The sequence below is a fragment of the Pelobates fuscus genome, chromosome 5 (assembly GCF_036172605.1).
Source record: "Pelobates fuscus isolate aPelFus1 chromosome 5, aPelFus1.pri, whole genome shotgun sequence".
Classification (NCBI taxonomy): domain Eukaryota; kingdom Metazoa; phylum Chordata; class Amphibia; order Anura; family Pelobatidae; genus Pelobates; species Pelobates fuscus.
Genome location: NC_086321.1, coordinates 159,207,703 through 159,279,791, shown reverse-complemented (window position 1 = coordinate 159,279,791; position 72,089 = coordinate 159,207,703). Strand labels below are relative to the sequence as shown.

Here is a 72,089-nt window from a genome sequence, read left to right as displayed (position 1 = left end):
GACACTGACTGGCTGCTATTAGCTGACACTGGAAACCTTTTTTCTTTGTAAAAGCACGCTAAAGAGACACCAGATATGAGTGGCAACTGTCAAAGTACGCTGGCAGGGTTGTGCAGGGCACACGCTGAAGGAAGGCCTGACAGAGCCGCTTGAAGGACACTGACTGGCTGCTATTAGCTTACACTGGAAACCTTTTTTCTTTGTAAAAGCACGCTAAAGAGACACCAGATATGACTGGCAATGTGCACTTGAACAGTTCTGCAGAGCACACACTGTAGGCCTGACACACCCGCTTGAAGACAAGTAACTGCTATTCAATCTATAACAGTGAAAAAAAAAATTTGTTTTTAAAAGCACGCTATAGAGACACCAGATATGATTGGCAATGTGCACTGGAACAGTTCTGGAGAGCACACGCTGAAGGAAGGACTGACAGAGGCGCTTGAAGGACACTGACTGGCTGCTATTAGCTTACACTAGAAACCTTTTTTGTTTGTAAAAGCACGCTATAGAGACACCAGATATGATTGGCAATGTGCACTTGAACAGTTCTGCAGAGCACACACTGTAGGCCTGACACACCCGCTTGAAGACAAGTAACTGCTATTCAATCTATAACAGTGAAAAACAAATTTTGGTTTTAAAAGCACGCTATAGAGACACCAGATAAGATTGGCAATGTGCACTTGAACAGTTCTGCAGAGCACACACTGTAGGCCTGACACACCCGCTTGAAGACAAGTAACTGCTATTCAATCTATAACAGTGAAAAAAAAATTTGTTTTTAAAAGCACGCTATAAAGACACCAGATATGATTGGCAATGTGCACTGGAACAGTTCTGGAGAGCACACGCTGAAGGAAGGACTGACAGAGCCGCTTAAAGGACACTGACTGGCTGCTATTAGCTTACACTAGAAACCTTTTTTCTTTGTAAAAGCACGCTATAGAGACACCAGATATGATTGGCAATGTGCACTTGAACAGTTCGGCAGAGCACACACTGTAGGCCTGACACACCCGCTTGAAGACAAGTAACTGCTATTCAATCTATAACAGTGAAAAAAAAATTTTGTTTTTAAAAGCACGCTATAGAGACACCAGATATGATTGGCAATGTGCACTTGAACAGTTCTGCAGAGCACACACTGTAGGCCTGACACACCCGCTTGAAGACAAGTAACTGCTATTCAATCTATAACAGTGAAAAAAAAATGTTGTTTTTAAAAGCACGCTATAGAGACACCAGATATGATTGGCAATGTGCACTGGAACAGTTCTGGAGAGCACACGCTGAAGGAAGGACTGACAGAGCCGCTTGAAGGACACTGACTGGCTGCTATTAGCTTACACTGGAAACTTTTTTCTTTGTAAAAGCACGCTAAAGAGACACCAAATATGATTGGCAACTGTCAAAGCACGCTTAAGCTATTGTAAAAACAGATATGAGTGGTGGCACTGGGCAAGAGGGCACAGTATCCACTGTGAACCCCACATAGAAGCTGGCAGGCAGGCAACTGCTCTTCTATTACAGTGGAAACAAAATTTTGGTTGTAAAAGCACGCTATAGAGACACCAGATATGAGTGGCAACTGTCAAAGTACGCTGGCAGGGTTGTGCAGGGCACACGCTGAAGGAAGGCCTGACAGAGCCGCTTGAAGGACACTGACTGGCTGCTATTAGCTTACACTGGAAACCTTTTTTCTTTGTAAAAGCACGCTAAAGAGACACCAGATATGATTGGCAACTGTCAAAGCACGCTGGCAGGGTTGTGCAGGGCACACGCTGAAGGAAGGCCTGACAGAGCCGCTTGAAGGACACTGACTGGCTGCTATTAGCTTACACTGGAAACCTTTTTTCTTTGTAAAAGCACGCTAAAGAGACACCAGATATGATTGGCAACTGTCAAAGCACGCTGGCACAGGTCTGCAGAGCACACGCTGAAGTAGGCCTGACACCCAGACGCTTGCAGACAACTAACTGCTCTTCTATTACAGTGAAAAAAAATTATTTCTTTTAAATCTAAAGCTTAACCTATTGTAAAAACAGATATGAGTGGTGGCACTGACTGTGCAAATGGGCAAGGCATCCAACCTGACACAGAAGCTGGCAGGCAGGCAGGCAACTGCTCTTCTATTACAGTGAAAACAAATTATTTCTTTTAAATCTAAAGCTTAACCTATTGTTAAAACAGATATGAGTGGTGGCACTGACTGTGCAAATGGGCAAGGCATCCAACCTGACACAGAAGCTGGCAGGCAGGCAACTGCTCTTCTATTACAGTGAAAAAAAATTATTTCTTTTAAATCTAAAGCTTAACCTATTGTTAAAACAGATATGAGTGGTGGCACTGACTGTGCAAATGGGCAAGGCATCCAACCTGACACAGAAGCTGGCAGGCAGGCAACTGCTCTTCTATTACAGTGAAAACAAATTATTTCTTTTAAATCTAAAGCTTAACCTATTGTTAAAACAGATATGAGTGGTGGCACTGACTGTGCAAATGGGCAAGGCATCCAACCTGACACAGAAGCTGGCAGGCAGGCAACTGCTCTTCTATTACAGTGAAAAAAAATTATTTCTTTTAAATCTAAAGCTTAACCTATTGTTAAAACAGATATGAGTGGTGGCACTGACTGTGCAAATGGGCAAGGCATCCAACCTGACACAGAAGCTGGCAGGCAGGCAACTGCTCTTCTATTACAGTGAAAACAAATTATTTCTTTTAAATCTAAAGCTTAACCTATTGTTAAAACAGATATGAGTGGTGGCACTGACTGTGCAAATGGGCAAGGCATCCAACCTGACACAGAAGCTGGCAGGCAGGCAACTGCTCTTCTATTACAGTGAAAAAAATTATTTCTTTTAAATCTAAAGCTTAACCTATTGTTAAAACAGATATGAGTGGTGGCACTGACTGTGCAAATGGGCAAGGCATCCAACCTGACACAGAAGCTGGCAGGCAGGCAACTGCTCTTCTATTACAGTGAAAAACAATTATTTCTTTTAAATCTAAAGCTTAACCTATTGTTAAAACAGATATGAGTGGTGGCACTGGGCAAGTAGGCACAGTATCCAATGTGAACCTCACACAGAAGCTGGCAGGCAGGCAGGCACCTGCAATTACATTACACAGGAAAAAAAAAAAAAAGCAGCCTGATGTTATAGCCCTAAAAAGGGCTTTTTGGGGTGCTGTCCTTACAGCAGAGATCAGATGAGTCCTTCAGGATTGTAGTGGACACTGAATACACTAGCCTAGCTATCAATTTCCCTATCTAATCAGCAGCATCTAAACTTTCCCTCCTCTCACTAAGCATGCAGCTTCAGAATGAATCGAAAATGGATGCTGGGAGGGAGGTTGGAGGGTGTGGAAGGGAGGGAGTGCTGCTGATTGGCTGGAATGTGTCTGCTGACCGAGAGGCACAGGGTCAAAGTTTGCCCAATGATGACGAATAGGGGGCAGATCGAACTGCGCATGTGTCCGCCCGCCGCGGCGAACGCGAACACGCTAGGTTCGCCGGGAACTGTTCGCCGGCGGACAGTTCGGTACATCACTAGTCACATGTCAGTAAAATACAAAACCATTTTACAACACTGGAACCAACCAGACACTTACCCCCTATGAATTTTCTTAACTAAGCTCCACCATTACTTTAAGATGGATTTGATAAACACACTGATTAATAAAGAATTAATGGTTAAAAAGTTCCTTTCTATATAGAAACAATACATTCCTACCCTGGAGACTTTTTCCAAAAACAAAGTAAAGAATACATTAGCGTTCACTGCCTGGTATTTGGCTAAACTAGTAGTTGGTCGTGACCCTCTGCCCATCTAAACATCTGACAGGTGGTGGAAAAATAACATCTCTTGTATCCCAGATCCTACCATGTTCTACACAATACACTTGAGAGACTAAGACATGCCCATGTTTATTTTATACATGTTTAACATGTTTAAACTGTTAACTTTTTATAGTATGATAATGATAACTCAGTTTAGAACAGAACAAAGAAAACAGAGTCCGTCGGGAGAGACACACCCTGAAGTTGGTGTCTATATCCAGAGGATCTGCACACCAGTGAATGTTAGAAGAAAACAGAACAAAATGCACGCCTCTCACAAACTGTGAGGGGATGCCTCCTGGAAAATAAAACCAGTATCTTATTACCAATAACAAATTAATCTATAAAGTGAAACAAACATAATGGGACATAAATACAAGCCTGATAAGGCTTCTCCTATGCCTGAATCTAAGTTGCAAGTTAAGGCAGGGTAGAGAAAAAGTGGTAGACACTAAAATTGACATAACATAAAAAATAGTATTAGTGTTAACCAGTTACCACACTATGAAACATAAATCTCGCCCTTACAGATAGTATTTTCCAGGAGGCATCCCCTCACAGTTTGTGAGAGGCGTGCATTTTTTCTGTTTTCTTCTAACTACCATTTTAGATTCCAAACTGTATGACTATTAAATAAAACCCTCAAGGAAGAAAAATAAAAACCTTCCTAAGTCACATGGGCCAAACCTTTAACCCCTTAAGGACCAAACTTCTGGAATTAAAGGGAATCATGACATGTCACACATGTCATGTGTCCTTAAGGGGTTAAGAAATCTCACACTTCTTCGCTAATTTAAGTTTTACTTATAGTTTTAGTTTGTTTAATTTTAATTTGTTCAGTTTACATTTTTTTTGGAATGTATAACATATACTACATATTTTACCATGTCTATGTGATAATGAAAATCAAACACAATGCCTGACGTATTCTTCATGAGCCGCAAAACATATTTACAATGATAATAATAATAATAATAATAATACTAAATATGTAAGTAAAATATTACATGTACTATAGCTTCTGTATGTATTAATTTGAAATACAAAACTGAGAAAGTTACTTGCACACTATTATAAATCCCTATGTCTATTTAAATAACAAAGATGTTTGGTATCACTGCATCTGCCAATGTCAAGTCAGAACTCCTAGGTAAATTCTATGCTAACAAAGCACCTGCCTGTGTTAATACAAAAGAAAATAAAACACACAGAACTTAGCCATGCACTTGTTTTATAATGCTTACATACATTAAGATAAATACCTCTAACAGGTGCATCTCCCAGCTTACCTTTGTTCTATAAAATTATTTTTGGTCGGGAGCATACGTTACCAGACCCACAACTGTGCAGGTAATAAAGCACTAGTGTGTGTTCTTGAAACTAGTGTATGGTCTTACATTGTGCTTCTGACAAAAGAGGACTAAATATGGCTGCCCCCTCCCCTGCCCCCCTCAATGCAGCAAAGGTAAAACAGTTGATTCACTGAAACTTAAATATATATATATATATATATATATATATATATATATATATATATATATATATATATATATTGGTAAGGGAATTAATCACTGAACATTGAATGACCCAGTCCAAATCATCTAAATAAATGTGGCTCTATCTGAGGGATTCACACTTTAACACTATTTGGATTTTTCAAGACAGATTCCATATTAACCAACATTTTGTTTGGATTTCAGCCTGTCCAGAAATGATCATGGCTGAAATATGAATCTGAATGAATAAATATGGGGCTAGATTGTTAAATCTGGACTGGTATCTAGGAAAGCTTAGAAATTTGCCCTAGCACCCAGCTGGCAAATAGTAAAAAAAAAAAAACTAAAAACCACAAGATCAAAGGGGATCCATCACTACCCTGGATTTTTAACAATTTGTTTATTTATCACTATAGTTAGCAAATGTATATTCGTGAGGTGTGAAACATAAGAACAAATGTACAAATCCACAACTCTTTATTCTGCAGCTGGGTGACTCCATTTTAGCCACCATTGTAAGCTCTTGTCTTTGTGCCTGGCAGCCGGCATACAGAATGCATACAAAAAAAAAGGAGTAATTGTTTATATTTCTTATTTTCATTTGCATTGTTTGGCCTTATCTGAACTGAATGATGATGCTATATGATAAATCTTTAATATAAATCATAATGAATAAATATAACAGAGCTATGGCTACCCACTCACTAGTTAACCCTCACCTGCTGGGCAATGGTTTGGGGGTATGGAGGGGACCAGTGGCAGGTCCTACCCTATCTCTAAGATATGTTCCCATTCACCTGCAACGGCTTGGAGGCAACAGTGATGACTGTCAAGTCACTATTTTATTTCATCCCCCACTCGCCAGGTATGCATGAGGGGATTAAGGGGACCAATGGGCTATTCTCACTTTTATTTTAATAATACTCTATTGCATTGTTCAGGGGTTCTGGCTGCTCAACTGTTTAGTAGTCATGACCTACAAAAGGCATTTGGGGTGAGATAGTTACTGACCCTCATAGTTTTTTGTACTACCAAGTATAAAAAATGTGGGCAAATAGTATGACTTTTACTAGCCTTGTATATTAAAAGGCTGAAATCCAGTAGACATGCATGTCCAGTTGGCTGCTGTATTGCAACATGAAAACTTTGGAAAATATCCTGAACAATGCCAGTATTTTTCTCCAAATTCCCCAAAGTATTAGTGTGTAGGAGGGGGTGATATAGTGTGGACCGGGGATGATATTATGTGAAGAGGGGGTGATATAGTGTGGAGAGGGTGGTGATATAGTGATATAGTGTGGAAGGGGCTGTCCTGTCAGAAATACCTTTTTTTTATTCTTTCCTAATCCATTCCCTGCTGGTCCAGTGGGCAGCTTTCCCTGCTGTAAGTGAGCAGCTTTCCCTGGTAGTCCGGGTGCAGAGCTGCAGACTACATGGTAAGTGTCTTGCAATCTCCAGCAGAGTCAGAGCATTGTCGTGGTAACCTGCAGCAACGCTCTGATTGGCAGGAGATCGCAAGACAATTTAGTCTGCAGCTCTGCACCCGGCGGAGCTGCAGACAGAAGGCTGTGCTTGTCTCTCTCAGAGCAGACTGAGGAAAGGGCCTTGCATCCTGCAAGATGCTGAGGACCTTTACCAATGCTTGCAGAGACTGTGAGAGGTTCCTGCCTCACCTCTTGTTTGCTTATCGAGAGGTGCCGCAGTAATCTACTGGGTTTTCCCCTTTAGAGTTGCTCTATGGAAGAAGGCTGCGAGGACTCCTTGATCTCATCAGGGAACACTGGGAAGGGGAAACGGAACATGAAGGGACCCCCAGCATGCCGTATGTATTAGAACCCAGGGACTGCATTGAGCAGTTGGCTAAGATGGTAAAGGACAATCTCCAGACGGCCCAGGGGCGACAGAATGTTTGGTATGATCGGGGTGCGCGTCAGCATATGTTCCGGGTGGGGCAGAAAGTCCTGGTGCTGAAGCCTACCAGACAAGACAAACTTCAGGCAGCATGGCAGGACCCCTACAAGGTGGTGGAACAGCTCTGTGGCACCACCTATGTAGTTGCCAGCTGGGTCAATGAGAGGATACGGAGATCCTTTCATTTCAACATGCTGAAAGAATACCTAGAGAGGCATGAAGACATAGTAGCCGTATGTGCTCCAGTTACAGATGACCAAGACAGTCTCCCCTTCCTTGATCTGCTAGAAAGGGACGTTCAAACTGATCTCATCAGTCAGGTGAAGCTAGGGGATAGGTTAAGAGAAGTAGAAAAGGAGCAGGCTTGCCAGTTATTAGAAAGTAAGTGACAGACCCAAAAGCCCGGGTACACCACGCTAGTTACCCACAAAGTAGAGACCCCCAGCCAAGCCCCACACAGACAACCTGCCTACCGTATCCCTGAAGCAGTCCGAGAGGGGATGCGGAAGGAGGTACAGGAAATGTTACAGCTAGGCATCATTGAACCCTATGACAGTCCGTGGGCCTAAATTGGAGAAAAGGAAAGGGAGCATCCTGTCGTATCCTGTCGCATCCCTCGGTAGGAAGTTGTTGCCCCGGGAGGTGAGCTACGCGGTAGTGGAAAAATAATGTTTAGCCTTGGTGTGGGCATTGAACAAACTGACCCCTTACTTGTATGGAGAGGAAGTTACATTGGTCATCGATCACAACCCGCTGGTGTAGATTAACCAGGTCGCGGGAGACAACGGCCAACTGCTACGGTGGAGCTTGGTACTACAGCCTACAACTTTACCATCCACTACCAGCCCGGTAAGCAGAATGGAAACGCCGACGGAGCACCTAACCTATGTCCGGACATCCCCAAGTTGACCTGAAAAGGGTCAAACCGGGTCTGCCAGTGTGTTTCACAAGGGGGGAGCACTGTGATGGATCAATCTGTCTCTGGATTATAATTACTTTGTTTCACTATCCTATGTGTTTGGGACATTGCATTTCCCTTTGTTTTATTATTATTTCATTCACCTACCGAACAAACTCCTGAATTTAACAGACCAAGATAGGATCTTAGTTGGACCATCCTGTAAGACCTTGACCTTCTCATCCATTGTATGCAGCCCTTCTTTGTTAAGATTGTTATGGACAAAATACTTGAATGGATAAAATGTCTATTTTTCTCTGTACATGTGTGCCCATTCAGTAAAATGCTTCCCTTCCCCCTTTGTGTGCTTAGTACCCATTTCCTCTGTAAACCCCCCTTCCTATTGAGCAAAGCCTCATGTAACAAAATGGAGATTTGCTGTGTTAAAGGAGCTGCTTCTCTTTCTAACCCCTCCCCCGCTTCCTTTGTTCAAGTAATGGCTCTCTCTCTCAAGAACTTGCCACGTGTAATAAAATGGGGCTGAGATACAAAGAAATGTCATGTGACGATGCTGGACTCACGCCCAGTGGGGTGGTATCAGGAAAGACCCCTTAGACTGTTAACCAATTGTTGAAAGTATACTTTGTGTTATCTGTGACTATGCATGACATATTTCTGCTTTATAGGGAGGTCCCACCCCATGGAATAAGTATTCCTCAGGTTTTTTACCAACCAGAAACATGTCTCCAGTGTCAATTACTTCTAGGAAAGTGTGCACACAATTAATTAATTAATTAATTAATTTGGAAAGGAGTAGATAGACAAATAATCAAACACTTGATTTGGTTCAAAACAAGATAAGCACACAATTCAAGGGGATCTTGCATGAATTGGCATTTATCCAAATTCACTTTCAATCCATATTGCAGTCTTTGCAAAACGGCCTTTACATTTTGCTTGTTTTTCCTCTGATTTACCCATCACCAGCATGTCATCAAACAGGCACTAGGTCCCAGGAATTCCAGGCAACAGCTTGTCCATTGTTCGCTGCCAAATAGCTGGTGGCGGTATAATGCCAAACACTATATACCAGAACAGCCCCCGATGGGTATTAATGGTAAGTAGTGTTTGATAATCTGGATGTACAGATAACTGTAGGTATGCAATTTTGGTGAATTGCTGGCCAATGCTGCAAAATGATTATCTATGTTAAGCTGTGCATTAAGAGCCATGTGGAAATCCCGACAAATCAGTATCTCCCCATTTCTTTTTCTCACAGTGAAGCCCACTCACTGTTATGCAGTGTCTGTGTAGGGGATGACGTATGTATTGTATGCAGTGTATGCACTGTGTGTGTGTACAGGGTATGCAGATAGTGTGTGTGTGTGTATAGTGTATACAAAGAGTTTGTTTGTATAGTGGATGCAGTTTTGTTTTTTCATTTTTACTTAAGATTATTCCTATTCCACTAGATTCCCTGGTAATCTGGTGGCACAGAATGCTTCTCCTGTATAAAGGGAGTCTAATTCAGCATAATCAGCTACTCTCCTTTTGCAAGTCGCAAGAGAGTTGTTGTAGGTTGCCACAGCAACGCTCCACGATGCACACAAAGCATGCCGAAGCATTGCCATGGCATCGCTCTCGCACCAGAGGAGCTGATTGTGCTGGAGGGGAAAATTACACTCCAGATACATACACATATTTACAGCACAAACTTCCAGTGTCCCTGATATATATATATATATATATATATACACACACACGTATGCAGATAGGCAGCCGGGCCCCATAGCAGGCTGGTTAAAGTGAACAGGGGCGACAAAATGCTGCCTGTAGCCATGGCCCCACCGTGACCTATGGACAGACTGGCCCTGCAAACAATTCGCCTTGCTTCTTTCAGCTTCAGGTAAAAAAATATCCAATGTGCAGGGAGGGGTATTTTCATGAGCCCCTAAAAATGTATTAACTCTTAAAAGGTAACACATGAGGAGGGTGGCAGAATTGTGGTGTGATACAAAAGTACAAGTATACCTAGAAGTATTGATGGTGTTTTGAAGGCAAAGGGTGGTCACACCAAATATGGATTGGATTTAGATTCACTTCTGTTAATTTCCATTGCATTTTGTGATATGATAAAAATAAGCAATTAACTTTTCCATTTGGATGCATTGCTACTTTGCAAAAAAATTTCACACATGCCTAAAACTTTTGCACAGTACTGTATTGACACATACGCTGCCTAATTTGTTGATATGTAAGAACTTAAAAAAATGACAATACGCTCATTTTCTTTTATTACAACTTTTTTTTTTTTTTTTTTATCATTTTCTACAATAGCTGTAAAGAGGGACAGTAAGAGGTCCATTTATACTGTATTATAATGCAAGGTGCTGGAAGTGGGAAAAGTCACAAACCCAATTTAATAGGTTAATTAATGCAATTTTGCACTTTACAATGTGTAAAAGCCATTTAATTTTCTATACTACAGCAGAAACTAATTAGTGTTTTAACATATATGAGAAACACTGAAGTTGTTAAGATAAAACCAGAAAAGACTTGTTTAAACAAAATTCAGTAGAGTGAAAATGTATTTTACACATTGTTAAGATAACATCTTTAAGAAATGTGTGATATGTCTATAATATTAACACATGCTTTTTTTTCAAACATGTTTGCATACATTCTCAGCATGAACTGTTTGTGCAGTAGAAATATTGTTTGATTATTGGTTGTGCTACATATAATTATGTATAATTTTTTGTATTTTTTTTTTTACTTCCACTTCTTTTCATTAAAAAGTTGCAAGGCACGGTCCTAGTTCAGTCAGAACATGCCACATACTTGGGTATTCTTTCTGTAGTGTAAGTGGGGGGGGGGGGGGGGGGAGGGTTGAAAGAATGAGGAAGAAGTGTCAGTTCTGCTTTAAAGGAACATTTATGTATTCCTAATGCTAAATTATGGATGCCTCTTATTATTTACTCCCTGTGTAATAAAAAAACTAAAATAAATAACTCACAATTTCTCCAGCGCCAAGTCTCCCTGTTGCTGCTTCGACCTCCTCCTAGCGTTATGTCATCCTGGGGGCGTGCTTCTAGGATAACAGGCCAATCAAATGCTCCTCATAGATGAGCATTGGGGGGAACATTGGCACATGCGCAAAACTTGCTGCGATGCACCTATGAGTCTGCTGTAGACCATTGCATGACCACTTCAAGCACCAGGACCATCTCAATGTTTTAAAGTAACCCTTTAATTTATTGCAGTTACAAATTCTAAAAATGATATATCACGGAAGCCATGGTCCTCGATTTTTCTATCTTCCTGCATTTGATTTTCATCACAAAATCTCAAATAGCCAGTCCAAGGGTAACAGTGTGTTTCTGAAAATAACTTAAGAATATCTTGAGAAAAGTGTGCAGACCGTTTGGGGATTTTATGTCGGTGTGCACTCAAAGAATTGTAGGGTGCCATTGTGTCACTTGAAAGCAGGGCGGCTAACAACAACATAAGCAAAACATAGAAACATAGAATGTGACAGCAGATAAGAGCCATCTAGTCTGCCCAATTTTCTAAATAAATACTTTTATAAGACCCTGGTCTTATCTTATAGCTAGGATATCCTTATGCCTATCCCACTCTTGCTTAAACTCATTCACTGTGTTATCCTCTACCACATCAGCTCGGAGGCTATTCCATGTCCACTACAAGTAATTTAAACCTTTGTCCCTCTAATTTAAGACTATGTCCTCTTGTTGTGGTAGTTTTTCTTCTTTTAAATTTAGTCTCCTCCTTTACTGTGTTGATTCCCTTTATGTATTTAAATGTTTCTATCATATCCCTCCTGTCTCGTCTTTCCTCCAAGCTATACATGTTAAGTTCCTTGTTTTATCCTGCAATCCATGAATCAGTTTAGTAGCCCTTCTCTGAACTCTCTCTAAAGTATCAATATGGTCTCCAGTACTGCGTACAATACTCCAAGTGAGGTCTCACCAGTGTTCTGTACAATGGCATGAGCACTTCCCTCTTTCTACTGCTAATACCTCTCCCTATACAACCAAGCATTCTGCTAGCATTTCCTGCTGCTCTATTCATTTTCTTCCTACCTTTAAGTCCTCAGAAATAATCACCCCTAAATTCCTTTCCTCAGATGTTGAGGTTAGGGCTCTATCAAATATTCTGTACTCTGCCCTTATGTTTTTACGTCCAAGATGCATTATCTTGCACTTATCCACATTAAATGTCAGTTGCCACAACTCTGACCATTTTTCTAGTTTACCTAAATCATTTGCCAAAACAAAAAAAAATTATAGATATTTTCATATATATATATGTCTGCAAGCACAATGTGTGGATGTAAAATTTCATCGTAGAAATAGTGCAGGTATTTCTCCTTTTCGTTTTGATTGTTACATTTCCCCTCATAGTACTTGCAGAATTGAAAATAAGAAAAAAAAAAACCAAAAAAAAAAAAAACCCAACTAATTTCTTGCTCTTCATTTGCAGTGAATAATGAAAAGTCTCTTCAGACAATCCATTTCCATTCTATGAATTTTATAATATTTCTGAAGTATGAGGATAAAGAAATACAGTCTGAAGTAAAGCCAAGAAAATGTTTATTAATACAACTGTATAACAGAGTGCCATTTTCAAGGCAAAATAACTTAATTTATAAATGGAAATATATATATATATATAAAAAAAAAAAGTTATTGTATGGTTCACATAAGATTTTTTCCTTTTCAGTAGACATAAGATGTGCCACTTTTCATCTATACAATGTGTTAACAAAACACCTAGCAAACATATATACTGAATGCCTTGAATTATTGATATCTTATGCATACCAGTTTGGAACATTACTGGGTATTTGCCACACTGGTTCTACATGTAAAGTCACACATTGCCCTCCAGAAAAAGCACTGTGAAAGCTTGAAAAGCAGGTTGGTCCAGATTCACCTCAATGGACTATAAGGCTACTAGCTGGAAGTGCCAGAAAGCAAATGTAAAATACAGAAATCATGTTCTTCCTGCTTGGTTAGTGCAATCTATAGGTGAGAAAAAAAATTGCTAATTCATACATGTCTTTGCCATTTTTTGCAGTACAAAATCACTTTTATTTTGGCCCAATATACAACAGTTTTGTTAATCCACTTCAGGAGAACAAATATTTGCAGTTTGTCAAACTAGTCACCAAAATCTCAAGGAAACCCTTTGCTTGTTAGAGATTCTTTTTGTTGTAGCTTGCGGATTAACTCTAATAAATTCAGCTGTAATGTCAGCTCCTAGGATAGAAGAAAGGATACATAAAATAAAACGTCTGCACAAAGAAATAATCCTATCACAGACAAAATACTGCTCAGCTGATCAAAAGAAGACAGATTTAAAAAAAATAAAGTCTGTTTTGTTATTATATTCGTGCCACGGTTTCATATTTCCCAATACTCTCGTTTATTGAACACTTTTAAGATAAATCACTATAAAAAAGAGAAAATTAAGTACACTTACAGGCTGTTCAATAAACTTTAAACTGAAAGGAACTTACCAAGGAATTTCAAATATTAGGCCCAAATTGCCAAATTGAAAAAAAAATGCAAATAAGTTATTTTTATAGTTTGACTATTTAGCTTTGTATCTCTGCACTCTTATTTAAAGGGACATGTCAGACTTTGAATCAGCTGTCTAATTCAAAAGCTTTATCTTTGGATTTGACAGTTGCCTCACTCTGCATGATGAAAAACAATCAGATAAATATGATTTTTTTAAATCATATTTACCTGCTTCTTATTTCTTATGCTTTACACACCCACTCCAGGGAGGACACTGATCTAACCAATTAGTGTCCTATCCCTAGGAATTTGGGCATTGTCTGACACATTTACACATGTGCAGATGGAAGATCTCTTCACCTTGCAACATCCTGAAAGGGGAGAATAGAGAGAGTTATCAGTGTGATGATGCAAAGCAGGCTCCAGTGTCGGGTTCTGTCTTTGCACAATGTTTCTGTCATTAGTGGACTGGTCTAAAACGGATAGGGGTGTGTAGGAGGGAGATGGCTGAAGAAACATATAGCTAAGAGGCGTGCCCAACAATGCTATTTGAACAAGTTTATAGACGTTTATTACATATTTTAAGTTTTTCTTGCTTTATTTTGGTTTGCATAATTGTTTCAAGAGAGTGGGATACAATGCAATGACAGAGGGGTACTTATAGTCCAGGATTTACGATGGTTATTTTCAGGACTATAGGGTCCTTTGAAAGGAAGCTGGGGTGATTCACTTAAAATTGCAAATAGTGCCTATTCTAAAGAAGAAATAAAGCCATAAAGTTAAGTAATAGGACTGATTAAACAATATACTGATTAAATGTATCAGCTGGATCTCGTGCTGCATAATTCAATATGTATCACTACAATGCTTTGTTTGTCCAACAATTTTAAAGATTAGTGAGGAAGGCATAAATATACATATATACACACACACACATACGCACACTGTTCTTGCTCTAAATTAAAATCTTTTTTTTTTTTTTTTTTTTTTAATTCTTTATTTTTGCAGTGCTTAGGTTTTACACACACGCTTGTCAAGCCACAATAGCTAGTCCAAGCCAATGGAGTAGTACATATTTTACATTTCACAATATCGTGGCATTTGTACATAGCACTTTTTTGTTAGTTATAGAACCTGATTACACAGGAAATCTGCTATTCTCATCGTTTGGTCATTTAGTGAACTGGTTAATCCTGTAACCTATGGGTTAACATGCTAGGTGAACCTTGCTAAATCTTGCTTGTAATATAAAGTAACATCGCTGTACTAGTTAGACATAAGGTTTTTAGGCTGTGTCAATATAGGTATAGCTTGCAATGTGAATATACAGGGTAAGGGTACTAGACGATACTTGCGCCAGTTTTAAGTGACTGATTACTCGTGGGTTAACTTTGCTAAGGTCTTCTATCCTGCTTTTGCTGTTGCGATTGTTTAGAACATAGTTTAACATGAACTTAGAGTCCTGAGAGTAGTCGCTTGTGTGAGCACCCCACAGCTTCGCCAGCGTGCAGTTAGGTATTCCTGTTACCAGGAGGGATGTTGGGCAGGCTTTGAGACTCAGGCTGGTTTCTCAAGTCCCGTCTGCCTGGGTTCTGTTTTGTGGCTGCTGAAGGTTGGTAAGTCCCCCTGCGCTGAAGAGTTTGTCTCAGCCGCTTTCCTCCAGCTGTTTGGTGTCTTCTCCTTGCGGTTTTGCAGTTAGGTGTCGCTGTGCCGTTATGGAGGTGATGTGTATTCTGTGCAGGTCTGCTGAGCAGACCCGGGGGGGTTGTCTATTAGATCTGGGTGGCTGCATGTGTCCGCTTGTAGTCGCCTTCCAGACCCACAGGGCTTGTGTAGTTTGCATCCCCCCGGGAGCCGCAGGTATCTGTGCGAACCAGCAGGGTGAGGGTCACTGCGCCGCCATTTTAGATATGGCTCGTGGCCTGGTCTGCGTGTTGGCGGTCCTTCAGGGCCCCGGGTGCTTCGTTGTAGCTGAGGCTGCAGAGCGTATAGGGTGCGGGCCGGGATCACCCCCGCCGGCCCAGAGGGGGGGGAACAGGGCCCGGTCCGCTCAGCTAAGGGAGTCTGGCCAGACAGCATCGGGCAGGATAGCGGGCGGCGGCCGTCCGTCTCGCTCACCGCCTGAGTAGGCCTCATCCAGAAGGAGCAGTGCGTGTCTCTCCGGGGGACTAAAACGTTAGTCGCAAGCCTCTCCCCGGTTCCAGAGTCTCCCCATGTGCCGGCCCACCTCTGTAGGTCGTCGGGTAGGGCAAAAGTTTCTTGTTATAGATTAATGCTTCAAAAGTTGCTGGAGCTGCTGTGGCATGCGACCGGCTAGCATGGCGGTCAGGCCCCGCCCCCCTAAATTAAAATCTTTTATGCAGCATGCTTACTGGATGGATTCCCAACACAAGTATACAGTAAATCTGTTTTGGACTAAAAATATTAATAAGTACCTGAGGGTTTGTTGTAATATAGAAGCCAGAAACACCTGCTTTCTCTAAGGTACTCTGTTGATCAATTACTTTCTGATCGAGTTCCAGAACAATTTTTTCATCCATCATTCGCTGTTCCTCTTTAATTCGATGTTCCAGAGACTACGAAGAACAAGAAGAAAAGAACAATTTGGCATAATATGGAAATTTAATCATTGTATGTACACTGTGAAATTATTTGTCAAAATACACATTAATATCATAAAAAGAAGTAGCGGTAAAAATACAAGGCTTGAATGAATATAACAAAAAAAAAAAAACAACTTCACCTACAACAGATAAAAAGAGAAGTGAAAACCCCACCGAAAGGTGTCTGTCTGCCCCTGCCCCTCTTATTTTTTTCTTTTTGGTAAAGCAATGTATTTGGACCCTGAATAGTTAAAATGACAGTATAGGTATGATAACCGATACAGCATACTGTAGTATTTATAATGTCAGGCTCCTCAGATGCCATCCTTTGGTAATCTGTAAAACTGTTGACACTTACCTTCCTATGTCTAGTGGCTGTAGTCTTTCAATTCTGAATTGGCCTTATAAAGCAGAATTTCATAGAGTCAGCTGACTTTTTCTGCACATGCAAACTGTTTAAGCCTGTGGAATTTGAACTTCCGCTTTACAGCCCAACTTAGAGTAAAAGGACTGCAGGATCAAAAAAAAGTGTCATATTGTTACCAAAAAAACAAAAACGCATTACTTGCTTATGTAGCAATATTCACTTATTCACTTTCATTTATATTAGATCGAATAGAAACTCTGCACCTCTAAGAGGAGACATGACTGCTTGTATTAATGCTGACTTAAAGGGACTGTTTAAGTAATCTAAATGAAGTTGTTAAAGTGTCCGGAGGCCCCTGGAGTCTTTTTACTTGAAGCGGTTAAACCAAGGTTGCCTCCAGCGCGGATCTCACCTACCTTCGAAATCTCAGTTTCAGAAAGTGCAAAATGCTGCTGGGCAGGGGCGCTGCTGATTGGCTGAGAGCGGTCAGCTGACACTCCAAAAAGTGACTTCCCAATAACAAAACTGGTTTGGAAAGAAATGTACCCTTTTCTTTTTTACTCTGATTTTATACTGCACTTGGTATCCAGGTATCTGTCCTTCAGTGCAAACAATACAAAGACACTACATTAGAAAACACAAACCTGGGACTTGATGGTGACATGGTCATTTTATAGGGAAACTGCCCCCCATTCTAATAATTCATATGCTACATGTGATCTCTCTATTTTACCCCCAGTGCTCCTTTATGTTGCCTATTCTGTCTTCCACTTCCCAATGATCCATCCACAGCTGGGTTCCTGTGACCAGCGACAATGCAAGTTTAAGTGTAGTGATCCAAACTGGTTCTGCAAGCCAGTTCTGTGACACTGAAAGCTATAAACTTTGTCAGATTGTGTTGTTGGGCACACCTCTCAGCTAGGTGTTTTTCCAGCGTAACCCTTCTTCTTACCCACCCAACTCAGTCTCAGATGAGTCCAATTACGGCAGAAACAGAGCATCATTGTGCAGCAGCAGGAGAGAGAAACTAGACACCAGAGCCTTCTCTGCATGATCACACTGGTCAGACTCTCCCTGGCAGGATGTGATCAGACGCCCTCTCTTCTCGCCCCGTCAGGATGTGATCAGACGCCCTCTCTTTTCGCCCCGTCAGGATGTGATCAGACGCTCTCTTCTCCTCCTGTCAGGATGTGATCAGACGCCTTCTCTTCTCCTCCTGTCAGTATGTGATCAGATGCCAGCTCTTCTCCCCCTGTCAGGATGTCACAAGGTGAAAAGATCTTCCCACTGCACATTTGTAAATCTATCAGGCATTCCCAAAGCACTTTTCCAGCATTTCAGGCTTCCACGTTAGAGGGGAGATATGCTTTACACTGTGGTCTCATACTACAAGCAGTGTCCACCTGGAAGTTCTCCAATCTTTGGGGCTCTTTTTGTTTCAGTCTTGCACCCAAAACTTACTCTGACATTTGGCCGTATCCTGAGGTGTCTTATGATTGGACAGCTTACTAGTAGGAATGTTCTCCAAGACGTTGTCCTTTGGCTAATCCTCAGTGAGAGCCCTTGGAGTGTCTTGAGGGCTGCGGTCCCTAATATTTTTTTGAATACTGACGAATGATTAGATTATGCTTTGAGTTCCTGGAGGGTGCTCTTGGTTTTTTACTTCGACGATTAGCTTTCAGGTTCACAGACTGATATTTTGGGCACGCACTAATAAAATGGGTGGCCGGGTGAGAGTACAATCCCAGCCTTAGCCATTTTCTGAGCTGGTTTAGTAGTTTCTGTTTTAGCTGGCATTATGGATTCTTTAGTACCTGGAGGAGCGGCGGTTGGTGCCTTATCACCAGTATGCTGTGTCAATTTATTTATTTTATATTGTGCCTTTGCACGGATTTGATTGGAGCACTTAACAGTGTCAGGAGCCAGAACAGGACACGACCACTGGGGCAATCATTTGTTTTTGACAGAACGACTCTTTGAGGTCATTTGTGACTCAACTTCAACAAAATCAACCTTTTTCAACTCTTGAAGCTTCTCAGGTGTATGGTGCAGTGGTTTCTCTAGAATCGAAAATCTAGGTCTGCGTGCTTTTCTACCTTGACCTACATCAGTTACAGTGTGTTTTGTTAACCGGTCTGATGGTCCCTGTATGAAGTCTGTTTCCTTTTCCTTTTTGTTGAATGAATCATGACATTGAGGTGATGGGATTTTAGTTTGTGTACTCATATCAGACATGGGCCTTTCCCCTTTGAAGTCTAGGATTGATGGAGTTGTGCTTGAAACCTCTGGAAGTTGAAGGTCTGTTTCTTTTTTCTTTGGTTCTGTTGATGGCTGTTTGCGTTTGGTCTTCACTTGACTCTTTGTATAATACATGTCTTCAGAGGTCTGGCAGGAAGAATCCACCATTGCAACCTGCAATGGTATTTCTAACTCTGAAGTGCTTGTATTGGCATTTTTGAATACTTTTGCCTTCTTTGGCATGTCTACTTTAACAGAGGATTTAAGGTTTGATAACTCCAGATTTCCACATAATGGCCAGGTATTATCTTTGGACCATTGTGAACATTTTATATGTGAACCTGGTATAAAAGCAACGTAAAAGAGAAACCAGGTAAAGAAAGATTTTGGTGGGATTCTCTGCAGAACATTCTTCATCTGTTTTGATTTTATAGATTTGGATTTGAAATGTACCCTTTTCAAGCCAGATATCATCATTTAGGATTTGGCAGTGTAAAGAGATTTTCCAACTGCACAGTCCTAGGGGTAGGACACTCATTGGTTAGATCAGCAATCCTCCTCCTGATGGAGTGTGGAAAGCATAAGAAAGTAGAATAAAGTAAATGGGGGTGGAGGGGAGAGGGGAAATCACATTAACCTGCTCTTTTTTTCAGTCTGCAGAGTGAGGTAACGGTCTCATTCAAATCTAAAGTATTTTAAAGCATTTCTATCTCTAGTTAAGATAGAGGAATTTTGTAGCGAATAAATAATTAGATGTTTTTAAAAGGGACACTCCAGGCAAAAACATGACCATAACACACATATAAAAAAAACACTGAAAAAATAAATAAATAACGCTCTATACAACCAATCCTTGAACCTTGGGCGCCTGCAGTATTTTATGCAGTGTTCTTTTCAGAAGACATATGGACCACAGCATTGTGACAAGTCGGTCATCAGCAGGTTACCAAAACGCTATTTCTTACAAGTACTGGTAAAAAAAATACAATTTAAAAACAACCTTGCAGATTTAAATGGTGACTTCAAAGGGCACCCGTCATGTCCCAAACAACTTATGCTTGTTGTATTTAGGATAAGATTTTATCTATACATTGTGCAAGCTTGGAAAGCTTGCTAGTAAATGTATAGATTATGAGTAGTGATGTCCTGAACAGTTCGCCGGCGAACATAGCGTGTTCGCGGTCGCGAACACGCGTGATGTTCGGTCCACCCCCTATTCGTCATGGAGGTGGGAGGGTCTGGGAGGGAGGGTCTGCTGCTGATTGGCTGGAATGTGTCTGCTGACTGTGAGGTACAGGGTCAAAATTTACTCAATGATGACGAATAGGGGGCGAACCGAACATCGCGTGTGTTCGCGAACATGCTATGTTCACTGGCGAACTGTTCGGGACATCACTAATTATGAGAAAAACCTATTTAAAAATAGGTTTTCCCCCAACTGTCAGTCAATGCCTCGGCGTGCTGATGTATTGACTGACAAGGGAGAGTAGCAAAGACCTCCTACAGGAGGTCCCTGTGACGAAGTGCCCTTCGCTACTTGTGCCTGGAGGGGACTACTGGCTAGCCTCCTGCCTTCCGACTATGGCCCCTGTGCTGATAGCTGTATTTTACCCTGCAGAAAGGTTTATTGGTGTATTCCTGCCAGGGTGTTCGGGACTTTCAGTATGTGAGTAGTGCTACCCCAGATAGCTATGCCATGGAGCCTATTCGTGTAACGAAAGACTATGGAAAAGGCTTCGACTCCATGGCGATTGAACTGTATGTAGGTGATCTGAGCGCCATTCGGTAATAATGTGCGCTCAGATCTAAACTATCTGGGGATATGTTGCATGTATGTTTTATGTAGTAATTGTAACATTGTGTAATTTTATGTCTTTTTGTAACCATGTGGTTAATGGAGTCTTGCCTCTGTTCTGGGAGATAATTTGATTACTTCCCAATTATCTCCAGGATAGAGAGGAGGGATTGTGATGTCATTGTGGGAGTGTTTTTTTTGTATTGTCTGTGATTGGCTAATATCCAATATGTGTCCCATTGTTCCATCAGGTCCCCTAGGGGAGTGTCCACCTGGTGGACACTTGCATAAATACCGGGCAGGTAGCCCTCAATAAACCAGACCTACTTGCACCTTTCTTGAAGCCCTGGCTCATGCTTGGGGGAAGGGATGCCTACACTCTGGGGATTTCTATAATCACTTACTCCCCAGAGTAAGCTCTTGTAAGAGCTTGATTTGTTCCTGCTACGCTCTCTGGATTTAGGAGATCCTGGTCATGGATCCAGGGTGGGTGAGAGACGGCGAGACCCCGGCGCAGCTGCATCGCTGGAAGTGGGGTCCGCAGTGCTGATGGTGTCGGTTGGAGTGCTCGGAGTCCTCGGCAAGCGCTAGGAGCATTGATTGGCGGAGGTACTCAGTCGGAGTGCCAGCAGTCCGTCACAGTCCCTCTACTCTCCTCCCATAGCATGCGTTGCAGTTGCTATGGCAACTCCCTAGCTGGTCAATCCGCTCTGACGCCGGCACACTGGAGCAAAGCCAGCATGACGACATCGCTGCAAGATTTGCCCTGCTTGGGGATGCGTCCCAGTGCAGGGTAAATCAAAGAAGAACAGAGCTGTAGCAGAGAATGAGTGGAGGATGGTGTGGAGGTGGCTGTTACACATAGAGAAATACCTACAAAGCATGAAGATGGCGGCGCTGGAATACACCATGTATCTATGTAATATACGGTGTATTCAATGAATATGGGAGCAATTTAAATTCATAACAGGTTCCCTTTAAGTAGACAACTGGCGAAAAACTTTACCTCTAACTCCCTTTGCTGTGCAGCTTTCAGTACAGACATATTGTGTGTTTTGCAGGACTGCTGTGCTTCTTTATGCTTCCGTCCAAGATCTTGTTTCAACCCTTTGTGAGACATATATTTATATGAGAAAACACATTGTACTCAATAAATACAGAGGAAAAAATAGAATGTAATCAATAAATACAGACAAACAAGTGTATAGTTCTGTTTGATTGTCCTTTACAATATCTAGAAATATTTAGCGTTTTAAAGGAACACTATAGTCACCTAAATTACTTTAGCTAAATAAAGCAGTTTTAGTGTATAGATCACCCCCCTGCAATTTCACTGCCATTTAGGAGTTAAATCACTTTGTTTCTGTTTATGCAGCCCTAGCCACACCTCCCCTGGCTATGATTGACAGAGCCTGCATGAAAAAAAAACTGGTTTCACCTTAAATAATTGTATCTCAATCTCTAAATTGAACTTTAATCACATACAGGAGGCTCTTGCAGGGTCTAGCAAGCTATTAACATAGCAGGGGAAAATCTTAATTAAACAGAACTTGCAATAAAGAAAGCCTAAATAGGGCTCTCTTTACAGGAAGTGTTTTTGGAAGGCTGTGCAAGTCACATGCAGGGAGGTCTGACTAGGGTTCATAAACAGAGGGATTTAACTCCTAAATGGCAGAGGATTGAGCAGTGAGGCTGCAGGGGCATGTCCTATACACCAAAACTGCTTCATTAAGCTAAAGTTGTTCAGGTGACTATAGTGTCCCTTTAACATTTATAGTTGTTTATCCAACGGAAAAAAAAAAAAAAAAGTACAGTTAAAACTTAGCTACACCTTTATTCTTTCATTATATTTTTGAGACATTTCATTTCTAATTCTTTGTTAAATGCACCACATTAAGATGTGTTATCATGGCATGTATTACTATACTGTTAAGAAACAAACTTAAAGGGACACTATAGTCACCAGAAAAACTACAGCTTATTGCATTTGTTCTGGTGAGTAGAATCATTCCCTTCAGGCTTTTTGCTATAAACACGGTCTTTTCAGAGAAAATGCAGTGTTTACATTAGAGCTTAGTGATAACTTCACTGGCCACTCCTTAGATGGCTGCCTAAAATGCATTCAAACATTCAGTATCTCCTCCCTCTGCATCCAGACACTGAACTTTCCTCATAGAGATTCATTGATTCAATTCATCTCTATGAGGATATGCTGACTGGCCAGGGCTGTGTTTGAATTGTGCTGGATCTGCCTCTTTGTCAGTCTCAGCCAATCCTATGGGGAAGCATTGTGATTGGATCAGGCTACCACTTCTGCTGATGTTAGCAGGCAGTGGGCAGGTCTACAGGAAACAGGGGCAAAGCCTGCAGCTCCAGACTTGAATACAAGTAAGATTTTACTATTTTTAGGGAGGCATGAAGGGACCAGAGTGGCTAGATGGTGGTTTTAACCCTATAGGGTCAGGAATACATGTTTGTGTTCCTGACCCTATAGTGCTCCTTTAATCCTGCTTAAACTACAATCTTCTTAAAAAGGAGAGATTTTGATTATTCACAGGAATTATGTGATTCCACAAACAGCCATTTAAAATATATATATATATAACATTATAATTAAAGTTAAAAATAATTAAAGGCTGAGAAAAGAAAATACACTTTATTTTCAAGTACAAAAGCTGCTGTGATTAACTTATCTGGCACCTATTCTTCTACACAAGTAATACAGGTATTTTGTCTAGTCCTTAATTACATCATGGTTCAGCACTGGAGATTCAGCGAGTGTGCAAGTCCATGAATTTACACATAGGGTGCAATTTGAAAAGGTTTTATTTCTTTTTTTTTTTTAAAGATTCTTTATTTTTCATTTTTCAGTTTTCATGAACAAAAGTGAGTGAACGTTTTTACAGAAAAAAGAGGTTGGTTAGTTAGGGGGTTACAATAGGATACAAAATATTTCAGTAGGACATTTTTCTGGCATTGTGGTTTGGTATCTCTCATAACCTTTTCTTTTGAGGATCTTGAGTTAGGAAGGCTACGTGTGCGACCGTTCGGGTCGTGTTGCCTGCGGTTAGGTGGAGTTACAGGGTTCTAGGGGTGGTTATGAGGCGTCTTTCGAGTTACCTGTTCCGGGATATTCCGGTTATTAGAGATAGTTGAGGTTGTAGGGTCATTAGCCAGAAGCTTTCAGTGGTGATCCTCCTATTGTTGGGGGGATGGGGATAACTGTCTGGGGGAGTATGGCCTTCGAGTCGGGCAGAGGTTGTGGTTGTGTCTGTAGGGCCAGGAGGTTAGGGTGGGTGGTACAGGGAGGGTAGTGTTAAGTAGGGGGGTAGTTAAGGGGGGGGGAGAGGAACTGTGGGGGAGTGAATAGAGTGCTGCTGCCCTTCTGGGTTTTCCCTCCGAACCCAGGGTGGTGGGGTTGGATTGGGGGTGGGTTGAAGCTGTGCGCTTCATCCTAGTTGTGGTTAGCGTCGGTGGTGTAGGTCGTCAGGTCTGGTGTGTCACCATGGGAGGGCATTGTGTCCGTCGAGCCACGGGTCCCAGACTTTGTGGAATGAATTAGGGGTGTCGTGTATCTGTGCTGTAAGTCTGTCCATGTCTATGCTGTCTGTGATTTTCGTGTGTATTTGAGAGTGAGTGGGTATACGTGTTGTGGACCAGTTTTCGGCGATTGCTCGGCGTGTGGCTAGGGCTATTCTTGCTATGAGCTTATTTTCACTACGGGTGAAGCTGTCCAGGGGCTTAGAGAGTAAAAGGGCCCATGGGTCAAGGGGTACTGGTTTGTTGAGTAGGCCAGATAGGAGGGTCGTCATAGTTTTCCATAGGGGTGTAAGTTTAGGGCATGTCCACCAGCAGTGGAGGAATGTGCCTGTTTCTCCGCACATTTTCCAGCAGAGGTTGGTGTGGTTTTGTTTCATGGCCTTCAGGCGGCAGGGGGTGAGGTACCATCTGAAGAGCATTTTGTATGCCTGTTCTTGATGGGTGACGCAGATTGAGATGGATTTAATAGATGCCCAGATGTCGGCCCAGTCCGTGGGGTCCTCGGGGGGTCAGAGATCTTTTTCCCACGCCGTAATATATGGGAGGGCTATCTGCGTGTGGTGTGTGGTTAGGTTTATGTAGATAGATGAGATTTGGCTCTTCCTGGATGGTGACTGTAGGGTGTCTCTTTCAAACTTGGTCAGGGACGAGGTGGCTGCTATGCGAACCGTGTCGGTCGCTGCGAAGCTTCGGAGTTGTAGGTAGCGGAAGTGATCAAATGTGGTTAGGGTTTCGGGGTTGGGGAGCTCCGTGTATTGCAGGAGCTTGCCATTGGGGTAGAGGTGTCCCAACCTAACTATGTCTCGGTCTTCAAAATGGGCATAGTGTTGAGGAGTGAGGCCAGGTTGGAACATTTTGTTGCGGAGGATTGGGGTGAGGGGTGAGAGGCCTGTAGACAGGTCAAATTTGTCGCTGAGCCGGTCCCAGAGGTCTAGGGAGTGGGTGATTGCTGGGGATGTGGGGGGTGGCAGTGGCCTGTATTGCCTTTGGAGCCACATGTATTGGGAGGGGTGGTCTCGGCCAAAGATGAGGTGTTCCAGGTCCACCCATCGTTTGTGTGCGGGGGGGAGATGCCAGTGTTGGATTTGTGTCAGGTGGGCTGCATGTAGATAGTGGGTAACGTTGGGGAGGCCTAGACCTCCGGAGAGTTTGGGAACATATAATGTGGCTCTGCGGATGCGGGGTTTTTTCCCGTTCCAAATGAATCGGTCTATGGCAGTTTGAAGGCTTTTGAGGTCCGTTTTATTGCAGGGGATGGGTAGTGCTTGGAAGGCATAGAGGAATTTGGGTAGGAGGTTCATTTTAACGGAAGCTATCCTTCCTAGCCAAGATATGTTCATCTGTTTCCAGCGCTCCAGGTTTTGAGTTGCTTTCTGGAAGAGTGGGGGATAGTTGGTTTTGTATAAGGCGTTGGTGTCACTAGTGATTTGGACTCCCAGGTAAGTGATTGCCGTTGGGCGAATCCGAAAGGGGAAGTCTTGTTTTAGGGAGTGGATAGTGGGTTCTGTCAGGTTGAGCGGCATGAGGTCTGTTTTGGTGGCATTGAGTTGGTATCCCGATATCTTTGAGTAGTCTTGTAGGGTTGTTATGAGGGTGGTCAGGGTTGGAATGGGGTCAGTCAGGGTGAGGAGGATGTCGTCTGCGTATGCGGCGATGGTGAATGTGTCGTCCCTAATTTTGAGTCCTTTGATGTGTGGGTTGGTACGTATGGTCTCCAGCAGTGGTTCGAGGGATATAGCGAATAGTAGGGGGGACAAGGGGCAGCCTTGTCGGGTTCCGTTCAGTATAGGGAAAGAGGGGGGGGTGATATTGGGGATTAGTAGCTGCGCAGTCGGGGTGTGGTACATGGCTTGGAGAAAGTGGGTGAGTTCTTGTGGGAATTTGAATTTGCGAAGGACTTCGAATAGATAGGGCCATAGAAGGCGGTCAAAGGCCTTCTCGGCATCTAGGGAGAGTATGGCGGTCGGGAGGCGTTTATGGTTGGCGTACCAGATTAGGTCTATGACCCTTCTGGTGTTGTCTTGTGCCTGTCTATGGGGGATGAAGCCTACTTGGTCTGGGTTGATGAGTTTGGGCAGGAGGGGATTAATTCTCGTTGTCATGACTTTGGTCAGGAGTTTTAGGTCTATGTTTAAGAGTGAAATGGGGCGGAAGTGGCCTGGTTCTTCGTGGGATTTCCCGGGTTTAGGTAGGAGGGTAATGTTGGCTTGCGTCATGTCGGGGGGTAGAGGGTTGCCTTTGAGCATTGCATTGAAGACTTTGCATAGTCGTGGGGTGAGTATGTCTCCGAATGTTTTATAATAGATAGCTGTGAAGCCGTCAGGTCCGGGGCTTTTATTGGGTTTCAGGGATTTTATAGCTGCTTGTAGTTCTTCTGGGGATATGTCTGCTGAGATAAGAGTTCTGGCTGTGTCAGTGAGGGAGGGGAGGGAGAGTTTCTCAAGGAAGTCGTCTGTTAAGGATCTGGCGAGGTCAGTTTGGGGGTCCGGGGTGTGGTTGTAGAGGGACGTGAAGTATTGCTGGAAGGTTTTCCCGATTGTGTGTGGGTCAGTGCTCATTGTACCGTCTGATGTGCGGATCTTAGAGATTCGTTTTGTGTCTGTTAAGTGTTTGAGGCGTTTAGCTAACATCGAGTCTGCCTTGTTGCCCTTTTCATAATATCTTTGTTTGGTCCATGTGAGTGCTTTGGCCGTGGTTGAGAGGGAGAGGCGTTTGAGTAGGGCTCTCGCTGTCGTGAGTTGGTCAAGGTGTGAGGGGGTCGGGTGGCGTTTGTGGAGGGTTTCTAGGCGGCCTATGTCTGAGATGGCATCCATTAGTTGTCTGTTGTGCTGCTTTTTACGCGCTGTGGCTATTGCTATGAGTTTGCCTCTGATTACTGGCTTGTGGGCCGCCCATAGGGTGATTGGGGAGGACACGGAGGGGTCATTCAGGGTGAAATATTCCTTAATGTCATCCGCTAGGGACGAGGTAATGAGCTTGTCTTGTAGGAGTTGTGAGTTAAGTTTCCAAGTCCAGGGGCGTGTCATGTTGGGGATTGAGAGGGTAAGGGAGATGTCGGCATGGTCCGACCAGGTTATGTGACCAATGGAAGTGTTTGTGATTCTCGATGTTATGTTTGGGGAGATGAGGAAGTAATCGATGCGGGAGTAAGTGTTGTGAGGGTGGGAGTAGAATGTATAGTCCAAAGTTGAGGGGTGTTGGGCTCTCCAGATATCCAGGAGGTTGTGTGTGTGTAGGAAGTGGGAGAAGGGAGCGTCGTTGTGTGATGGTCTTGGGTCGTTCTGAGTTTTGGTGGTGCGGTCAATGGGCGGGTGGTGTGTGGCGTTGCAGTCGCCACCTACAATGGTGAATGTGGCTTTAATCGTAGTGAGATGTGCTGAGAATGTTTGCCAAAAGGTCGCGTCTGGGGTTGTAGGGGCGTATAGAGAGGTGATGGAGTAGGTTGAGGAGCCTATTTTGCCTGTGAGCGTGAGGTATCTACCTTGTTTGTCTGGGAAGGTTTGGATGTCGTTCAGGGGGCAGGATGCTTTAAGTATGATGGCCACCCCTTTGGTTTTAGCTTCTGGGGAGTTGGCGAGAAAGCTGCGGTTGTAGTGTTTGTTCCTGAGTGGGAAGTGTTTGTGGGGGGTGAAGTGTGTCTCTTGGAGTAGGAGGATGTCTGCTTTTTGGTTGTGTGCCCATCGTAAGAGGGCATGGCGTTTTTTGGGGTTGTTGAGGCCCTTAGCGTTAATGGAGACACAATGTAAGTTGAGTGGCATGGTCAGGAATGGTCTGGTCAGGTGTCGTAGCGTATGAGGGGGTGTTGGACTGGTCAATGGGGAGGAAGGGAGGAGGTCTGGGCCCGGGTGGTCCCAGAAGGGCAGCAGGAGGATTCAGAAGACGGGTAAGGTGTATGGGGAGGGGGGTAAACGTGCTGGTCTTACGACGATTGCCAGCAAAGGTGAACTGTGGTACCGGGGGTCTCACTGGTCGGTGTATTCGGAGACCGGCGGTACGGAACAGGTTATGTGAGGGGAGTAATGGTCGTTCGTCTGAGAGTGGTCGGCAAACGGCAAATAGGTTCGTATGGGCAGTCTTGTCCTAGTAAGGAACCGGGGAGAATGAAACCTGGAAGGTAGGCTTCTTAACTATGTACAACGGAGTTTAGAGGTTGTCGCGTCTTTTGTGTTTGGCTTTACCCTTCAGATACTTTTCTGTTCTGTCCGGGGGGGGGGGGGGGGGGGGGGGGGGGACACACATGAACAAGTTGTGGGAGCAAGTTGTGGGATACAATGAGTGCTCTGCGAAGTAAGCATTTTTAACAGTTGTTACAAGTTATTACACATATCACAAGGATCTGTATGGCATGCATGTAAGATATTAATAGTTTGGGTTGTCTTCATGTATCTATACTTGATCAGCCAAAATTGAAACTGCTTTCATACCCTAAGTGGGTGGAATGTCAAAGTATCAAATCACCGTAGTTGTGTGTGGCTGGGAAATACCTCCCTGCAGGGATCCCTGTCTTTGACCTTCCCATGGTTTGTCAGGTTTTATCAGCCTGTCTTAAGCTACTGAGCAATCAGAATTCAGTCTGTTTGTCTGAGATTGCCTGGGGCAGGGTGGCACTGACCTGGCTGATCATTCTTTAGGTGTGGGTGGTCCGGCCAGGCTGGAGGGTCGTATTGCCCCGGTCTCAGTCTCTCTGGGGACGTGAGGGGCTATAGTGCCTCCCGCGAGTGTCTGGGGTCATTGTAGTTATTGGGGAGTGCCTTTTCATAGTGGCTCTAGGCCGTCGCGGCCCGCCGCCCCCCCCGTCCCGTGGGAGGGGGGGGGGGGGATGGCCGCCAGGGCCCAGACCATCTGTAATTTACTGTCTACGCATTCCCGTCCTCCAGCCAGGTCGCGTGCTCTGTGACTCAGGGGAGTCGTTACCTCGTCTGTTACTGGGCCTCTGCAGCCCGCCACCCCCCACCCCCGTTGGAGGAGGGGGGGGGAAGGCCGCCAGAGTCCCACTGTGTTCCATCGATCCCGCCTCCCCCAGTCCCCCCTGTGCCTCAAGTGAGGTTGTGTATGAGCCACATGGTGTATATATCATGTCATATCATCCCTGCCCGAGGCCGTCGCGGCCCGCCGTCCCCCCACCTCATAAGAGGGGGGGGGAGGGGGGACCACCAGGGCCCCGGGTCCCTCCACCCTGTCCATTTCCCCCCGCCCCAAGCAGTTGGAATAAGGCAAAAAAGGTGTCCCCACTGTGATCTTACTGTAGTCCCAATGTACTTAGAGTTTGCACAGTTCGATCTCCAGCAGCCGGGTCTTGGGGTGTGAGGTGGAGTGTTTCATCGCTGGGTGAGGTCGCCTTCATCTGTGGTTGTGGATGATGGACAGCATCTTGTGGATCTTGGGGTGGGTCTCTGGAGCCTGTTGTGGCCTCAGGTTGAGGTCGGCCGGCCGGTATGCCTCAAGGCCGGCAGCAAGGGTAGCTGTGGTGGGTGGTCGCGTCTGCCGGGATAGGGCCCTGGTGATGCTGAGTAAGTGGGTCCCGAGGGCCAGAGGGTAGGCATAGGTGTTGAGTGCATTTTGTCCGGTTCTGGGGTTCGCGGTTAGGTCGTTAGTTTCGGCTTGGCAGTGCTGATGGTATTAGTTCTGTGTGTCCGGGGTCGGTTAGTAGGGTGGGCTTGAAGTGAAGGTGCCATGAGTGGAGCCGAGACGCGGCTGTAACAGTGGGCTTCGGTTTAGGCTGGAGGCTGTCTAGGGCGTTGTCTTCTGTCGCGTTCCCTTTGTGGTTGTTGGTCCCATGGACCGTGTTGGGCCGCTGGTTGTCGTAGCGAGGCAGCGTTTGAGTCCAGGATTAGGTCTTGGAGGCCTAGTTGCGTAGCGAATTCTCGGGCTTCCGATGGTCTGTATAGCGTGTATGTGTGGTTGTCTCGCCGCACCATAAGTTTGAAGGGATGGCCCCAGGAGTAGCGAATTCTCCGTGCCTGGAGGGCTTGGGTCAGCGGTTTGAGTTCTCTGCGTTTGCGGAGGGTCGTGGGTGCTAGGTCTTGGTATAGTTGCACCGTGTGGCCTTCAATCTGCAGTGGGGTCTCTCTGGTGGCCCGCATGATCGCCTCCTTAATGTGAAAGTAGTGGCAGCGAACTATAATATCTCGGGGTTGCGATGAGCCTGCTGTGGGTGGGCGAAGGGCTCTGTGTGCCCTGTCTAGGAGGAGGTCGGATGGCGCGGTGTCTGGCAGCAGGCTGCTGAAGGCCTCAAGGAGCATGGCGTTAAGGGTTTCTGGTGCTGCGGATTCAGGCAGGCCCCTTATGCGAATGTTGTTTCGCCTTGACCGGTTATTAAGGTCTTCTTGTAAGTCTTCCAGGTAGGCTATTTGTTCTTGCATGTCTTTAAATTTGTCTTCGTGGTTGGAAGTTATGGCGGTAACGTCAGCCATTTTGGATTCTAGCGTGTGTGTGCGCTTAGTTAGGGCGGTCAGGCCTTCATTGATTGGGGCCAGATGCTTAGTAAGTTCATCTGCCACTAGGGATTTCATGTCTGTGAGTAGTTCCTTGAGGTCTTGCCTGGTAAGGGGTGATGTCTCTTTCCTATGGCTAGTTATGCTGGTGTCAGAGTCTGAGTCCGAGGCCTGCATGCTGTGTGCGCATGGCGCCTCTCTGTCTGACCTGGTTTTGAAGATTGGTGCCACGGCCGTTCCGGACTTGGATTTTCGTCCGCCTCCCATTTCAGCTTGCTCTGGTGTGGGTCGGGTATGCAGTGCTCGGTTCACGGGTGGATTGCCTGTGTTAGTGCCCGTTTTTTGTGCTTATGTTGCGTTTGCCGCCACGGAGCTCTCTCAGACCGCGGCCATCTTCATCGGCAGTCAGGCTCCGCCTCCAAAAGGTTTTATTTCTTTTACACAAAATAACACAATTACATTGTGGATATTTCATATTTTGGATAAGCTTTCAAAATGATTAAATATTATACATATATATTTTAGTTTGGTAATATTTTGAAATAAAATATATATTTTTGATAATTTAATATGTTGATTTTTTTTTTTTTTAATAAAGTTTATCCAAAAATATGAAATAATTTGGGAAGCTTATCCACCTATATCCAGACTGTAGTGATCACATAAACAGCAGCATGTGCCAATCATTAGATACATGATAATCATGGCAAGATATAATGCACAGCATTTGAAGTAGCATGGGTGAGCTGGACATGTAGATGTACATGGACTCTATACTTCAGTTTTCCAGTCCATTGAATATGTCAATCTAAGTGTAACTACCCCTAAAACACGCTATAAGCCAATAAAAGCATTAACAAGTGATTCCACTGTAAAAGATTCTCAAAAATCAGAGTGAATTCTTCTAGTTTTGCACGTCAGGCTACAATGGAAAAAAATGACTATCAAAGAGGACAATCTCAGGGGTTCCCACCTCTCCCAACTCCTCTTCCCCTCCCCCCTCCCCCAATTTTTGCAGCCAACATACAATTTTGTGTGAAAAAACAAACAATGATATTGTGTATTTGGATGCAAATACCCAATACCCCAAATTGTGTTTGGTTGTATTCAAGTGGAACTACAATATAGTTTTATCTATAGTTCTTCTCTATCTCAAATATGTAACATTAGAAAGACTATGTTTCCATTTTTGCTATATGTGTCCTAAAATTTGGAATTCACCCTGAATTGTCACTTTAGTGAATAACCCTAGATATGAACCAGTACAGTGCTTCTACCATTATCAATATAAATTCACTATCTGAATAAATTAGGGTTTTAATGGTTGTGTGTAGCTTTCCCTCTAATAACTATGGACATATCTTATTTCCTCGTCCCTGCAGACCCTAGCAATTTGCAGCCATTCTGGGACATTTATAAGAGAGTATATAGCATGGGTCGTCAACCTGGTCCCTACCGCCCACTAGTGGGCGTTTCAGGATTCCAGGTGGGCGGTAGGGATTTTCAAATTTTTTTTACAGATTGGGTGATTGATTGGGCAGGCGGGCGGGGCGCGAGCTGGCGGTACACCTGTGACTGGGTACCGCCATTACCACTTGTGGCCCCGGCGGTCATATGGAGGGATCCATCGGGTGGCCCATGCTGTCAGGGCCACCCGATGGATGTGGATTGTGAGGGGGCCCGGTCAGCGCTGGGCGCTTTAACAGCGCGACCGGGCCCCCTGTGATGACATCATCTCTGCTGGGAGGAAGTGATTCCCCGGTCACTCCTCCCAGCATACAGAGAGCCCGCACGGGAGGAAGGATGAGGAGGGAGTCAGAGTGGGAACGCCGACTCCCATCCACCTGAGCCACCACTGGATCCCAGGGAAAGTCACCTTTTAAGGTAGGAAACAGGAGGGTGACTTAAATATAATGTGTGTATTTGTTTGTGTATGTGTCTTTGTATGTATGTCGTGTGTGTGTATGTATGTGTGTCTTATGTATGTGTGTGTATGTCTGTATACATGTGTGTTGTCTTTGTATGTATGTCTTGTGTGTGTCTGTATGTGTCTTATGTATGTGTCTTGTGTGTGTGTATGTCTGTATATATGTATGTCTTGTGTGTGTCTGTATGTGTCTTATGTATGTGTCTTGTGTGTGTGTGTATGTCTGTATATATGTATGTCTTGTGTGTGTCTGTATGTGTGTCTTATGTATGTGTCTTGTGTGTGTGTGTGTGTGTATGTCTGTATATATGTGTGTCTTGTCTTTGTATGTATGTCTTGTTTGTGTCTGTATGTGTGTCTTATGTATGTGTATGTCTGTATGTCGTGTGTGTGTCTTTGTATGCATGTCTTGCGTCTTTGTATGTGTGTCTTTGTATGTATGTCGTGTGTGTGTGTGTCTGTATGTATGTCTTTGTATGTGTCGTGTGTGTATGTATGTGTGTCTGTTTCTTGTGTCTGTCTGTGTGTATGTGTCTTTATATGTATGTCTTGTGTGTGTGTGCCTGTCTGTATGTATGTATGTGTGTCTGTATCTATGTATGTATGTATGTGTGCCAGTCTGTTATAGTGGGATACCTAGCTCAGCCTGCCTACTGGGCATTGCTATAAGGAAGGTTAAAAAAAAAAAGGGGGGGAAAAAAAGGTGGGGAGGGGAATTGAGGAGGCAGAAGAGGGGAGCTGACGCACAGATGAGAAATCATATTATGCGCAAACAGAGAAGTCGTCTGAATATCACCGAAAGAGGAGACCTTCGTTTGTTCCTTAAGAAAATCGAACCAGATATCAAATATTTAGCCTTGCAGCATCAACCTCAAGGATCTCATTAATCACTAGTAAAGGTAATTTCAATTTACTTTATTGTTTCCTCATTAAACTTTATAAAGTTAAAAACATTATAAACATGCATTAATTGGAAATAAAAAGATAAATGTACGTACATTTATTTTTTTTAAAACACCCTCCTTTCGAAAAAAATATTCCGCACTTGCGCGAAAACTGGTGGGCGGTAAGTAAATTTTTTCAACCAAAAAGATGCATTAGTGGGCGGTAGTTGAAAAAAGGTTGACTACCACTGGTATATAGTTTTTTTACATTTATAATGAATTACCCTAAACAAATCATCACAACACCTCAGTAATATTGTGATGGTAGGTCCTTTTTACGTTATAGGGATTGTCGCAAAAGAGATACAGTAACTACTTAATCTTATTGAAGTCGTTATAGTGTCTGGAATACCCTGCCACTGTCCTTCCATTCAGCATCCAATCATGTTTAAAGGAGGACTATAGCGTTAGAATTACAAATATTTATTACTAAAACTATAGTCTCTTAATAACTATTAAGGTCACCCCTTCCCCCTTGCAATTCCCCATAGGGAAGCATTGACAGGCTAGTGTGCATGCATGGCAATCGCATCACTGAGCAGCATTTGAATGAGAACAGAATCAGACTCAGGAAGACCGGCACTAGAAGTGTGTTTAACTTTGCAACAAAAACATTGTTGTACCTACAAAACAATGTTTTTCACTGCAGGGTTAAAACAGCAGGGCTCTACACCCAGATCACTTCATTGAGATTAAGTGGTTTGGGTGCTTCTAAAGTCCCTTTAATGTTTTTAATGCTAAACAAGAGTCCCCCAAAAGCCTACAGTGACCTTTTAAGTACCATAACAACTACAAAGCGGTGTGAAAGATATAGATTAAAGAGTATATACGTGCCTACACATTTTTTCCAGTCAAACTGTGTGATAAAAAATGTGCATATGTGCCAATGCCCAGCACCCAAAGACTGCCCTTCAGCTGCCTTAATAATGCGGAATATACATTTCTACTTTATCAGAATCAATTTTATTCAACATTAAAGGCAATGGTAGGCTGAGAACTGGGGTCTAACTCTCCACAGCCCTTTCTTCCCATCACTGCTATCCAAGTTGACATAACTGATGATGTAGAACAGCAAATTACCCATTACCAAGGTGTTCCATGGGTGTTAGAGAGAGTCACATGTTTTTGTTAGGAAGGGAAGTAGGAGTAGCGCTGTAGGGGTGTCCTCAGGTGTAGGCGATATGTAACAAAAAAATGAACAAAGACAAGTACATAGTGTAGTATGTTAGGGATACTCAAGGATAGAATAAGAAATACACTTACTCTTTAAAGAGCTGTAAGTAAGCTCTACTTGAAGTGCATGAGTGGTACAATCCTCACCTAAGAATGTGAGGTTTGTGTCTTGGTCCAGGCTCAGTGTGCCGTAGAATGTAAACAGGTAAAGCAGAAAACAGAATAGATGCCTTTATAGCGTAGTATGTTGAGTAAGTAATAATTTGATCGGTAAGATGAATATAAATTAACTCACATTTATTGAAGCCTCTGCTTTTCTCCTAATAATAAATGTGGAGTGGTACGAACCCCACACAAGAATGTGTGTGTGGCTTGTGTCCTCTCCATGAGCATATGCAATAAAAGTAGAGAACAAAATAGCACACACTGTATATACAATAAGTGTTGCTCAATCCACAAGGCTTGGATGGTAATTTTTGCTTAACTACCCAAAATGATTTGACAAAAAACTTGGGAACCATAGACTGTTCCCAAGACTGCAGAAATATATTGGTGCTCAAGTGTTGACCTGCCGTTACCTCTGTGCTCTGCGTGAAGCTTTAATCGCTGATTGTAAAGGTTTTTCTCCGTTAGATGTTGAATCTCCAACAGACCTTGTACTATTTCGAAAACTGTACCATCAATGAGAGCCAAAGCCAGATCACTAAGAATGGTGTGAGACAAACGCTGCTGGCAGGAGCTAGAAAACCAGAAATAACTAAATATTAAACAAACAAAATAATTACATGTCTACAAACAGTTTAATATGCACACATCCTGCTCCTCCTAGACACTTTATCTCTGGTTCTCCTCTCTATACCTCCCTCCTTGCCATCATTAATGAGTAGCAAATGAGGAGAGAGATATAATTATTTCCATAAGGAAGCATGTGTACTTATACATGCATGAACTGTACATCCGGTATGTACTAGTGGCATGTTATGTGCTGCTTTATAATGAAAATGCTGGTTAAACCCCAACTTTTGGCCCAAGGTGCTAAAGTCTGGTTACATTTGTGAAGCACCTTTTCCCCTTGGATTTTATACAAAGGATCTTTATCACATTCACAGGGTTAATGGCTACTCAAAGAATTGGCAACAATTCAAAGTGAATTTCAAATTTAAGGTCAAAACCGCTAAACTGGAAGTACTCGAAAAATTCTTCCAGTGCATTTTGGCATTAAATATGAAGTTCACTTGAAATTCCCTATAATTCTCAATCCAGTGAATAACCAAGATGGACAGGTTTTAGTTATGGTTGTTTAGTAATATGCTGTAATTGCTTGATTTCATTGAAGTAGTTACACAGTGTCTTGTGTCCCTTGGTGCTGTACTTCCATTCACCATTAAACCGGTTTTATTGTTCTAATGCTAAACAAGTCCCCAGCAGCTGATTACCTCTGTGCTGCTTGGGCTAATGAGAAAGCATTAGTCGGAGCAGCAATGGGTGGCTAAAACTGTCTGTCAGCTGACAGAACTCTATCTGTTATCACAGTGCCCACAGGTGCCTGTATGAATTGGTATGGCTACAAGGAAAGGTTTATTCTCTGCATTACTCATACCTCCAGTGGGGGCTGGCCATGGAAATCTAGGGACCATCCTCATTCAGTACTGCTCGAAAATGGTTTAGCACTGAATGGAGGGGGAGTGCCAGGAAAGTCCAGGAACTATAACTAATCCAATTAAATGAAACTATTACAGTGTCTACCTACTATGCTTTGTGTAGAAAGAGAAGATAGTCAGAAAGGGCTAATTTACCAACCTATTTGCAAATAAATAAAAATGATTACATATACATACATACATACATACACACACATATATATATATATATATATATATATATATATATATATATATATATATTTTGACATCAAAAAGCAAAATGTTTACCCATTAGCATCAGTTTATCAAAATTAAGAACAGGGCAAATATTCCTTCATATCAACACTTCTCATAATTATAGGCGAATCAAAAAAGAAAATAGGAAGGTCATAAACATTTTCTACACCTTTCAATATTTTGGGAATAAAACAGGCAGAACACCATATTATCGTTATTTTTATATGTTCCATGCAAAAGACCAACTAACATACCTGTATTTTATTTACACTTGCACTTAGTGAATAGGGTTCCTTAGAGAGACAAAACTATATAGCCCCCAACTTTGGTAGGTATGCAATCAGTACAGGGTGGTAGGCTATGCCCCAAATGGCAGGACCCCAGAAGGGTTGCGTTAGACTGCAGTCAACGCACAAGAGGCTGAGTAACAGCCCCCAGGTCAACCTCACACATGGATGACCATGCAGAGAGTGCTGCACAAGTGCTTGACCAATGCTTGCTGGGGACAGTTCCCTCGAATAGGGAATAGGGTCCTAAAATAGTATATGTCTCGCTGAAATTGTACCAATTGGGAGGCCTAAAACTAAATCAACAAGATCAGCAGCTTGCAGCCTTTGTGTTCCAAAAATTTGAAATAAAAAAAAAAACAAAAAAATACAGATAGTTATGAAGTTATAGAAAACTACTGTACAATTTTAAAGACGTACTGATATGGGCTTCCAAACTAATGCACGTTTTAAATTATAAAATAGTCTACAATTATTATTTACGGATATTGAGCTATACTTTTCATTCAAGTGAGATGGAGAAATAATTGCTTCCTCTGACAAGTGCTTATTAAAATGCAAATGACCAACATTCAGCTTCAAAACTTAGCCACGAACATCACATAATTGCAAGTATTTCCACTTGGGACTAATCAGGCACACAGTATCTGCATTTATTATCCACTCTGATACTTCCTTTCCATTTCAATTTAGAAGTACTGCTGTTAAATTTAGCTGTACCTCCCTGCCTTTTTATCTTGAGCACCTAGCATTGCTTTGAATTAGTCTATTAAAGGGACACTTCAAGCATCTAGACAAGTTTAATGCATTTCAAATGATACAATACAATAACTTTGATAGCTTCATATGAATGTGTACAGAGGTTTACTTTCTGTAAGAAGAAAATAATATATACAAAAAAACAAACAAAAAAAGTCTTTATGCAAAAAAGGCTAATGTAGCCGACTGGAAAAACTCTCCATATCAACTATAGACACATCTTTGTTATTTTTATCCAGAATTTAGATTGTAACTATGTAACAGAGCTGCAAATATAATAAGAGTTTTTTTTTTTTTTTTTGTAGTTAAAAGCTGCAATTGGCTTGCCCCCAATTCCCAGTTTAGAGCATAAAAACACAAGATTTATAGTCGGTAAATAAAGTCTAGTGGTATAGTATTCAATAAACTTTGGTTTAATTACAGCATAGTGGCCATGAAGTGATACGGTGATGGCCAACGAACCCTGTAAATTAGCCATTTAAAAGCTTCATTAATTGAGTGTTTCAGTGATGCTGGGAAAACTGGCTACTGCTAATGACTCACAAGTAAGGAATCTAATCACTTTGGAACCAAGACACGATCAATGAATTGTCCATTACTGTGTGGGGCAACCTGAAAGGTCTCAGTGAGTCCTGGTGGGACTGTGCTCGTTAGATACCTCAAATGTGACGTTTCCCCAAGAATCTGATCAAAGTGGCTAGAGGCGTTCTCTTGTCCCAGTATATTGATATCAGTTTACCAGATCATGGTTATTGCTGTATTCCTTTACAGAAGTCAACAGTCTAGTAATACACACTGATTGCTTGTTGTGACTGCTCTGGAAGCCAAGTGAAAGCCAATATATACTACCAGGCATAGTTCTGAGTTATTACCTTTATTGTTGCAGTTAGAAATAGGGTAAGAAATGCATTTAGGGTTATAAAAATATTATTTTTTGTTTGGTTAGTTTAGTCTGGGTGCTTGAAAAAAAAATAGCAAGTAGAGTTTTAGTGGAGATAAAAAATTAAGATTTAGATTTTTATGCTTTACTGTACGTACATACATACATATACACACACACACACACTTTTCTGTTGAGGCACTTCATGATGATACCAACATTACAGCAACGTTTAATTCATGTTACAGGGACACTATAGGCACCCGGACCACTTCTTCTCACTGTAGTCTCTGTCCCCCTTAGTTCTGCAAAGTAATCATTGCAGTTTCTCAAAAATCGCAATGTTTTACATTGTAGGACTAAGACTGCTTCTAGTGACTGTCTAAAAGACAGCTACTAGATGCTCTTCCTGGATTCTAAAGGAGTTTGACTCTGTTAAATGATGCTGGACGTTCTTACGCTATGCACGAGGACCTCCAGTGTCAGTGAAAACCCAACATGAAAGCACTGAGGCAATGCTTTCCAATGGGGAGGGCCTATGCACTCGTAACTCATTCGCATTAGGTCTCACCCTTTGGATGACATTGGAAGAGGCAAAGTGTGACCCAGCACCAGGGGACATCGGAGGGGACACCCACACCAAAGGGCACTATAGTGTTAGGAATAAAACATTGTAGTCCTAACACTATGGAATCCCTTTACAGTAGTGACGTAGAGAGTGTAACAGGATAGCAAGTTAGAATGTCACATTTTGAGGGTTTGAAGTAGCAGAACATAAAACTTAAAACAGACCTTGCCACTTGCCTTTTTTTTTTTTTAAAGGGTTTCCTATTTTTATGCCTTCTGTATCTTAACCCCTTAAGGACACATGACGTGTGACATGTCATGATTCCCTTTTATTCCAGAAGTTTGGGCCTTAAGGGGTTATGGTGGATCAGTCAGTTTGTGGGGTCTTTGCATATTAGACCTTTTGTGACAGCTGCTGAGATTTACCAAAAAATTTATCAACCACAGGCTTTACCATGAGATAAAGTAGTCTTTTGGTAACTTTGGACTGTGTTGCGGGCTCCCTCGGCGCTGGGGACTCTCCTCCTCCTTCCGACGTCATTGGCTAAATGCGCATGAACGGCAAGAGCCGCACGCGCATTCAATCAGTCCATAGGAAAGCATTCTCAATGCTTTCCTATGAACGCTGGTGTCTTCTCACTGTGAATATCACAGTGAGAAGCGCGGAAGCGGAAGCGCTTCTAGCGGCTGTCAATGAGACAGCCACTAGAGGCTGGATTAACCCATATGTAAACATAGCAGTTTCTCTGAAACTGCTATGTTTACAGCAGGCAGGGTTAACCCTAAATGGACCTGGCACCCAGACCACTTCATTGAGCTGAAGTGGTCTGGGTGCCTATAGTGGTCCTTTAACCCCTTAAGGACACATGACATGTGTGACATGTCATGATTCCCTTTTATTCCAGAAGTTTGGTCCTTAAGGGGTTAAGCTCAAATAAGTTTATTTTTGGTGACAGAGCGGCTTTAAGGAAAATTGCAAGACAAAAGATGTTCCAGGCACTCAAGGTTCAAAGAATATGCAGAATTATTGGGAGAGTGTACTGCAATGTTTTGACCCCAAAGAGTCTTTCTCAAGCTCAAGATTGAAGTCAGGGTAAGCAGTCAAACCATTACTAAATAGTTTGACTCCTTATATTGGGTAGAGAGGGCAAGGCACTTGTGGCACCATGACCACAACAGTGCACAATTAAATATATGGTGTGAAAAAATCCCTCTCTATGTATAATATTTCTTCCATATTCATTCGGTAGATATAACTACCGAACAGAGACCACCCCCTGGATAATTAAACTTCAAAGAATGCTTCAATTGAACCCTCTATCTGTGCAGCCAGCGTTCGTACTACCGAACGCCATGTGGCTGAGAAAATGGCAGCCATCTTTTTTCAGGCGAACAAAGGCAACTGGACTTGGTCGTCGATTGTCTGGAACTAAAATCGGACACTCGACTTCCCGAACATCGGTCTCAACAAGCGAACGCTGGATCTCTATTTCCCGAATAGCTAGAAGAGCGCTATTCAGTACTTTTGTGCATTTGAATGAGGGGAACAATCGCTGCTAAGAGCCAGGGGAATCCATTCGTGGAATTATTCGGTTTTTACCCCTTTACTGAATAGACCGGCAAAACCACCCAAACTCCTGGAACTATTTTGGGCAGCCAGCTCACGGTTAGCCGGTCACAAAGGACTTCCACACTTTTTGAGAACCCCTGAACCGATCTGGGTGAAAGTTGAATATGTTGGTCACCCAGATCGGGGCTATCAGGGGACATATACATGTCATGGTTGATTATATATTTCCTACCTGTTCTATGTTAAATTTTGTATATATTGTATATTAATATTGTTTTTGTATTTTATTGTACACTAACTGTAACAATGCAATGATTTGTGGACCCAGGACATACTTGAAAACGAGAGAAATCTCAATGTATCTTTCCTGGTAAAATATTTTATAAATAATAATAAATAATAATATTATTTGTGGAGATACCCCATGTATAAAGGGGTGTTCTGAATATTGGGGAAAATTGAGATTTTTCTGCCTGGAGATAATCAAGTTATTACTTTATCAGACTTGATTATCTCCAGGACTAGGGGAGGGAATTGTATGTTTGTGCTTGGGGTGTTTTACGGTAACTGATTGGTTATACTGTGTCCCTCCCTGTGGGATGTCCCCTTGCATGGGGACTTGCATAAAAGCCTGTGTGTGGTCATTAAAAGCCAGTTCTGGTGTACCCTTCTTCTTGACTTCGGCTGATGTTTGGGGATTCATATGCTTTATTAAGGGAATTATCTTATAAAGCTATTTGTATTCGTATAGATTTCGTCTATTTCATCTACCGAACGGAGAGCTATATTCACTGATGCTCTGGCGATTCGGGAGGAAACTACCGAATGAGGATTGAATATACTAGGTTTCCTTACATATGGTCAGTGTCCTCTTTGCTCCATACCACACTACACAGAAACTGGCCCTGCCTATGGACACTTACTCAAGCAGGGTAATCTTCCCTTACAATGTTGACTGAAGCATCAACATAGGGACACCAGTCACTCTATCCATATATTTCATAATGCAAAATGCTTGCTGCGGGGATATACCGTATGTGACTAAGAGCAGGATAAGCACCTGGAGGAATGTTTTGCTAAACCATTGATTGAATTAAATCTGTATGGTGCCAGTATAAACTGTTCTATGCTTAGAGAAACATAGAATGTGACAGCAGATAAGAACCATTTGGCCCATCTAGTCTGCCCAATTTTCTAAATATTTTCATTAGTTCCTGGCCGTATCTTATAGTTAGGATAGTCTTATCCCTATCCCACGCATGCTTAAACTAGTTTACTGTGTTAACCTCTACCACTTCAGCTGGAAGGCTATTCCATGCATCCACTACCCTCTCAGTAATATTGATATTATTTTTAATAGACCACTATAGGCACCCAGACCACTTCAGCTTAATGAAGTGGTCTGGGTGTCTGGTCCAGCTAGGATTAACCCTTTCTTCTATAAACATAGCAGTTTCAGAGAAACTGCTATGTTTATAATAGGGTTAATCCAGCCTCTAGTGGCTGTCTCATTGACAGCCGCTAGAGGCACTTCCGCGCTTCTCACTGTGATTTTCACAGTGAGAAGACGCCAGCGTCCATAGGAAAGCATTGAGTAATGCTTTCCTATGGACTGGCTGAATGCGCGCGCGGCTTGTGCTGCGCATGCGCATTCAGCCAATGACGGTGATATGGAGGAGAGTTCCCCGCCTAGTGCTGGAAAAAGAGGTACATTTTACCCCTTCCACCCCCTAGAGCCCGGCGGGCACTATAGTGGTCCTTTACGTGAGGTCTCACCGGTGTTCTGTACAATGGCATGAGCACTTCCCTCTTTCTACTGCTAATACCTCTCCCTATACAACCAATAATTCTGCTTGTATTTCCTGCTGCTCCATTACATTATCAGTCTACCTTTAACCCCTTATTAAACAGGCAGTTTTTAAATTTTCTTACCGTTAAGGACCAGGGCTCTTTTTACATTTCTGCCGTGTTTGTGTTTAGCTGTAATTTTCCTCTTACTCATTTACTGTACCCATATATATTATATACCGTTTTTCTCGCCATTAAATGGTCTTTCTAAAGATACCATTATTTTCATCATATAATTCACTATAAATTAAATTATAAAATATGATGAAAAAAGTGTAAAAAAAAAAATACACACTTTTTCGAACTTTGACACCCAAAATCTGTTACTCATCTAAAACCGCCAAAAAACACCTGTGCTAAATAGTTTCTAAATTTTGTCCTGAGTTTAGAAATGCCCAATGTTAACATGTTTGTTGCTTTTTTTGGAAAGTTATAGGGCAATAAGTACAAGTAGCACTTTCCTATTTCCAAACCATTTTTTTTTTCAAAATGAACGCAAGTTACATTGTAACACTGATATCTGTCAGGAATCCTTGAATAACCCTATACATGTATATATTATTTAAAGGAAGACAACCTAAGGTAGTCATGTCCAAAGTCCGGCCCGCATTCCAGTTTAATATGGCCCCACAGTTAATTTGGTAAATCTAGCTGTTGTGGCCCCCAGTGAATCCCCGAGAGCTGCTCAGTACCCCTGGATCTTTGAATGCCGCGGTCCTGAGCGGCGCTCGGGGATTCACTGGGGGGCCAAGAGATTACGAGAACGCAGACGGACGTGCAGTGACCTCAATCTGCGTTCTTGTGATCTCTTGGACGTCACGGGATTCGCAGGATTTTGTGCGTGCGATTTGGTTCCTTCTCCCTGCTGGGACAGAAAGAGAGAATGGACAGAATAAAAAGGTACAGAATAAAGAAGGACAGAATAAAATGTACAGAATAAAAAAGGCAGAGTAAAGAGAGAAGGGACGGAATAACGAGAGAAGGGACGGAATAACAAGAGAAGGGACGGAATAACAAGAGAAGGGACGGAATAACAAGAGAAGGGACGGAATAACAAGAGAAGGGACGGAATAACAAGAGAAGGGACGGAATAACAAGAGAAGGGACGGAATAACAAGAGAAGGGACGGAATAACAAGAGAAGGGACGGAATAACAAGAGAAGGGACGGAATAACGAGAGAAGGGACGGAATAACGAGAGAAGGGACGGAATAACGAGAGAAGGGACGGAATAACGAGAGAAGGGACGGAATAACGAGAGAAGGGACGGAATAACGAGAGAAGGGACGGAATAACGAGAGAAGGGACGGAATAACGAGAGAAGGGACGGAATAACGAGAGAAGGGACGAAATAACGAGAGAAGGGATGGAATAAAGAGAGAAGAGACAGAATAAAGAGACAGAATAAAGAGATTAAATGAAAAGTATGTGGTTTGCTATAAACTTTGCATAAAATAGTTACTTAGCATTCAATTTTAATGGTTCAAAGAATGTCAGGCAAAATGGTTGGCTCTCACGCATGTTCATTTCATCAAACCTGGCCCTATCTGAAAAAAGTTTGGACACCCCTGACCTAAGGTATTTTGACTCTTTTCATGCAACCATTTTACCACCAATCTATGCCAAAAAAAAAACATTTTTTTTTTTTTACACCCAGCAATTTAAGAACACATGTACGGAGAACTTTAACCCCTTAAGGACCGGACTTTTTTTGCGATGTTGTACATTTGCGACCAGGCATCTTTTTACACTTTTGTGGTGTTTGTGTTTAGCTGTAATTTTCCGCTCTCTCATTTACTGTTCCCATACAAATTATATATTGTTTTTTTCAGGACAAAATGGGCTTTCTTTACATACCATTATTTATATAATCTCATGTAATTAAATTTTTTAAAAATGAAAAAATATGATGAAAAATTGAAAAAAATACACGTTTTTTGACTTTTATGTGAAAAATCTTTTACTCATCTACAAAAGCGAATGAAAAAAACTGCTAAATAGATTCAAAATTTTGTCCTGAGTTTAAAAATACCCAGTGTTTACATGCTTTTTTCTATTTTTTTGCATGTTATAGGGCTATAAGTACAAGTAGGATATTGCGGTTTCAAAACATACATTTTTAAAATGTATCAATAGTGACATTGTAACACTATTATCTGTCATAAATCGCTGAATAACACCCCACATGTACATATTTTTTTTAAAGTAGACAACCCAGGGTATTCAATATGGGGTATGCCAGACTTTTTTAGTAGCCACTTAGTCGCAAACACTGGCCAAAGTTAGCGTTCATATATGTTTGTGTGTGAACAAAGTAAAAAACTAAATTGAACGCTAATTTTGGCCAGTGTTTGTGACTAAGTGGTTACTAAAAAAGACTGGACATACCCCATTTGCAATACCTTGGGTTGTCTTCTTTTGCAAATGGTATGCCATCATGGGGGTAATTCTCATTCCTGGGCTACCATACGCTCTCAAAGGCACATAACCAACCTGGCCATTTTCAATGTAAAAATATTTGACCCATATATTTGACCCTGTAACTTTCAAAAACGCTATAAAACCTGTACATGGGGGGTACTGTTATACTCAGGAGACTTTGCTGAACACAAATATTAGTGTTTCAAAACTGGAAAATGTATCACAACAATTATATCATCAGTAAAAGTGCTGTTTGTGTGTGAAAAATGCAAAAAAAGTCACTTTCACTGACAATATCATCGCTGTGATATGTTTTACTGTTTTGAATCACTAATATTTGAGTTCAGCGAAGTCTCCCGAGTAAAACAGTACCCCCCATGTACAGGTTTTAGGGTGTCGTAGAACGTTACAGGGTAAAATACAGTGATAGCAAATTAAATTCTCTAGACTTTCGGCCTGGGTTGGCAGGCAGGTCCCTTAAATTGCAATCAATAAAATAACTTCATTATGTAAAAATATTACATAAATACGCACGTAGAATTTAAATATATATGCATATTTATATATTTGAAGTCTACGTGTATATTTATATAATTATTTATGTAATTTTTTATATGGACATATGAATAGTTCGTATTCTTTTTATTTATTTATATATACATAGATATATATACAATTTCATTCTAAGTGTATTTTGATATAAATATATATATATTAATATCAAAATACAGTTAGAATAAAATTTCGTATAGATATAATTTTTTTTAATTTTTTATTATTATTTTTAATTTTTTTTATTTAATTTAATTTACTTATTATTTGTATTTTATAATAATATATATATATATATACAATATATATATAGTTATTATATATTATATATATACGTGTGTAATTTAATTATAAGTGTATTTTTATATTAATATATGTACATATTAATATAAAAATACACTTAGCATGACATTATATATATGATATATAGACATATATTATATAGGTATAATATATGTCTATATATCATATATATATATATATATATATATATACACACACATATATAATAATATTTTTTTTTTATTAACTTTAACTTTAAATTTTTTTAATGATTTTACACATGCAGGGAGACTGCCTGTCAGCACAGACAGTCCCCCTGCAGGCAGAGACTAGGACACCTATTGTGACCATGTGGTCGCCCTGTTGGGCGATCACATGGCCACAGGGGTCCTAATTCGCCATGGGGAGACTGTCTGGGCTGCAGGCAGTCTCCCCACACCGGGAGCACCGCCGATCGCCGCCGGGGGAACGACGGCGATCGGGTAAGTACATTTTAAATTAAGGACGGTTCAGGACCGTCGTCGGTCGGCAATGGGAAAATGCCGATGACGGTCCTGAACCGTCCCGCGTCCTTAAGGGGTTAAGGGTTATTGCCAAAGAACACCCCAATATGTGTTTAGCAACATCTCCTTAGTACAGTGATACCGCCCATGTATAGGTGTGTCAGGTTCTCTGGGGGTAAAAGACCTTAATGGAGGGTGCGCATTCCAGTTTTCCAACTTGGAATTTTCACAGCTGGTCATCATGCACCCATGTACTATTCGAGACATTTTTGAAGCCGGCCAATGTAATTTACCCCCATCAAACCAGTGCTGGCAGCACTGTGGAGACTCTTTTAGAGGGGTCCTAATATGCAGAGAGGGTACCGTCCCCCATAAGAATAAGACCAACCGCCGGCGGGGGAACAGCATCGATCGATAAGTACATGAGGAGGGAGAGGGAAGGGTTATTTTTTTTTACATTATTTAATTTTTTAAAAATGTTTTATATTTACTGAGTGACCTTGACCCCTTGAGGTACTCAGTACAGGCAGAGCTTTGGAAGCCTGCCTGATAGCTTCCGATGCTCTGCCTCACTGCCGGGCTCCATGCTCCAGTCCGGGGGGAGCAATCACCCGGTGTTCTCCGGCAGCCACCAGCAATGAGGGGGGTATTGCAGCGATGCCTCGACAATACCAATAGAGCTGCTGGAAGCGATTATGATTTACATTAGGGTTAATTAGCTAGAGGCGCTTTTCACTGTGATTTTCACAGTGAGAAGACGCTGCCGTCCATAGGAAAGCATTAAGAAATGCTTTCCTATGGACCGATTGAATGCATGCGCGGCTCTTGCTGCGCATGGGCATGTGGCAGATGATGTCGGAAGAGGGAAGAGAGTCCCCAGCGTCTGAGAAAGGTGAGTGTTTAACCCCTTAATCCCTCTTGAGCCTGGCGGAAGGGGGACCCTGAGGGGAGGGGGGGACCTATTACACTATAGAGCCAGGAAAACGAGTTTGTTTTCCTGGCACTATAGTGGTCCTTTAAAGTCACGCATGATGATAACTTACCCCTACATTGTCATTTTAGCGATTTCCTCAACTAGTAGATTATCTAACTTCTATTTGTCCTGGTAAATGACCACATTTTCATTAATTTATAATTTTTGTGTACTGACTATAACTATGACATTAGTCATAGTTAATCTGCAAACAAAGTGACGTATTAACAAATAGTAATACTAAGAAAATTATTGAAAACGACACTAGCTAAACAAAAGATAACCTTTCACTCTCCTAATATAACATTGCTAAATACCCAATGGAAACTGCATATTAGCATGCTCCATTCCGTTAGCTGTTTCAGATACTGCCATTACCTGGGCAGGTCTTTCACCAGGCTCTGCAGTTCAGACAGGAGGTAATAATGTCTCTCCTGTTGCTGCGTTATATCAGACGGTTCTTCATACATCCCCATGTAACCAGCCATCTTCCCATGCATCTAGCGCTCCACTCTCAGCACAGTGAGCCCGCAGCATTGTTTACATCACGTGACTTAAGGTCACTATTTCGTGCGCCATCTTTGATTTGGGCAATGTGCCAGCAATTACTTCCAATCTTTTTTTTTTCATTCGGTTATCAGCTTGCCATTGTTCTGATTAGCACTAGCGACATATACTGCAATTGTTTTCCTTCTTCTTTTCTTCTATTCGGTAAAGTATGCTGATTCTGTGACGTAATTAGCTGGCATGACCCGGAAACGGAAGTTGCGTTGCTGTCACGAGGGGTTTAAAAGGCAGTAGTGGGTGATGGCGACCATATGTCTGTGATGGCGACAGAGTAAACAATGCTATGTTTTGTAGTGCACTTGGTGGAGAGCGGTTATCTTAGTGAATGGGGGAGAGGAACCTAACAACTGTTAAGGCTAGGAGGACAGAGTCAAAAGAGAGAAGCCGAAAACATAATGGAAGAGTGAGGATAGAATAGAGCAGGGCTGTGTGTATCTGCTCCATAGGACACAGTCAGTATGTGGAGTCAGGGCAGTGATATAATGTGGTGTCTGCCATTTTTACTAAACATTTTATTTGAGGAGTATCATGTTATAAAGGGAGTTCTGCTCTGTTCAGTCTATTAGTTTTTACTTGGTATCACAACAGCCTTATATGAAAGAAAGTTTAACTTTAGAGGCAAGTATAAGAAAAAATATTTGCTACTTACCCCCACAACTTCTTTATTCTTGGGCAAGTCCAGCATAAACGTTTATACTGCCACATAATGTCTGGATGCAAAATAAATGAAGTCTATAAGTAGAAAGTTAATTGCATCGAAAACAAGAAAGGCAAACTAAATCTGCAACATTACAAAGTAAATCAGTGGTCTAAATGACCGGTAGTGCCGATGTAAGAAAGTTGCCTATAAAGCTATAAGAGATTTGGGGGAAGGAGTCCCTAACATCGTAGTGAGAATAAACTAGTATCCAATCCTACCATCAGATAATTGAGGACAGTATGTGAGCCAAAATGATCCTAAGTTTAAAATCATCCGCTTAGAAGTGCTCAACGCGTGTTTCTGCGAAGCAAGTCGCCTTTTTCAAGAGCAGTTTGCGGAGTGCTGGCGCCTCTTTTTAAATGTGCCTGAAGCTCCGCCCTTGGGCATGACGTCAATAGTCCTCGTCCAATCATTGGACATTCAGGGAATAGTGGGCGGGAAGGTCGCAAGGCTAAGGGAGAGTTTGGGGAACGGATTAACCCTCACTAGACCGGAATAGAGTGAAAACGTATCGCACCTATTCCAGCAAAGTTAGACTAAAAGCCATGACATATGTAGTGTGGAAATGTCGATATGGGTGGAATAACTGGCACATAAACTGAACAAAAGGGCACTATGAATAAAGTGAAATGATGTCAAAACCTGATGACATCGCCATAATATATTCGTACTGTACAGCATAAAAAAAGACCCAAGCGATAACCACTCATTAGAGTGGCATAATGTAGAAAGTTATTACACTGTTTAGGTCTTTATGAAAAAGGCATATATGATGACTTTAATAATTCAATGTTGTACATAGAAAATTGCACCTGATAGTGCCTTAAAGGACCACTCTAGTGCCAGGAAAGCATACTCGTTTTCCTGGCACTAGAGTGCCCTGAGGGTGCCCCCACCCTCAGGGACCCCCTCCCGCCCGGCTCTGGAAAGGGGAAAGGGGTTAAATCTTACCTTTTTCCAGCACTGGGCGGAGAGATCTCCTGCTCCCTCCTCTTCTCCTCCCCATCGGCTGAATGCGCACGTGCGGCAAGAGCTGCGCGCGCATTCAGCCGGTCACATAGAAAAGCATTCATAATGCTTTCCTATGGACGCTGGCGTGCTCTCACTGTGAAAATCACAGTGAGAAGCACGCAAGCGCCTCTAGCGGCTGTCAATGAGACAGCCACTAGAGGACATAGGGGGAAGGCTTAACCCATTCATAAACATAGCAGTTTCTCTGAAACTGCTATGTTTATGAAAAAATGGGTTAACCCTAGAAGGACCTGGCACCCAGACCACCTCATTAAGCTGAAGTGGTCTGGGTGCCTAGAGTGGTCCTTTAAGTGGCTCCATGGAGTAGTGAGGGTAATGAAATAGAGACCCAGAACAAAGAAAAAGATAAATGTTAAAATACAAAATGGGATGATAATAGAGGCAATAACAAATTTGCCTAATGATATTAAAATTAGAATGAACTCCTATATCAAAGGGGAAAATAATGTTAATGCATAGAGAATTTGTTCAGATAGAATTGATGTGTTGACGTAACCAAATGGATAGCAAATTGGAGCACTCCAAACAAGGTGAAAAAGTACAAGCTGATAGAAGGGGGATTTAAATAAAGGGAGCAAAGGAAAAACCTTCATTAAGGCCTTTCGGTTGAAGCGTTTTAAGTTGGTAAATCCAAAGACTTTCCCTTTGTCTCAAAAATCTATCATAGTTGCCCCTGCGTTTGTCCTTGCGCACCAATTCCAAACCGCAGAACCGAAGTCCTTGCGGGTTACCCGCATGGCATTCTTTTAGATGACGACCTATGGGGGTATCTGTGAGCAGTTTAGGGGCTCTAACATGCTCCTTAATGCGCTCCTTAACCCCTTAAGGACCAAACTTCTGGAATAAAAGGGAATCATGACGTGTCACACACGTCATGTGTCCTTAAGGGGTTAAAGGGCCTGAAAGTTTTCCCTACATATTGCAACTTACACGTGCATGTAAGGAGATAAACTATACCAGCTGTAGTACAATTGAAAAAGGATTTGATCTTGAATGTCTTTTTTCCAACGCTATCCATGATAGTCTTGGAATCGCGTTTAATGTATTTACACGCAACACAATGGCCACATTGGTATGATCCCACTGTGGGGGTATGTAACCAGGTGCGTGTAGGTGAACCGTGGAAGTGACTTGGAACTAAGATATTCCTGAGATTTTTACCTCTCCGTGCAGTCAGATCAACCCTTGGACCTAGGACTCGTTTGAGGTGAGTGTCATCTAGTAAAGAAGGCCAGAACTTTTGGATCTCAGCCTTAACAGCTTCCCAGCCTGAGTCATATGTGGGGCTTGGGGCTTGATGGAGGTTTCCAGTTGTTTTGGAGATAGTAAAGTGCCTCTATCTGCCTCAAGGGCCCTTCTATAGGCTTTTTTGAGGCATTTATTGGGGTAGCCCTTCATTTTGAACTGTTGACGCAATATATTAGCTTGAAGTTTGAAATCTTCAACATCACTACAGTTCCTACGGGCTCTAAGGTATTGCCCAGTCGGGATGCCACGCTTCAGGGGTTGAGGATGAAAGCTCTCCCAGCGAAGGAGACTGTTTGAGGATGTCGGCTTTCTATACAGAGTGGTAGTAATGGAATTACCACTCACCGTAATTGTGAAGTCCAAAAAGTTAAGTATATTTCCCCCAAACTCTGAGGTGAAGTGTAGATTAAACTCATTGATGTTAAGTAAGGATACAAATTCATCAAAAGATTCCCTACTGCCTGTCCAAAGGATCAAAATGTCATCAATGTAGTGGGCCCAATGATGAATGAAGGGCCTGTATGGTAGAAAAATTAGACAAATCCAATTACAGGAGCATTGTGGCCCTAAGGTTCATGAGCAGCAGTCTCTTCATGATGGCTAAACGTTACAACAGAAATAATTATTTAAAAAAAATACCACATTTAGAGTATATACAATAAGTGGGGTAAAAAGGGAACACAGGCCTCATTAGCACAGGTATACATACTCCGATCGGTTTATCAATTCTCTGAGTGTTACAAATATCTACTAATTCTTGTACAGTACTAGTATGCTTCTGATAGAAAACGTTATATCTGTATATGGTTACTAGCAGCAGTGTAGCTGAAACTGCTAAGAAAAACTTGCAGAATTTAAGTCTTAAGTAGCTGAATTGGAAATGTTTCTTAGCCAGCTATGCTTCCACTTAAGTTTATTTGGGCTTAAACTGGCTCTGTCCTCAAACTCCCCTAAACAGTATTTCATAAAATAAATATTTTTTTAATTACTCACATTGACAGTTCAACCTGTAATTTCACTGACATTCCAACACAACAATTGCAGACATTAGACTGTGAGAGTAGGACCTGCCAAAGATGGGGTACATTGACGTTGTGGCAGGCTTATGCAATGTATTATCATATAATGTAACTGAATCCCCATTAATTTTTTTGCCTAGATTAGATGTTTTTAAAAAAACTTTTAAAAACTAATAAAATCTGTCAACATTGTAGTTGCTGTTTAGTAGATAGGAGAGTGCGCTGGATCTTGTGTATTGACATTCCAACACAGTCAAAAGGGGTGTGTGTATACTAAGAAAAAGTAGGGACTACTTGTCTTGGTATATTCCCTAAGTTCGACAAGATTGAGCTATTGCTGTCAAGTTTTGTCATTCCTTCCAGTTGTCACTGAGTAAAACACTGACATGGGCTTCTGGCTGATCACTGACCATAACCACAGCTTTGCGGACCCTTCCAGGGACCCCAAGGAAAGCCGTCATGGTCGGGTGTTGGTCTTTAACTCAGATCTTTTAGTTATGCAATTTTGTTATAAATAACTTGATACTTGTAACCAAAACACGTGTGGGAGACCGTGTTCTATCTCAAATTATATAGAGTAACCATAGTGGCTTTTATAAATAACCATTACAATCCAGCTAATAGATGAGGGGCTGACAAACTTCCTTAATATGCTGCATTCTTGTAGTTAGTGCCCTTTCAATTTCTTTTCTTTTTTTTTTTTTTAACTAAAAGCTGCACCTTATGCACACACATCTTGCCTACTATTTCATATCTAATGAGTACTGAACTGCTAAAGTAGGTTTTGTCAAGGGGCAATGAGACTGTGTGTGCACCCATTGAATTAAATTAAAGGGTACGTAAATGGTTGTGGTGCCTGTCAGTTAGGATGGCAAAACTACTCTTCTCTATACAGCTCATCTGTCCTAAAGGTGTGGGGGGGGGGGGGGGGGGGGAGAGGGGGAATTGGGGGGGTCATGCAATCTTATTGATTAGAGCAAATTTTTTTTTCAGGTCATTATTTTTCAACGCAATATTTAGTGATCTGCCTGACATGCTCATACAGAATGACTCGCCCAAACCCCTTACTACTGAATCTTATCTAGGGATGGGTGCAACATTTTTGAATAAACATTTTAAATTTACTCTTTAAAGGACGTATATAAAATATCATAAAATAATGGTCCATGTGAAGTTTGTTTTGCACAACCACTATAGAGCTTGGGGTTAGTTTTCAGACTGCAATGTCATATAACCATGCCCACTGTCCAACCCTTGAGACTCCTCCAGTGCACAGATTAAAAAAGTGTGTATTCAGTTCTCTAGCTATACTCCTACGTGGTGGTTGTAAAATATAGTTGCTATACAGATTTTTTTTTTTTTTTTTTTTTTTTTTATCTGTGTGCCAACTTCATATTTTAACTATCAAGTGGCACACAATTTGATGGCATAATCTCCCATACTTATTGTATATGGTAATACATTTCTACCAAAGATTTTCAAAGGAGTGCAAATTATACAAGGTGGCCTAAAAGTAGGTATACGATATATATGTAACTTTGCATTATAAGTTCTAAATTCTTTTATCTACCCTCCACTATTCTTTCCAACTGCCACACTGATATTCAAATGCCTGAAATGTAACTGCCACTTTGTGTCTATCCATATAGTCTGTGATGTATTTCATTGATTAAACTGTATACTAACTCTTGGGCCACCTTAAATTGTGGCCAAAAATGTGCAAATTGTTTGTGCACAATGTATACGTTAAACTTATAAAATGTATAAATGATAAAATTAGCAATATATTGCTGCTAGTTTCTTTAGTCTATTTCATCCATGAGCGACGGGGGGGGGGGGGTGGGGGCCCAAATTTACAATGGAGGGAACCTATTGTCCCCTCCCCCACCCATGGGCGACAGGTGGGGGCTACATGAAAACTCCCCGCCGCCCACAAGTTGACTAGAGATCCCTAGTCACCCCCCTTTAAAAAAAAAAAAAAAAAAAAAATATACTTACCATTTCGATTTTTTTTCCCCCCAAAAAGCCAAATAAAAATCCATAATTTCCATCGAACTTCTAAAATAAAAAAACAGCGCTCCCTGCTGCTCCTCTCCTTGTAATGAACAAACTAACACTGACTTTCTGACGAAAGAATATACTAATTTCTGATATCGCGGGAGCGCGAATTAGGCGGCAAAATGACACCAAAAGTCATTTATGCGTGCTGACGTCAGAGTATGATTATTCTGAAATTTTGCATTGTACATTGTAAGACTTTGTAACATTGAAATGGATTTAGGGGTGTGGAAATTTAAAAAAAAAAAAAAAAAAAAAGCTTGTCCAGGGACTAAAACGTTTGCCCAATCTCCTTGGTCTGCCATGGGAATCTACTTGTCCTGATACAGATTTTTTTTATTTTTTTTTTAAATCAAAACTGTATTTAAAAATGCTTATTGATAGTAGCTTAGGAGACAGACCTAACAATAATTAAATGTAAAATGCAAGTATGTAGTGAACTTAAACAGGATCATTTCCAAATGAGAATTGAAACTTTATCCAAAAATATAACTAACTGAGGCAACCTCAAAAAGCCATTTATATCCATTGACATGAATAGTTACACTAGATGAGCTGTGGATGTTATGTAAAACTTTCTAGCCAGCATCATTATTCAGATGCTGCAACTGGTCAGAGTATTTGTATCACAGATGAGGTTTTCTTTGGTTAGGGAAGCATCCGTAAGCAGGGCAAATAAAAGGACTGCAAAAACAAAAGCAAGTTACAGAAGAGTAACACACATTAAGGTGAGGACATGGTGGTACTGTCATGACAAGTTCTCTTCATGATTCAACCCTGATGAGTCCTCTTATGACCAGCCACATGTTTGGTTCCGCCAGATGTAAGCCAATACTGAGTAGCTCTGCTGGGGTCATATTCCTCAAATTCAGATCCCTCCATTTTTTAATGAGCAGGAGATACGGCAGGACCTAACGCACAAGTCTTGTTCTAAGTTGATTTTTAACTATGTTCATTGAAGAAAACACCTGTTCTGCCTCAGATGTTGAAACATTAACTGTACATCATCTCTACAACTTTCAATATATTGCACAAATTAGATGGTTTTGAAGACATTGAACGTGCAGGCAAAACTTGGTTTGTGTGCCTTAAGTCTGCAAAACTCCTTGAGGATAGCTGCCTTTTTTTCAGTCGGAAAAAGTGACAAAATAACCAAATAATTCTTAAAGGTCATCTCTGCCATACGTATATAGTTCCTCTCTGCCTTCTGGCCAGGTTGTGTAATCAAAGACTTGGAATCCATGTGGTGGCATAGAATCTATTATGGAGAATCCTTCATGAATGTAATCTACAATGCTTTTTAAGATCTGTACACTATATATAATAACTGGTGGGCACTGGCCCGACAATTGAATCTTCCACCCCTCAGGTTGACCACCTTGGGTGGTACAGTCTAATTGCTTAATCATTTCACCCAGATCAAGCTTCAAGCCAGTCAGTCTTGGTGCACATTTCACAAGAACAGGCTAAACATCTAGTAACTGTGCCAATCTGGCCCCCCGGACATGCCAACTTGGCACTAGACTTGCCTGGTGTCTAGTGGGGCAGGCATTCACGATACTGCCCAACACATTCACCGATACTTCTGAAGTGAAATGCCGCAAAGTCACATGACCCCGGCATTCCGATGCTGCCTGGTGGAAGTGCCGGGCAGCATCGGAGGATGTCTGTGCGCAGACCTACTCTACAAAATAATACACTGGCTCAACTTAAAAAATTAAGGTAACAATTTGCATTGATCTTTTTAAGTAATTCCAACTCAGGCCATTGAGTAAATTCCATGATACTTTTCTAGTTAGACTAACTCCATTACTTAGGTATAGCCAACATGATTTGTCCTCTAAAAGCTAAATTTTAATAATTATTGATATTGTCACATTAATTTAAGCTATTCCAACTCTTTCTTTACATTCATTCTACTCAAAGTCCATGCACATTGTTACCTTAATTTATTTCAGTATTAGTAACTTATTTTACTTAAATCAGAATAAATTACACACAGCAATTCCAGTTTCATGGTCAAACTGATTGTAAAACAAAGTGATAAAACATTTGGACATTAAATAAGTTACCTGTAAATATAGTTTGTAAAATCTGTGCACAAAATAAACAACCCCACTTCCAACAATACTTAGAGGTTTTGGACAAAATAAAGTTTTGACAGTGGGAGCTCCAAATTAAAACAAAGTTGAAACGCATTGTAATTAAAGTGTAAACCAAAAAAGAAGATTCGGGATATGGCTATGTAAATCTACAGAAGAAACATAAAACAAAACATAGTGTGATATTGTTATGAAATACAATATTTCATGCGCAGCAATCTTTTGCACACAAGATGTAGACGATAAAAGCACCCTAAGGGGCGCTCTTAGGGTGCCTCCCCTGAAGTAATGGGGGGCTAGCTGGTGTTGCTTATCACCTCTGGATCCTTGTTTCACCAAAAGACATCCACAGGTCAGGGTTCAGCAATAAAACATTTATTTAAATAAAAAGTGTAGTCACCATATTCAGCATAGGATATAAATAACAAAAAGTTGTCCTACGCGTTTCGTTCTATAAGAACTTCCTCAGGGGCACAATTAAAAACAATAATCATGTATCAGTGTACAATACACAAATAAACGTATCCTATACAAACCCCCCCTCCCTGTGTCCTTAAATAGGGCTAATCCCTAGAGTCCATTGGTGGATCCAGTGGGTGTGTAAATCCTTCCTATTCCTGGTTGGAGGAGTAATCTCCCTGTGACAGCTGTTTTCCATTCATCAATTTCGTAATTCGCGCTCTTTTCGGCAAATGCCGAGAGTAATAAAATTTTGCCGAAACCGGAAGTGACGTCACGATAACTTCCGCGTTCCACCAGTGATGTCTCCATAGCAACCAGACGCGATCGAGTAATTTTAAAGATCGCATGAAACTAGGGAAGATAACCTCCATTCTGCTAAAGAAAAGATTATTAGACATGTACAATATAGTTAGCCATTATTCACATCTTTTATACATAGAGTATCATCCTCCTCAACCATCCTATTGAAAATATCGTTAAAAAAAATAACATTAATCCTTATATTTTACCCAATAATCATGATACCTCAATGTGTTATAAGTCAAGACTTAATATTATAAAGTGATGAAATTCCTCCTAGAAATCATTATAAAGTGTTTTTTTTTTCATATCTAACTTTATACAATCTTATTGAAAATGGACATCATAATTAATCCATCACCATCATTCATTGATCTTCAGTATATCACATCTTATTTGTGCTCCTTATATAAACCTTTTGGACAAGCCTATTCAACACCTTAAGGCAGTTCATTATTATGAGTACAGAGAGAAATAGTGAATTATAACTTAAAAGATAATGTGCATCAAATGACTACTATTCATACAGACTATTTAGTGAATCTCCCACATTTTATAATACTAGCCCTATATATCCCTAGAGCAAGTTCATTTTCTATATTAGAACAATTAATTGCTGTGCTTTTATTGTATTTTTGTGATTTAGGTCATACAAGACAATATATCATAACATATAAGGTAAAAATATATATATATATATAGTTGCTTGATATTAAATATATATATATGAATCCTCTATCAAAATAGGGATTAACCTTCAACTGTAGAAGAAACCCCAAGTTGGGGACAAACACACATATCTTTATATTCCATTCTAAGACTTATTTAGGCCATATCAATCTAAAAAACACATTAAGTCGATATCTATATTTAGACCCTTAGGTGTAAGAGTCTGTAATTTATGTATCCAGAAAGTCTCCCTTTGGGCTAGTCTTTGAACTCTATTACCCCCACGCCAAAAAGGGGGAACCCGTTCTATTCCCCAGCATCTGAAATCCTTGAATGAAAAAAAGGGACATGATATGCAATGGGTTGGGACTGAATGTGTCATCAGTCTCTTTCTGATATTGTTAAGATGTTCCAATAGGCGAACCTTCAAAATCCTCTTAGTCCGTCCCACGTATTGCATGCCACACGGACATTGCAGCAAATATACTACAAAGTCTGTGTGGCAATTGATATTATCTTTAAGTGTAAAACTCTCCCCCGTGGTAGAGCTGAAAAATATATGTGTATTTTTAATAGACACCGTGGTACAGGCTTTGCAAGTACCACAGCCTCGAAATGAGCCTGATCGAGCAGAGGTAGGGATTGATGGTGGTTTAATGGCATGACTAGGTGCCAACATATCCTTCAAATTTTTATTTCTTTTGTAAATCACCACGGGATTATCTGATAGGTGTGCCCCCAGAACGGGGTCTTGCAACAGAATAGGCCAAGAACTTTGAAGACTTCTCTTAATTTTGTTATAATCAGTGTTGTAATGGGTGATAAATGCTGAACGAAAATTATCCCTAGTTCCCGAAATAGATGGTCTATTCTCCAAAAATGTCTTTCTTTCTATATCACCAATACGACAAATCTCTTTATCTAATCTCTTTCCATTATATCCTCGGTCTATAAGCTTCCTCTTTATATGTGATGATTGGGCAAAGAAATCTTGTTTATCTGAGCAATTCCGCCCAAGGCGGGTAAACTGACTCTTGGCTATCCCCTTAAGCCAGGGTTCATTATGCCCACTCCTGCGATGAATGAACCCATTACCATCAGTGGGTTTAAAGAAACATTTACTCTTTATCTGTCTCAAATCGTGAGACAAACAAAGATCAAGAAAATTGAGCTCATTTTTATTCCAAATGGGGGTGAAAACCAAATTGTACTCATTGTCATTCAAGAAATTGACATAATCATAAAACAAAACAGAAGACCCTTTCCAAATAATAACGTCATCAATATAACGCCGCCATAGGACCAAGTTCGCCCTCCAGCCATGCCCAGACCAAACAACTCCTCCCATCTCCTCATGTATGTGTTGGCATAGCTGGGGGCGAACTTGGTCCCCATGGTGGTCCCCGTGATTTGCAAAAAAAATTCACCATTAAAGAAAAAATAATTGTGATACAAAATAAATTGGACAGAAGAAAAAATAAACTCCCTCATATCCATTGGTAACTCCAGATCTTGCTCCATAAAATAATCGACTGCCTCCAAACCTAATCTGTGGCTAATCACTGAGAACAAAGAGGCCCAACTGTACTCTGGATCCCATTCAATATTCTCGATTTCTTGGAGGAAAGACTTAGTATCCTTCACATATGAGGGTGCCCTTTGGGCATATTTCTGTAATCGAGAATCAACATAAGCCGACAGATTAGCCGTCAGTGAATTAATGCCACTGATTTATAGGTCGCCCGGGAGGGTTAGGGAGACGTTTGTGCGTCTTTGGAAGAAAATAAAATATAGGGATAATCAGATTTTTTTGATATGAAAAATCATAATTTTTCTGTGAGATGGTACCTCTCTCTTTAGCTCTATTCAAAATTACTTGGAGCTCTGTATTGAATCTGCTGGTTGGGTCACATTTGAGTACATTATAAGTGTCTTTATCCCCCAAGATATGGGCTGCTTCCTGGAGATAATATGTGCTGGTCATTAACACTACCCCCCCCCCCCCCCCCTTATCTGCTTCCCTAATTATCACATCATCTCTTTACATCAGTCGTTTAAGTGTATTTTCTTCCTCTTTACTTAGATTTTGAAGGCAATTTTTTTCTATTCCTTAATCCCTTAATCATATTGCGGAATTGTTGATCTACCAAATGTTCAAAAGTTTCTAAAAAAGGGCCCTTACTATAAGTTGGAAAGAAATGGGACTTTGGGCAGAATCTATAATCAACATCAGTTTCCTCACCACTAATTTCGGTCTCAGGTGGATGTAATAAAAAGTGCCTCTTAATAGTCAGAGAACGAATAAACTTTTTAAGATCAATATATAGTTCTAAATCATTGGCCCTTCTGTTTGGGGCAAATTTCAAACCTCTTGATAACAAATTAATCTCCTCATCTGAAAGTGGAGTTGGGGTTAAATTAAAAATCCCCCTGCTCAGTTCTCTCATTCAGTAAACCCCCATTTAAAGAAGTTATTCCTAATCCTCCGTCCGGATTCTCTTCACTGGGGAATCCTGGCATAGAGTTGCAAAACAATTGGGGTGTTCCCAGGTCTCTGCCCTGGGCCGGAAATAGTTGGTTATGGTTTTTTCTTTTGGGACCTCTCGGTTTCCCCTGAAAATTTACAATGGGATCATTATATTGGGATACAAAATTGTCTGAATTATCTCTGCCCCTAGATGTTTGTATGTGGGGTCTATTCACTTCCCTTCTCACAGGTGATAAACTATTGTTTCTATTTCTAACCTTTTGTACCTCAGGTCTCCTTGTTTCACTTCTCAAAGTTAATGGGCCCTTGCGGCTCTTTGGGGATCTTCCATTATTTGATATCCTATGTGTATTTCCACCATAATTATTACGTACCTCCCATAGATCTGGAGACCTGGGGGGATCTTCCCTATTGGGCATTTTGTATGAATCATTCACAGAGTATTGTCGGCCTCTTTGTGTATCTCTAGAGCGAGAATTAGTCCTAGCCTTCCCCCTTGGAGATCCAAGTACAGCTCTCCTATAAATGGAGGGGCGTCTTTTTTTACGGGTCAATCTGTTTTTTTGTTGCAAAAGTATTAAGTGATTTATCCTCCTTATCTCTGCTATATTTTCTGTTCTTAGTATCAGAGATTTTTTTTTTCATCCAATCTTTTTTATATTATCATGTAAGGATTCTTCTCTCTCTTTGTATTCCCTACTATTTACATCAATAGTGGGATTATTGTCTCTAGAGTGATTAATTCAGCCTCCAATTCATTCTGTATTTTTTTTGAATGTCTAATAATTAATTGGATCATCTGAAAAGAACAGTTAGAGAGAATGGCATCCCACTCCTCTCAAAATAAATCATCCTCTAACTCAAAGGCAGGTGTTTTATCAATTCTGAGGCCTCGTGGTATGAGGCCTTCCTTTAAATAATTTTCTAGATATGCTACCTCCCACCATTTTTTTGTTTCAGCAGAGAGTAATTTTTCTTTTTTTCTTAATAATTCATCCAACCCCTTGAATGGTTGAGGTTTATCCCACTCCTGAAACATAGCCTCAAATTTTCGTCTTCGATTAGATTGTAAATCAGCATTGTGATTAAACTCTGTATTGTATAAACTATAAATTGTATAGATTTGTGTGTGTGTACAGCTGTATGTTGCAAAACATTAACTTAGGTGTACAAACATAGGTGCGCAACATTTTCTCTTGAATTAAATTTTTTTTTGTAAAGCAGTTTATATTTTAGAGACTTTACCTTTTTGGACTGGCTTTCAGACTATCCAGTTCAAGAAATATCTTTGGAAATACCTCGTGTTTTTCAGTGCTTTTTTGTGTAGCTGAGGTTGATTGTGTAAATCAGCCGCATTAGCAAGGCTCTGGGTATGTCTAGGACTTCTGTTCCCTCAATCACGATCCTTGCGCTGGCTGGATCAGACGTTGTGGCACGTGTAGTTACGACAATCTTCAATACCTATTTGGAAATATTCCCATCATCCTGGCATAAGTAGGTCAAGTGTCAGTGTTTTTAATATATAGGAAAAAAAGGAATACCGCACACTTCGAGATCCTGGGGTTGGCTACCCCTCCTGTAGTAGTTACAATTGTGGTCCAGGCACTCGAGGGTCAGTTGAACAGCAGGTTTATTGGGAAAAGTGCAACGTTTCGATCCCACAAGGGTTCTTTCTCAAGCGAACACCAGAGTGACAATACAATTAATATAGGGTAAACAATTTGTATGTTCAATTAGTATATAGTTAAACATAACACATCAAATAATGCACTCATGTTATGGATCAATTAGTGCACAAACCCATTTATCATATCAGACACTGCAGATCAGAAGGGGAGGAGGGATTCTTTGCTATTTGCTGATTAAGAATAAATCAAAGAATGGGAATCAAAAGCAAATAAAATCTCATTAAGGTAATTATCTGTTTAATTAAACCAGGGCGTATTGATACAAACAATTAATTACACTTATGAGTGCTGAATAGGTCCGTCCCGTGGTTGCAAAGGCTTTCATGGGGCAGAAAATCAATTTACCATATACAGTTGCAAGAAAAAGTATGTGAACCCTTTGGAATGATATGGATTTCTGCACAAATTGGTCATAAAATGTGATCTGATCATCATCTAAGTCACAACAATAGACAATCACAGTCTGCTTAAACTAATAACACACAAAGAATGAAATGTTGCCATGTTTTTATTGAACACACCATGTAAACATTCACAGTGCAGGTGGAAAAAGTATGTGAACCCCTAGACTAATTACATCTCCAAGAGCAAATTGGAGTGAGATGTCAGCCAACTGGAGTCCAATCAATGAGATGAGATTGGAGGTGTTGGTTACAGCTGCCCTGCCCTATAAAAAACACACCAGTTCTAGGCTTGCTTTTCACAAGAAGCATTGCCTGATGTTAATGATGCCTCGCTTAAAAGAGCTCTCAGAAGACCTACGATTAAGAATTGTTGACTTGCATAAAGCTGGAAAGGGTTATGAAAGTATCTCCAAAAGCCTTGCTGTTCATCAGTCCACGGTAAGACAAATTGTCTATAAATGGAGAAAGTTCAGCACTGCTGCTACTCTCACTAGGAGTGGCCGTCCTGTAAAGATGACTGCAAGAGCACAGCGCAGACTGCTCAATGAGGTGAAGAAGAATCCTAGAGTGTCAGCTAAAGACTTACAAAAGTCACTGGCAAATGCTAACATCCCTGTTAGCGAATCTACAATACGTAAAACACTAAACAATAATGGATTTCATGGGAGGATACCACAGTGGAAGCCACTGCTGTCCAAACAAAACATTGCTGCACGTTTACAGTTTGCACAAGAGCACCTGGATGTTCCACAGCAGCACTGGCAAAATATTCTGTAGACAGATGAAACCAAAGTGGAGTTGTTTGGAAGAAACACACAACACTATGTGTGGCGAAAAAGAGGCACAGCACACCAACATCAAAACCTCATCCCAACTGTGAAGTATGGTGGTGGGGGCATCATGGTTTGGGGCTGCTTTGCTGGGTCAGGGCCTGGATGGATTGCTATCATCAAAGGAAAAATGAATTCCCAAGTTTATCAAGACATTTTGCAGGAGAACTTAAGGCCATCAGTCTACCAGCTGAAGCTCAACAGAAGATGGGTGTTGCAACAGGACAATGACCCAAAGCATAGAAGTAAATCAACAGAATGGCTTAAACAGAAGAAAATACACCTTCTGAAGTGGCCCAATCAGAGTCCTGACCTCAACCCGATTGGGATGCTGTGGCATGACCTCAAGAAAGCGATTCACACCAGACATCCCAAGAATATTGCTGAACTGAAACAGTTCTGTAAAGAGGAATGGTCAAGAATTACTCCTGACCGTTGTGCACGTCTGATCTGCAACTACAGGAAACATTTGGTTGACGTTATTGCTGCCAAAGGAGGTTCAACCAGTTATTAAATCCAATGGTTCACATACTTTTTCCACCTGCACTGTGAATGTTTACATGGTGTGTTCAATAAAAATATGGCAACATTTCATTCTTTGTGTGTTATTAGTTTAAGCAGACTGTGATTGTCTATTGTTGTGACTTAGATGTTGATCAGATCACATTTTATGACCAATTTGTGCAGCAATCCATATCATTCCAAAGGGTTCACATACTTTTTCTTGCAACTGTACTTCCATCATTACAATTGGAGGGAAGCAGAGACAGGCGTTCGCTGCCGGTCTACAAGGACTGCGTCTCCCAGGGATCTAAATTTAAATAAATTGTGCAAGTGTGGTACAGGCCACAAATACAGAAGCTCTAATAAGTCAAAATACATGACTGCGATAACATAATCGCGGTAACCACCATTACACTTGTACGGAGCATATTAATGAGTCTGAACTTAAGTGTCTAATTTACTTACCAACTGCTCTTTGAAATTCTCATGAGAGTGGGGTTTTTAAGTACATCACTGGGGAAAAAAGACTGAAAGATTAGGTTTGAGGCCTGGACTGCTTAGGTTTAGACCTGGACTGTACCAATTTCTGTCCACAATGTCAAATGTAAGTCCAAAATTCACTCTCCATTGACACTTAACCAGCACAGCACTACTCATAGCCTGATATGTTTGCATCATAATAAGCTAACCCAACATCACCTACTAGAAAAAAGTGGATTTTCCTATTTGAAATTAACTATTTCACACTTAATACTTCTAGCAGCCTGTTCCCTATGCATTGAATATCCAATTTTGCAGAACCTCTTCTTGAGGATACAAACGACAATATATTCAGGGAGTATTGGTCCAGTTTTCCCATGAAAGTTTGTCTCCATGGCGATCCTTCTGAATTCATTTATCTGTATAGAAATAAGGTCCAAATAAAGACACAATAGAATACAGAACATTTACTCTAACATCACATACTGCAAACCTTTTTAATGTAAAAATATTTACCCAAACTGCATCAAAAAGAGCAGGCCATCGGTATTTTAAGTCATTAACTGGCGGTGCTTGAGTAACCACTTCTTGCCTGCAAATGGAGAATGTCTCTGCCATTTTTCACTGATAATCTGACCGTTGTTCCTCTTGTTAACTTCATTAAGGAGCTTTACTCTTTCATGTTCCAAACTTACTTCTGTTTTGCCTTTTGGATGAGGGAGTAAATAGTCCACCTCCTCGATTTAGATCTATAGTTGCCCATTTTATATTTTATTCATTGCCATCCATAGCATCCATTATATGATCCTGGTTCTTTAAGGCAAGGATACTTCTGAATCAGCTCCTCAGCAACTAAATAGAACTGTGCACTTTTTTGGTAGGCAACATACTGAAAGATGCTTTCAGCCAGTTTATCAAGGATGCCTGGAAGGAACCAGTGGTCTATGGTACATGAATGTAGCGCTTTTAGGTCACCTTATGCTTCCCTGCAACAGTGTATGCTGCCATTGGAAAGATGTGTCAGACAACTCACTTGGCTCAATCACTTTAACACGTTTTGTGTTTTCAAGCTCATAGCTTCTAAAATGTTCAGTATACCATGCATTTAACCCCTTAAGGACACATGACATGTGTGACTAGTGTTGTCGCGAACCCGAAATTTTCGGTTCGCGAACGGCGAACGCGAACTTCCGCAAATGTTCGCGAACCGGCATTGACTTCAATGGGCAGGCGAATTTTAAAAACAACAGGGACTCTTTCTGGCCACAATAGTGATGGAAAAGTTGTTTCAAGGGGACTAACACCTGGACTGTGGCATGCCAGAGGGGGATCCATGGCAAAACTCCCATGGAAAATTGCACAGTTGATGCAGAGTCTGCTTTTAATCCATAAAGGGCAGAAATCACCTAACATTGACACCTGTCCTCAAAGCCCAGCCCTGATACACACTGACACAGAGCAGAATAGAGACTGTTCCCACTACATAGGGTCACTTGGCAGATATGGATTGACACCTGTCCTCAAAACCCCTGATACACACTGACACAGAGCAGAATAGGGACTGTTCCCACTACATAGGGTCACTTGGCAGATATGGATTGACACCTGTCCTCAAAACCCCTGATACACACTGACACAGAGCAGAATAGGGACTGTTCCCCCTACATAGGGTCACTTGGCAGATATGGATTGACACCTGTCCTCAAAACCCCTGCTACACACTGACACAGAGCAGAATAGAGACTGTTCCCTGTCCACATAGACCATGATACACACTGACACAGAGCAGAATAGGGACTGTTACCCCTACATAGGGTCACTTGGCAGATATGGATTGACACCTGTCCTCAAAACCCCTGATACACACTGACACAGAGCAGAATAGGGACTGTTCCCCCTACATAGGGTCACTTGGCAGATATGGATTGACACCTATCCTAATGATCCCTGATACACACTGACACAGAGCAGAATAGAGACTGTTCCCCCTACATAGGGTCACTTGGCAGATATGGATTGACACCTGTCCTCAAAACCCCTGATACACACTGACACAGAGCAGAATAGGGACTGTCCCCCCTACATAGGGTCACTTGGCAGATATGGATTGACACCTGTCCTCAAAACCCCTGCTACACACTGACACAGAGCAGAATAGAGACTGTTCCCTGTCCACATAGACCATGATACACACTGACACAGAGCAGAATAGGGACTGTTACCCCTACATAGGGTCACTTGGCAGATATGGATTGACACCTGTCCTCAAAACCCCTGATACACACTGACACAGAGCAGAATAGGGACTGTTCCCCCTACATAGGGTCACTTGGCAGATATGGATTGACACCTATCCTAATGATCCCTGATACACACTGACACAGAGCAGAATAGAGACTGTTCCCCCTACATAGGGTCACTTGACAGATATGGATTGACACCTGTCCTCAAAACCCCTGATACACACTGACACAGAGCAGAATAGGGACTGTTCCCCCTACATAGGGTCACTTGGCAGATATGGATTGACACCTATCCTAATGATCCCTGATACACACTGACACAGAGCAGAATAGAGACTGTTCCCCCTACATAGGGTCACTTGACAGATATGGATTGACACCTGTCCTCAAAACCCCTGATACACACTGACACAGAGCAGAATAGAGACTGTTCCCTGTCCACAGAGACCATGATACACACTGACACAGAGCAGAATAGAGACTGTTCACCGTCCACAGAGACCATGATACACACTGACACAGAGCAGAATAGAGACTGTCCCCCCTACATAGGGTCACTTGGCAGGTATGGATTGACACCTGTCCTCAAAGCCCCTGATACACACTGACACAGAGCAGAATAGGGACTGTTCCTCCTACATAGGGTCACTTGGCAGATATGGATTGACACCTGTCCTCAAAACCCCTGATACACACTGACACAGAGCAGAATAGGGACTGTTCCCCCTACATAGGGTCACTTGGCAGATATGGATTGACACCTGTCCTCAAAACCCCTGATACACACTGACACAGAGCAGAATAGAGACTGTTCCCTGTCCACAGAGACCATGATACACACTGACACAGAGCAGAATAGAGACTGTTCACCGTCCACAGAGACCATGATACACACTGACACAGAGCAGAATAGAGACTGTCCCCCCTACATAGGGTCACTTGGTAGGTATGGATTGACACCTGTCCTCAAAGCCCATGATACACACTGGGGGGAGCTACTGTCCTCCCCAACCCCTGCGCGGTGGGTGGGGGCCATAAATCACAATGGGGGGACCTACTGTCCTCCCCCCCTCGGCCCCCACCCCTGCGCGGTGGGTGGGGGCCATAAATCACCCACAGTGTTTGGTTCTAATGAGTGCAACGTAAATGGCTGCACAGGAGCTGGCCAACTGGAGAATTCAAAAGAGAAAACATGCACTGGAACTAATCGAGAAAGAGGAAAGACAGCCATACCAGATTCAGATGACAAAGCTGACACACAAGGGGTTAATTGAAATTGATACCGTGCCCGATCAGAACTTGACCCTAGAGGATCTGTCTGATTCTGTGTGGCAGCCTCAGGATTCTCAGCAGGATTGCATCTCAGAGAAAAGGGACACAACATCCCAACACAAGAGCCACCTTTTAGATCAGGACTGCCTTATATGCAAAGGGCTGATAAACCCCCCAGGTGATGCTGACTTAAGCCAATGGGTAATTACCAAGAAACCAGAGAAAATATGGAAACACCATATAACTAATGGCAATCAACATTCTTCATGCATTGAAAAGAAGAACAAGAAATTGTATGATCCAGATACTAGACTCACAGATCCAGCAGACTCAAGTGTGTGGAAGGGATTCCTTCACATGTTCTCTATAAAGCAGTTTAAAGTTACAGCCACGCCAGAGTCTGGTTATAGCAGTCATCTTTGCCAGGATTTACCAAAAGTGTTAACATCCGAAGGATGCATTTTGCAAGAGTCTGTTTGGGAATATGTGGATCGTATCTGGCCAGAGTGCACCAAGGACATGTGTGTGATCCGACTGAATCAAAGAACGTCAAGTGATGCAGTTTCATATGCTTGGCTGTATTCTTATCTTAATCGGAAGCTGAGATATGCAATCATCAGAAGTCATGGCATGGAGGCGTTCCTAGTGCCTCTACCTGCCGGCCAACCCATCCCTCAAAGATTGCGTCCTTTGGGAGGTCCAGGTTTGGAAGACAACCATCCTATTCTGCTTCTGATCTTGCTTCTTCCAAGCCATCCTTCCTGGACAGCTTATCCCAAAAAATCTTCCAAGAAACATAAAGAAGGTTTGGATATCCCAGATGATATTTTCTCTGACATATTAGCAGATGTTGAACGAGAGGAGAGACAAATGGCCGAGCAAGGGCTCCCTCCTCCAGGTTTCCCAAATTTTGAGCAGTGGAATCAGAATTCTGAGGATACAGGAAAGGAAGTTGGCATGCCTGAGATCATGAATATGCTCCAAAATTTGAGCAATGGCCTTCAGTTCCCAGGAGAATTCTCTGTAATTATAGGAGAGAGTCAGGGTGCTAATATTATGCCACCTCTCCATGTGCCAAATACTGTTCCAGCAGGTCTCCCATATCCATCTTTTCCATTGTATCCAGAAGCAGCCTACCCTGGCTGGCATGGTATGTTGCCCCCTACTCATGCAGTAAATCCATTGTCCATTGACCCAGCCAATCTCTTCTCTTACCCGCTTTCACAAATAATACCACCTAACTTCTTATCTGATCAACATTTTACTGCAGGACCTCAACCTTTTGCATAAATGTTGTAGTTTTGTTATATTTACGTTTTTTGTTTTTTTTAAACTGTTATGTTTTAGCGAAATATTGAAAAAAATACATGTAATGTGCTGAACATCAAAGCTGAAATTTTAATTTGTCTCAGTAAGTTGAAAGCCATACTTTCTATGGGAGTTTGAAATGTTCAATAATTGTTTTCTGAAGAAAGCATAACTGTCTGTTTTTAGCAAGCAACAACCCCATATTAAGCTGTTTATTCACTGAACATCTATTTGTACTGAATTGAAAACTGAATGACAAAATGTAGGCAGAAAACGAATGATTTGAATATATTCTTCAAATACCAGAATTTTTTAATTTGTTTTTTAGTTCACTACTATTCTGTGTTTAGTAACGTATAAGTGTGCCAGATGTGACAAGTTTACATAGGTTAATTATAGCCACTGTTATATCTGGGCTACAAATACATGCATTTTGGCAAACACCTCAAAGCCCATGTAAGCTTTGTGTTGTTGAATTTCAGTGATTTCTTTTATGTTGCATGTGTACAGTTGTACTGTAAAATGGGTAAAGCATGGGATATGTTTTTACATTTGTATACTAAAAATTTTAATATACGTTGGAAAAAAAAAAAAAAAGGACGCATGAGCCTACAGGCATTGCGCATGAGCGTCCAGTAACGTGGCAAAAAAATTCCCAGCTCCCCAGAGGCTGTCCTAGCACCCCGGTCATACAAATATTCATTAACAGCTTTTTCTTGTTGGAGCAGGCGGTCGAACATTAGGAGTGTTGAATTCCAACGTGTAGGGCTGTCGCAAATCAAGCGCCTCACTGGCATGTTGTTTCGCCGCTGGATATCGGCAAAGTGAGCCATGGCCGTGTAGGAACGCCTGAAATGGCCACACACCTTCCTGGCCTGCTTCAGGACGTCCTGTAAGCCTGTGTACTTATGCACAAAGCGTTGTACGATCAGATTACACACATGTGCCATGCACGGCACATGTGTCAACTTGCCCAACTTCAATGCCGCTATCAAATTTTTTCCGTTGTTACACACCACTTTGCCGATATCCAGTTGCTGCGGAGTAAGCCACTTTTCCACCTGTGCGTTCAGGGCGGACAGGAGTGCTTGTCCGGTGTGACTCTCAAACCCAAGACGGCAAACCCAAGACGGCGTGACACTGCCGTATCCGGGATGTGGAATAGTACCTGGGGAGCTGGGGGGGTGCCGTTGATGTGGAGCAAGAAGCAGCGGCACAAGAGGACTCAGCCGAGGAGGTTATGGAAGAGGATGGAGTAGGAGGAGTAGAGGAGGTGGCAGCAGGACTGCCTGCAATTCGTGGCGGTGTCACCAACTCCTCTGCAATGCCACGCATTCCTTGCTTGTCAGCCGTCAGCAGGTTTACCCAATGCGCAGTGTAGGTGATATACCTGCCCTGACCATGCTTTGCAGACCAGGTATCAGTGGTCAGATGGACCCTTGCCCCAACTTTTTGTGCCAGACATGCCATGACTTCCTTTTGCACAATCGAGTACAAGTTGGGGATTGCCTTTTGTGAAAAGAAATTCCGGCCGGGTACCTTCCACTGCGGTGTCCCAATAGCTACAAATTTTTTGAACGCCTCAGACTCAACCAGATTGTATGGTAAAAGCTGGCGGGCTAATAGTTCGGACAAGCCAGCTGTCAGACGCTGGGCAAGGGGGTGACTTGGTGACATTGGCTTCTTACGCTCAAACATGTCCTTGACAGACACATGACTGTGGGCAGATGAGCGGGAACTGCTCAAGGCGGGAGACGGAGTGGCGGATGGTTGAGAGGGGGCAAGAAGGACAGCAGTGGTTGACGTGGCTGAAGATGCTGGACCAGGAGGAGGATGGCGGCTTAGAGTAGGCGTGCTGCTTGTACTCATGTGTTGATCCCATAGGCGTTTGTGATGTGAGATCATGTGCCTACGCAAAGCAGTTGTACCTAGGTGGGTGTTGGACCTCCCACGACTCAGTTTCCTTTGGCACAGGTTGCAAATGGCATCGCTGTTGTCAGAGGCAGACACACAAAAAAAATGCCACACTGCTGAGCTCTGCAATGACTGCATTCTGGTGGTGGACACAGCATGCGTTGATTGGCATGCTGTCGGGCTGACCCCGGGTGCCGATGCATGCTTTCTGACTGTGCCACTAGCTCCTTGCGACGACCCCCCCCCGCTTCCAACTCGTCTCCTCCTCCTCTCTGTCTCCCCATCTGAACTTTCACCCTGTTCTTCTTCTTGCCGAGCGGGCACCCACGTGACATCCATGGACGCATCGTCATCATCAACCGCTTCGCTTGTATCTGACAACTCAGAAAAGGAAGCAGCAGCGGGTACAACATCATCATCATCACACCGTACCTCCATGTGTTTAATGCTGCCTGCCTGAGACATATCCCTGTTATCTACATCCTCTAGCAATAATGGTTGCGCATCACTCATTTCTTCAAACGGGTGTGTGAATAACTCCTCTGACATACCAAGTAAAGCGGCTGTGGTGCTAGTTTTGGTGGTGGCGGCAGGCGGGTGAGTGTTATCTTGAGAGGTGCCTGAAGCTAAGCTGGAGGAGGATGGTGCGTCAAGGTTCCGAGCGGAGGCTGTACAAGATTGGGTGTCCTGTGTTAGCCAGTCAACTATGTCCTCAGAACTTTTCAAGTTCAGGGTACGTGGCTTCTGAAAACTGGGCATTATTCTAGGGCAAAAGGGAATCACAGCACCACGACCACGACGGCCCCTGCGGGGTGGCCTGCCTCTGCCTGTCATTTTTTTGGGGATTAGTGGTACTATGCGTGCAAGCTACTGTGAGACCAGATATGATTGGCAATGTGAACTGTAACAGTTCTGCAGAGCACACACTGTAGGCCTGAGACACCCGCTTGAAGACAAGTAACTGCTATTCAATCTATAACAGTGAAAAATAAATTTTGGTTTTAAAAGCACGCTATAGAGACACCAGATATGATTGGCAATGTGCACTGGAACAGTTCTGCAGAGCACACGCTGTAGGCCTGAGACACCCGCTTGAAGACAAGTAACTGCTATTCAATCTATAACAGTGAAAAACAAATTTTGGTTTTAAAAGCACGCTATAGAGACACCAAATATGATTGGCAACTGTCAAAGCACGCTGGAACAGGTCTACAGAGCACACGCTGAAGTAGGCCTGACACCCAGACGCTTGCAGACAACTAACTGATCTTCTATTACAGTGAAAAAAAATGATTTCTTTAAAATCTAAAGCTTAAGCTATTGTTAAAACAGATATGAGTGGTGGCACTGACTGTGCAAATGGGCAAGGCATCCAACCTGACACAGAAGCTGGCAGGCAGGCAACTGCTCTTCTATTACAGTGAAAACAAATTATTTATTTTAAATCTAAAGCTTAACCAATTGTTAAAACAGATATGAGTGGTGGCACTGGGCAAGTGGGCACAGTATCCAATGTGAACCTCACACAGAAGCTGGCAGGCAGGCAACTGCTCTTCTATTACAG

General features: G+C 41.9%; 1 protein-coding gene across 1 annotated transcript; it reads right to left on the bottom strand.

Moving 5' to 3' along the window:
• Nucleotides 1-12,913: 12,913 nt before the first annotated feature.
• LOC134612652 (protein DGCR6-like) lies at nucleotides 12,914-47,941 on the bottom strand. The gene is made up of 5 exons (XM_063457064.1): nucleotides 47,616-47,941; nucleotides 35,295-35,455; nucleotides 21,705-21,805; nucleotides 16,131-16,271; nucleotides 12,914-13,431 (listed from the first exon to the last, which is right to left on the bottom strand). Exons 1-5 carry the CDS (start codon nucleotides 47,735-47,737, stop codon nucleotides 13,348-13,350), a joined length of 609 nt encoding a protein of 202 aa, XP_063313134.1. The 5' UTR covers nucleotides 47,738-47,941; the 3' UTR covers nucleotides 12,914-13,347.
• Between the last annotated feature and the right edge of the window lie 24,148 nt (nucleotides 47,942-72,089).

What these genes read in the sequence shown, in the direction of transcription:
- LOC134612652 (XM_063457064.1), bottom strand. Translation starts at nt 47,737, where the DNA reads ATGCATGGGAAGATGGCTGGTTACATGGGGATGTATGAAGAACCGTCT. An exon ending in CTGGTGAAAGACCTGCCCAG is followed by an intron (nt 35,456 to 47,615) that starts GTAATGGCAGTA and finishes CTGGTTTTCTAG; the next exon opens with CTCCTGCCAGCAGCGTTTGT. An exon ending in CACAGCAAAGGGAGTTAGAG is followed by an intron (nt 16,272 to 21,704) that starts GTAAAGTTTTTC and finishes TGTTCTTCGTAG; the next exon opens with TCTCTGGAACATCGAATTAA.